The sequence below is a fragment of the Alligator mississippiensis genome, chromosome 1 (assembly GCF_030867095.1).
Source record: "Alligator mississippiensis isolate rAllMis1 chromosome 1, rAllMis1, whole genome shotgun sequence".
NCBI classification, from domain to species: domain Eukaryota; kingdom Metazoa; phylum Chordata; order Crocodylia; family Alligatoridae; genus Alligator; species Alligator mississippiensis.
This window is the reverse complement of record NC_081824.1, coordinates 486,182,301-486,252,528: the sequence shown is the minus strand read 5'-3', so window position 1 is coordinate 486,252,528 and position 70,228 is coordinate 486,182,301. Positions and strand designations below refer to the sequence as shown.

The following is a 70,228-nucleotide window of genomic DNA, read 5'->3' as shown; positions in this document are numbered from 1 at the left end:
TTGTGGGTCTCCACTCCATCTGCCTTGGAACATTTATTCTGGTGGGAACCTGACAGGCTTCAGTGTCCAAAAGGAGGTGGGGGGAGAAGAAAACACTGGGTTTAGAGAAACCCACTTGTGGAAGAGAAGGGCAGGGGTATTTGGACATGCACAGAAAGGGGCTGTGGAAAAGGAGGTGCTGCAATCTCACATCCAAGGCCGAGAAGAGTCACCCACAGCTCCCACCTCTCACAAAAATCTCAGCAGCTCTAAAAGAATAAGATAAAGAACAAATAAAAAGGCAAGCTACAGGCAGCCAAGACAGGAACTGCGTTGCTTAGCTCTGCTTGCGCCTGTGCCAAAGAAAACTCATCTCAATGGTACTAGTCAGTCCTGCTCCTACAAGCAGCTCCCAAGAAACCCCCCAAATGCTTGAGATTTAAAACTGAGCTGCTCCTACCCGTCCCCCCCCCCAACAAAATCCACCGCTGGGCAGAACGGATTGTGCCCATGGGCAGGACCTGACCTGCTATTTCAATTGACACCAACACAGTAAAACAGGAGGCAGAAAGAAAAGCAAAGCCCTGAACACACCAGACCAGAGAGAGAAGCCAAGCACGTCTCAGTGGGATGCCACAACCCGAGGGCTGCAGCGGGACCAGAGCTGCTGCCTGCTCCAACCCTGGCCCAGCCCAAGGGATGCGCAGGACAGCTGTTGCCAAAACGGCTAGTTTCGTTCCCCTGGAGGCTTGTTCAATTACCCTCAAGGAGAGAGTCACACACACAGGCTGGGTCCATTTAGGTTTATTGTTTGCAAACAGTTCGACCGGGGAGCAGAGCGCTCAAATCAGGGTCGACAATGAGTCTGGCCTGGAATTACATTTTTATAGCTTACATTCAACAGAGTCTTGACGTATTAGAAGTTTATTGGCTGCAGTACCAGTTCCTAATTGTGACGTCTTATCTTGTAGGCTGTACTTAACTAGTTATTGGTTAATGTGACTTATCAGGGTTAGTACGTGCGCACTCAAAGGTAGAATTGCAGCATGCTCAGAAGAAAAGAGCAATTTCAACAAAGTTAGTTAAACTTTAGTAACTTCCTATCTTAACATAACCCTGAGGCACTGGACAGAGATGATTTCAAAATGCAAGGTAAGCAGTAAGAACCGCAGACCACAGCTTGGACGTTAGACCTCCTGATCTTTACACAAAAGGGTCATAAGATGGTCATAAGACACTTCTATCATATGGTTGTTGCTCAAGCATTACTGCAAAATTATGGGGGCTAACGTCTTTTTACTACACAGCTGGGACCTTCCTGGTGCTGGCGGCACAGCTCCGCCACGGCCACCTGCCTGTGCCCACCTCGCTCTGCCTGGCCTGGCCTGGCCTGGGAGCACCTGGGCGGGGACCTGGGTGGGACGTGGGCAGAGGGGGAGAGACGTAGATCTAGATCTCGGTACCTTGTATACAGAAGCACCTCTGTCTACTCCAATATAACAACACTGTGTCTGTGCCTGTCTGACCCTACGTCATGGAGCCACGGGGCAGGAGGGCGTTTGCAGCAGGCCAGGAGCCGGGGTTTGCAGCTGGGGTTGGGGGGAAGTTTGCAGGCTGCTCCAGGGCAGGGCAGGATTGCGGGGGCCGCCTGCACTGGACAATGACCCAGGCATGCTTGCGTGTGTGTTTGTGTGTGCATGCACCAGTGTGTGCATGCATGTTTCTGTAAATTCATGCGTCTGCATGTGTGTCTGTGCATGTGTCTGTGTGAACATGTGTACATGTCTGCGAGTGTGCAAGTGCGTGAATGCATGTGTTTGTGTCTACTTGGTGTGCATGCATGTTTCTGCATGCACGCACAAGTGTATGCATGTGTCCCCATTATATGTGTGCATTGTGCGGGTCTGCATGCATGCATGTGTCTGCGTGCATTTTTTGCATTTGCATGCACATGTGTGCATGTATGCATTCATGCTCGACTGTGTGCATGGGTCTCAATTCTTGAGTGCATGTGCGTGTCTGTAAGCATGCATGTGAATGAATGCATGCGTGTTTGTGTTCATGAATGACTGTGTGCATGCATGAGTGTGTGCATGCATGTGTCTGCTTGCATGCATATGTGTGTGCATGAATGTATCGTGTGCGTACATGTCCGCATGCATGTGCTTGTGCATACATGTGTGCTTCCATGTGTCTGTGTGCATGCATGTGTGTGCATGCATGTACATGCACATGTGAAAGTCTGTATGCAGCTGCATGCATTTGTGTGTGCATGCACATGTCTGTGTTCATGCATGAGCATGTGCTAGCATGTGTCTGTGTGCATGCATGAATGTGAATGTGTCTGTGTATGCATGTGTGTGAATGCATATTTCTTCATGTGTGCATGCATGTGTGTGCATATGTTTATCTGGGCATGCGCGAGTCTGCGTGCACGAGTTTGTGCTTGCATGTGCCTGCATGAATGTGTGTGAACATGCATGTATCTGCATGTGTGCATGCCTGTGTGTGCATGTGCCTGTGCATGTCTGTGTACGTGTTTATGCACGGACACGTGTACTTGCATGTGTCTGTGTGCAAGCATCTGCATGCATGTGTGCACGTGCATATTCCTGCATGCATGTCTGCATGCATGTGTACATGTGTGCGCACACATGCATGTGTCTGTATGTGCATGTATGCATGTCTGTGTGCATTCATACATGCATGTATCTGTGTGCATGAGTCTGCATGTGTGCATGTGTCTGTGTGCATGTGTGTATACATGTGCTCGTGTGTTTGTGCATGTACTTCTAGCTGCATGTGCGCGTGCCAGTCTGCATGTGTGTCTGTGTTCATGGCAGGAAAAGTGTATTTGCGTCTGTGTGTCCATGTGCACAGAGTGAGTGTGTAGAGTGCGCACGCATCTGCATGAGTGCGTGCATGCGTGCATCTGTGTTCATGGCATGGAGAGCATGTTAATATCTACACGTGCAGAGTGAGTGAGTAGTGCGCACACCTGTCTCTGCGTGCGTGTGTGTGCGTGTATGTGTGTGTGTTCATGGCAGGGACAATATGTTTGTATCTGCTTGCCCATGTGCAGAGAGATGGTGAATTATGAAGGACATGTGCCCACGGCGGTGACGGGAGCTCGGCAGTGGTGGCAGGAGAGAGGCGGTGCTAAGTGGGAGCTCCTGCAGATGGCACTGGTGCTGTTGGCTGTCGGGGTGTAGGGGGAGGTGGCGACCGCTGACCAGGGGGCAGCGACCACCCAGAGACCTTGCTGGCAATGTCGGTGGCACCTTTTTATAGGTGGTGCACCGCCATGCTCAGGGAGTGCCTGTGCACCTGCGTGCATCCCCTGTACATCGCCCCTGTGGTAAGTAGGGTCACACAAGGAACAACGGTCACAAACTAACAGAGCAGATTTGGGCTGGATATCAGGAAAAACTCCTTCACAACAAGGGTGGCCAAAGTTGGACTGGGCTCCCAAGGGAGGTGGTGCTCTCTCCCACCTCGGGGGTCTTTAAGACAAGGCTGGATAGGCACCTGGCCGGGGGCATCTGGCCCAGTGCTCTTTGCTGCCCAGGCAGGGGGTCAGACTCGATGATCTGCTGAGCTCGCTTCCACCCAAGCATCTATGAATCTGTGAATTAGTGCTTAAAGTATACCACTTTATCAGCCTTCAGGCCTAGGAGACTGCACATTTTCTCGTGAGAGCACACACTACTGATGTAATCTTTTTATGTAATCTTTTTTATGGTATATCTAGCTTTTGCAAACTATATCTAACTGAATACTTAAGGCAACTTACTGGTGCTGGGAGGGGTGTGGTATGTGTGTGTTAAGAGATGCTTGCAGAGCACAGCGTGTGAGATGCGGAGGATTCATGGAATGCCTCCCTAACACCAGCAGGATAATGTCTCCCTGACACTTGTAAGATAGCAAGAAGTTCAGAAAAAGGTCTCATTATAATGCTAAAAATCACACCCCTGGGCAGAGCAAAAGTATGTTAACGAAACATATATGTATGAAAATGAAATACATGGCTAAAACATAGGTATAGAGACATGCTCAGTAGAGAATGTCTTATGTCAGTGGCTTGTAACCAATCACTGAGCGATACACTTGCAAACATATGTATAAAAGGTACCCAAAGGTAGAAACCGGTGGTGCTTGCTTTGCAAACGATTGCCAAGCACCGCTGTCTGCGCAGACTTGAAACAATAAAGATTAAGTTGGATCCTCCACCCCTGTGTGTTCATTGGCAATAGCGCACCGGGCACGAACTCACACCGTCCGTTGGGGACAACACTACCAATACCCAAGATGTTTAGCACGTGGACATTGCTTTATAGTTATTTTTTAAAAGGTTTGAGATGAACCGATCTCCCCAAGCTCACAAAATGACTTTTTATTCTTCAACTTCACCCAGCTTTTCCAAACAAGGCCATGAAGCCTGTATAAAAAATGTATCCTGTGTTTCACTCTTATGTGACAAATGGGATTTTATCTAATCTTCTTCTGCCACTGCTTCTGCCCCTTTAGTAGCACACCAAGAGTTCATTGAACTGTAAAACACGGGACTGGAAGAGACATAAGGGCCATCCAGTCACCACCTGCTCAAGGCAGGATCACCCCCTATAAACCCTTCCAGCCAAGGATCAAACCTGCTCGTGCGCATTGTTAAGCATGGAGATTGCACAACTCTCTGGGGAGACTGTTTCCGTGCCCCCTACCAAAAAAATCACCCTCCTATAGTACAAAATGTCTAATATCGAACCTAAATATCCCCTGCTGCAATTATTGAATGGTTCTGAGTCTGTTTCTGTGACTGAAGAAAACAGGACACGTCTCCATCCTCTCCATGGCCACCTCTCAGGAATTTGAAGACATCGAGCTCTCGAGGACTAATCTTACAACACAGTCGTTCAAACAAGATACATCCATCTTCCAGTCCGTTCATCTAAAATGAAAGAGATACCGCTGTTATCATTGAGGAACCAAGCAGGAAAGGTAAAATCAGGACAGTAGAGAAGGAGCATTCCCTGAAGGTGCAGTAAGCACACGATGTCCATAAAAGAGCCTCGTTAGCCTCCGTTCTGATGAAAGGGCTGTTTGACCAAAGGCAGAAGAGGGAGGTCAAGGACATGGCTCTGTTGAAACTGTTCACCCTCCAGAAAGGGAAAGGGCTTTAAGGTGAACTGAGGGAAGTTGCCCATGAAAGCAGTGAAATGCTGAAAGACTGGGAAGATCCACACCATCAAATGGCCAACAGTAGGTGGCAAGTAATACCATGTATTTCTGCCAGTTTCCCACCTGCTGTCCATGAGTCAGGGCATTTAAAGATCCAGTTATTGTAGCATAGTCTTTAATGAATTGCTGATAGAAACCCATACAAAACCAGCTGTTCTTTGTGTTCCTGCAGGATCTTTCCAAAAACAATAATATCATCTAAAAAAAACAGTACTTGGGTCATATGCATATCCCCAACCACCTTCTCCATTAGTCGCTGGAAGGTGGGACTTAGTTCTGGGAGCCCCAGATATCCATTGGGGCATTCGCTCAAACTGATAGAATCCCAAGGGGCAAATAAAAGCAGTCTTCTCTTTGTCCTCTTCTTGCAGAGGTGTCTGCTAGTAGCCGCTGAAGAGGTCTGCTACTGAAAACCATTTGCTCCATACTAAACAGTCCAAAGCCTCCTGCACGCACAGGACAGTTTACTGATCAGTGATGGTCCGGGCGTTCAAAGTCTGGTAATCAATACACATACGGAGTTGGCCATTCTTCTTCCGCACAATCACAATGGGAGAGGCATAGATTCATAGATTCATAGATGTTAGGGTCAGAAGGGACCTCAATAGATCATCGAGTCTGACCCCCTGCATAAGCAGGAAAGAGTGCTGGGTCTAGATGACCCCATGTAGACGCTTATCTAACCTCCTCTTGAAGACCCCCAGGGTAGGGGAGAGCACCACCTCCCTTGGGAGGTTCCAGACCTTGGTCACTCTAACTGTGAAGAAGTTCTTCCTAATGTCCAATCTAAATCTGCTCTCTGCTAGCTTGTGGCCATTATTTCTTGTAACCCCTGGGGGTGCCTTGGTGAATAAATCCTCACCAATTCTCTTCTGTGCCCCCGTGATGAACTTATAGGCAGCCACAAGGTCGCCTCTCAACCTTCTCTTGCGGAGGCTGAAAAGGTCCAGGTTGTCTAGTCTCTCCTCATAGGGCTTGGCCTGCAAGCCCTTAACCATACGAGTTGCCCTTCTCTGGACCCTCTCCAGGTTATCCGCATCCCTCTTGAAGTGCGGCGCCCAGAATTGCATGCAGTACTCCAACTCTGGTCTGACCAGAGCCCGATAGAGGGGAAGTATCACCTCCTTGGACCTATTCGTCATGCATCTGCTGATGCATGATAAAGTGCCATTGGCTTTTCTGATGGCTTCGTCACACTGCCAACTCATGTTCATCCTGGAGTCCACTAGGACTCCAAGATCCCTTTCCAATTCCATGCCACCCAGCAGGTCATTTCCTAGGCTGTAGGTGTGCTGGACATTTTTCCTCCCTAGGTGCAGCACTTTGTATTTCTCCTTGTTGAACTGCATTCTGTTGTTTTCTTCCCACTTGTCCAACCTGTCCAGGTCTGCCTGCAGCTGTTCCCTGCCCTCCGGCATGTCCAGTTCTCCCCATAGCTTTGTGTCATCTGCAAACTTGGACAGAGTACACTTCACTCCCTCGTCCAAGTCACTGATGAAGACATTAAAGAGTATCGGTCCAAGGACCGAGCCCTGCGGCCCCACTGCCCACACCCTTCCAGGTCGAAACTGACCCATCCACCATGACTCTCTGGGTGCGACCATCTAGCCAATTCACCAACCACCGGACCGTGTAGTCATCCAAGTCACAACCTCTTAACTTGTTCACCAGTATGGGGTGGGATACCATATCGAAGGCCTTCTTGAAGTTTAAGTATACGACATCCACCCCTCCTCCTGTGTCCAGGCATTTCGTAACCTGGTCATAAAAAGAGACTAGATTAGTCAGACATGATCTACCTGCTACGAACCCGAGCTGGTTTCCCATCAGCATAATTTGTCCTGCCGGGCTCTTGCAAATGTGAGCCTTGATCATTTTTTCAAAAACTTTGCCAAGGATGGAGGTGAGACTGACTGGCCTGTAGTTGCCCGGGTCCTCCTTCCTCCCCTTCTTGAAAATGGGGACTCCATTGGCCCTTTTCCAGTCCTCCGGGACTTGGCCCGTGCGCCACGAGCATTCAAATATTCCTGCCAGTGGCTCTGCAATGATGTCGGCCAGTGCCTTCAGTACCTTCAGATGGAGCTCATCCGGGCCTCCCAACTTAAAGGCATCCAGTTCTTAAAAGTGACTCTGCACCATCTCAGGGTCTACGCATGGAAGTCTGGTGCCTTGCTGCTGCCTCTCTACAACCCCAGTGAGAGCCTCGTCCTGCCCCTCGCTTAGTAACACTGAGGCAAAGAACTCATTGAGGAGTTTGGCCTTGTCCCCCCTGTCCATCACCAATTGTTTCTGCCCATTTAGCAGGGGTCCTATTCCTCCCTGGGCCTTCCTTTTACTCCTTATATATCTAAAAAACAATTTCTTGTTGTCCTTTACTTGGGATGCCATCCTCAGCTCCATGGTAGCTTTGGCCTGTCAAACTGCCTCCCTACAAGCACGAGCAGAGGAGGTATATTCGTCTTTGGTGATCTCTCCCCATTTCCACTTTTTATGTGCTCCCCTTTTGGCCCTTAGGCTGCCCTGGATTTCTGTGGTCAGCCAGGGAAGCCTCCTGGCCCCTTTCCCTCTTTTGCCTCGCATCAGGATCATCTCCCTCTGTGCCCGAAGGATCATTTCCTTAAGGCACAGCCACCCTTCCTGGGCTCCCATCACTTCAAAACTCCTACTCTGCAGTGTGTCCTTGAGTAATCGCCTGAGTTCATTTAAATCAGCTTTCCTAAAGTCTAGTACTTTCACCCTACTAGTTACCTTACCCACTCCACGTCTTATGAAGAATTATATTATTAGGTGATCACTGTCCCCCAGGTGACCACCGATCTGTATGTCCCCTACCATGTCATCCCCCATTGCCAATACCAGATTCAGTATGGCATTCCCCCTACTGGGACCCTGTACCTCCTGTGTCAGCATACGGGCTCTTAGATTCTGTGCTGACGCGGTGGTCCGTGAGCTCCTGCAGATGACATCTTACTTCCCCCATCTCAGCGAGAGGAATGCGCCCAGACCTTTTGCAAAAGAGTCGTGGGTTGCTCAGATGAATGTGATACTCCACCCCCTTAGCCTCCCCCACACCCCAGACATGCAGGGACAAAACACGGGCTCACGCCCCAAGTTTGTCCCTGAGCTGAGCTTTACACGCTTTGGGCACCAGGGAGTTCCCAAACAAAAACCCTGAAGGTCTAATTGAGTGGGGTTTCCCTCCTGCTCAGGGCTCACCACTTCAGCTTCCTTTATCAAGGCCACCTTCTGTCCCGAGTGGACCACAATATCTTTCAAGGTTGGGTTAACCACTAGCACTGTAACTGGGTCCTGGTTGAGCCCTTTTGCCTCAATCATGCCATCAGGGACCCTTAGTGCACCGGGTCTCTCTCTCCCAGTGGGGGTCTCCACTACCAGCAGCTTATTCTTTTCATCCCTCTCAATCCAAGTACACACAGTAGGCAAAGCCCATTGGCCCTGTGCAGGGACTCACTGGGGCTTTGCTCCAGAGACGTGCAGGGTCCCCACAACCTCAGGGTAACCCCACATCTCTCTACACTCCCATTGGTCATACACCTCTGAGCACAAGGCATGCATCATTAACTGTTGTTGGTAACCTGGGCAAGCTTGTCTTTTACAGTAGCGAGCGAGAACCTGGAAAAAACTGGAGTTGGTCCCTACAATGAGAGTGGCCCCTTTCATCCACCCCAGATCAGGGTATACTAGAGCAATGGTGGACACTTCTTCCTCCACCCCAGCTATTTCAGCAGGGAATTTTAGCTTCACATTCACATAACCCCTGTAAGGATACTGTTCCTGGCTTAAGCCACAAAGTCCCAGCCCCATAAGGAGAAGCAAAGGCAAGTGTCTCAGATGTTCCTCATAGAAGGATTCAAATAGGATGGTAACCTGGGACCCACTGTCTAGAATGGCCCTACCCAGGTGACCATTCACAGTCATGGGGACATCTGCACGGGGTCCCACTAGGCCCTTTGGCAGTGAATTTACTGAGGGTAATGTACGGGAGTCTGTCTGAGTCTGGAGTGGAGTCGACTCCATCGCTCAGCCCCTTCCCTGTTTCCCACTGCCCACTGACCTTTTAACCTTTCAAATACCAATTCAGGGTTCTCAGGCTGGGTGCACTCCTGAGCCATGTGCCCTGGCTCCCCACATCTATAGCAGAACCCTGGAGCCCTAGAGCGGGTATGGGGCCGAGGTCTTTCCGAGGCATGAGGATAGGGCAAGGACTGACCCCTGCGGGGGTTCTGGCCACAGCAGCTGCTAGTGCTGGAGCCACAGGCTCCTTCTCCACTCCCAACAAGGTGTCTTCTTGGGGAGCCACTGTTGGCACCTGACCCAGCAGTCCTCTCTGGGGGGAAACATCCTCTGGGATCCACATAGTCTCTCTGAGTCTGGATATCTCTTCCTCTTCACAAATCTCTCAGAGGAGGTGACTGAAGTCAGGTGGGCTGCTCCTGCTCCCCGCTAAGTGGAGGTTCCGGAGTAAGTCCGAGCTATACTGTGCCCCAAAATGAATTGCCGGATCCGTATCTGATTGGCACTGGTAACACTAACAGTTCCTTTGGTCACCAAGCATTGTAACACTAGCTCTAAGTGCAGGACATATGCTGAAAGAGTCTCACTTTTGTGTTGGAAAGTTCCTAGCAATTTATAGTACACACTCCAACTCCCTGCAGGTTGGCCAAGAGCATCCTGAAGGACCCACACGCATTGCTGGGTGGTGATAGTAGGTTTCTGGAGTTTGGCAGTCCTCACAACCCCAAAGGCAGGCTCCCTCAGGACTTCCAGCAGATGGCATCGCTTATTCTCATCACGTATTTGCCAAGTCAGTAACGTTTCTTGAACATGTGAGAGCCAAGAATTGAATCCTTCCACCCCTGCAGGGATTGGAAGGGTTCTTGAGAAACTCCGGAGACTCTTATAGGCCGCCTGGTCACTGGAGGAATGCATCACCTCCTGCATAATCTGCTGGAAAACCCTCACCCATTCCGGAGTAGCCTCAGTACCAGCAGGTTGCCCCACTTCCCCCTGCACCCTCCCACCGCTCCTGGAGGGTACGGCAGACAGGTCAGCATTGGACATGTCTCTGGGTGGCTCTCTCTCTCTCTACAGAGGTACACAGTGCTTGAATAATATTCTAGCTCCCGCTATGTGGGGATTCTGGATGAGCCCCCAAAATGTAACCTGGGTGGTACTCCAAGAGGTACCCCCTCTCCAATTGAAGGGATCAAAGCAGGTGCACTAGCACTGTGGGAGGTGTAGGGACTCTCCTCCCCCTATAGAGCAGAGCCAGACCACCACTGGGGACTTAACCATATACCTTTTAATGAGAGAACAATACTGGGGACATAAGCAGTATAAACCCAGGGGTATAGGGGACACTACAATGCAGCAAGGGGCAGGATTCAACAAAGGTTAGACACGTACAATCATACACATATTCATCCAGTTGACAAAAGACAGGGTTAACAAAGTACAAAACACAAACAGCAGAACAAACCATACTGGTTGGTTTAATATAAAAGGCACAAAATACAAAATGTCAAATAAGAAGGAGTATAGGGCCTAGGTACCTGGAAGGGAAGAAAGCACAATGACCCCTTTCCACTGCAACAAGAATTTCTCCTTGTTACTTCACTCACACCAAATGACCCAAACTAGGACTTGAACTCAGATCTCCCATAGGTAGGCAGAAGCTTCAGCAGGCAGCCACCAGAGCTAGCACTGTTCCAAGCTGCAAGGGGTTTTGGCCTTCCTGGAGTCCTGGCCTCATGTTTAGTTTCCTGGCCTCTTGCTGGAGGAGATGGAAGCAGAGCTGGGAACGTTTCAGGTCACTGCTCAGATCCTTGCTGGAGTCAGGGAACCTCTCCTGCTAGCCACAGCCTCTCATAGGGGATTCTGGAGCCCAGTGGGGAGCCTCTCCTGCTGGCCCCTTGCTGCACTGCTGAGGATCAAACTGCCGCCTGCAGGTCCCAATCCTTCAGGTGCTTCTGGGGCAACTGCTCCCACCCCACTGGCCCAGCTCTTGCCAGCTATTTGAGACTTTTTCCTTGTGGTCCCTTGAGTCACCCATGCTAGCCATTTTATCCCATCCAGGTGAACCAAAGGGCCAATCAGGGGACGTGGAGGGTGAGTCTCTGGGGTCTGATTGGTGAGGAAAGGCAATCCCAAGTCTTCAATCATCTTTTACCCCTTCAAAACCTCTGGGCCAAATCATTAACGGGTTGGTGAGGAAAGGGAATCCCAAGTCCTCCAATCATCTTTTATCCTTTCAAACCCCCTGGGCTAAGTCACTACCACCTAGCCCGTCACACCACCTTTGCCTTGATGCATGCAGCCCACGGGCCCTGCAGTTCAGAATCACCATTCGGGAAACTCCAGGTTTTGCAGTGTTCACCAGAAACACTTGAAGGCTCCCTGATTTCCCTCTAGTGTCAAACCTCCACTTTTGGAAGATTTCAGCCCCTGTCTGCTGCTAGGGCTGGACCTGTCTAAGTTCTTAATGGCAAGGTGCAGACTCCCTTGACTCCCTGCCCTATGTTCATGGAGGAGGTATGTAAGTGAAGGAGGAGAATGGAGATAGCCAAACAGTTGTCCACTCTCACAATAGCCCACCCAGTGGGTGCCTCAGAAAGGTGGTGGGGAGAGGGTCCAAGACCTGGATTTCGGTTTTTTGTAGTGCTTTTAGGCAAGAGATCCTGGGATCCAGACCTATTTTGGTCACACCAAGGTAGTAGATTTGCTCCCTTTTTGATGGTACAGTTTGCAAACACCAAAGGCATTAGGCTGCCATTAGGCTGCCTTTTTTGCGATGATCTCCTCACTTACACTCAAGATAGCTGAAAGCAGGGACCTAATGAGGTCTAAATTCCTAGGTATCCTCTTGCTAAGATCTGCAGAATTCAGCATGGCTTGGGAATCAAATGTTGTGGTGTAGCAGAAAGCCCCCTTTTCCTCTTGCCTGCATTTCATAGATTCAAAGATTCATAGATGTTAGGGTCGGAAGGGACCTCAGTAGATCGAGTCCAACCCACTGCATAAGCAGGAAAGAGTGCTGGGTCTAGATGACCCCCAGCTAGATACTCATCTAACCTCCTCTTGAAGACCCCCAGGGTAGGGGAGAGCACCACCTCCCTTGGGAGGTTCCAGACCTTGGCCACTCGAACTGTGAAGAAGTTCTTCCTAATGTCCAATCTAAATCTGCTCTCTGCTAGCTTGTGGCCATTGTTTCTTGTAACCCCCGGGGGCGCCTTGGTGAATAAATACTCACCAATTCCCTTCTGTGCCCCCGTGATGAACTTAAAGGCAGCCACAAGGTCGCCTCTCAACCTTCTCTTGCGGAGGCTGAAAAGGTCCAGTTTCTCTAGTCTCTCCTCGTAGGGCTTGGTCTCCAGGCCCTTGACCATACAAGTTGCCCTTCTCTGGACCCTCTCCAGGTTATCCGCATCCTTCTTGAAGTGTGGTGCCCAGAATTGCATGCAGTACTCCAACTGCGGTCTGACCAGCGCCCTATAGAGGGGAAGTATCACCTCCCTGGACCTATTCGTCATGCATCTGCTGATGCACGATAAAGTGCCATTGGCTTTTCTGATGGCTTCGTCACACTGCCAGCTCATGTTCATCTTGGAGTCCACTAGGACTCCAAGATCCCTTTCCACCTCTGTGCCACCCAGCAGGTCATTCCCTAGGCTGTAGGTGTGCTGGACATTTTTCCTCCCTAGGTGCAGCACTTTGCATTTCTCCTTGTTGAACTGCATCCTGTTGTTTTCTGCCCACTTGTCCAACCTATCCAGGTCTGCCTGCAGCTGTTCCCTGCCCTCTGGCGTGTCCACTTCTCCCCATAGCTTTGTGTCATCTGCAAACTTGGACAGAGTACATTTCACTCCCAGATCCACCACTCCCAGAGCCCTATTCAAAATTCATCAACGGACTCCCAAACCTGCACGTACATGCGGACGACCCCTGGGGCTGACAGATGCCATCCAGTAGCCACCGAGGGGAGGGGAAGGCCCACGAGGGTCAACAACCCCTGGATTGGGCAAACCCGAAAACTGGGGAGTCACCAAATTCTGCCAAGGACAGATAAAAGGCACTGAAAAGTGACCCTCAGTGGTGCCCTCTTGATCTCCAACTCGACCAGACCTGTCCAGCCAGAAGGACCAGCTGGCGACCTCCTTCTGGAGGATATCACCAAGTTGAAAGAAGCCTCAATGACAGACTACAGCACTTGTAGGATAGGTATACCTGACTCTTGTAGCTTGCTACTGTGTGTGTGTATGTGTGTGCATGTGTGTGTGGGGGGGGGGGGGGGGCGGGGACCAGCCCCAAGGTTTATGATTTAACTCATTACAGTGTTTCAATCCACCTAATAAACCAGAATTTTAAGGATCCCGAGTTGGACATTTGTAGCCAAGAATGGGAGCTTTGCTCTCTGTTCCCAAGCAAGATGAGAAGAAGGTTTCCTGGCTGGGGCAGTATTAAAATTGTAATGGCACAAAACAAAACCCTGCACCTTTCTTCAGATACATGCACAGCATGGTCCAACAGTAGGGACCCTTGCTGATGTATGAAGCACAGAGCTGTGACCTGGTGGCTGTGTGGTGAGAGATGGATTGTGAAAGCATGAGAAGGAAAAGTTCAGAGAGATGAAGGCTTTTTCTAGGACCCTACAACTTGAGAGTGCTGAAGCTGAATGAGAAGTCTCATCATGTCCACCCCCCCACTTTAAAAGGTGTATATAATAATAAAGAGTAAATAATATATTAACTCTATTGACCATGGGGTCATGATCTGAGTGGAATGGGCCAGGTACACATTTGAATGTGAATTGTATACATGGGACTGACACCACAATGGGCTCCACGTGAACTGTTACCACACAGGAAAGAGACCTGGGAGTGATTGCAGAGAGTTCAATGAGAGCACCAGCTCCATGGCCAGCCACTGTGAAGAAATCAATGGAAAATGTGAGGGCTAATGAGGTAAGGAATGGCCTTACGAGGTCCCTTCCAGGCTTAATGTCTATTCAATTACATCTATGAAAGGTTCTGCTTTTGGTCACGGTATGCCAGTCTGCAGTCTAAAAAGGTTGGCAGCCACAGCTCTAGGGGACGTTCTCATCATGGAAATCCTGGAAGAGAATGGTTGAGGGGGCCTGCAGTCCAGCCACTGCCTGACTCAGCATCAACCCTGTCCAAACCAGCCCAGACACACCCATCATCGCACTTTTTAGCCAAACTGCCACAAGCCTGACACAGGAGCAGACATCGCACCTGGTCCTGCCCCAGGAAAAGCAGCAGGGCCACGGTGTTCATCCTCCTGCTGCTGTGACAGGTTATTAATCCACACCCCAGGAATCCCAGGCACAGGCGGGGATCACACTATAAAGGCAGGCAAAGCTCCCCAGCCTGTACTGGTCTGACCAGGGGGTCAGATCCATCCTGGTGCTCAGGAGGAATCCCTGGGATGGAGCCGAGCTCCCCTGGAGATCCCTATGGGGTTGCAGGGAGTGGGGTCACCAGTCGGGCTTGGGCATTTTTGGGCACTGGTTTGGGGAGTGCAAGTAGAAGGACAGAGAGGAAGAGATGGGGGTCCACCCATCCCCCCACCTCATGACAGCCCACCCCACACCTGCTCAGGTAAGCAGTCACCACCAGAGCACCCCATCTTGCACAATGGCGGTATAGTACCCTATGCCCTGATACAGCCCCTATCACACTTGCCCCAGGTAAGTGTGGAACCCCCTGTAGGTGTACCTCATACATACCCAGGTGGAGTTGTGCCCAACAATGATGATGCCACCTGCACAGTAATGAAGTATAGATTCATAGATGTTAGGGTCGGAAGGGACCTCAATAGATCGAGTTTGACCACCTGCGTAGGCAGGAAAGAGTGCTGGGTCTAGATGACCCCAGCTAGATGCCTATCTAACCTCCTCTTGAAGACCCCCAGGGTAGGGGAGAGCACCACCTCCCTTGGGAGCCTGTTCCAGACCTTGGCCACTCGAACTGTGAAGAAGTTCTTCCTAATGTCCAGTCTAAATCTGCTCTCTGCTAGCTTGTGGCCATTATTTCTTGTAACCCCCGGGGGCGCCTTGGTGAATAAAACCTCACCAATTTCCTTCTGTGCCCCCGTGATGAACTTATAGGCAGCCACAAGGTCGCCTCTCAACCTTCTCTTGTGGAGGATGAAGAGGTCCAGGTTCCCTAGCCTCTCCTCGTAGGGCTTGGTCTGCAAGCCCTTAACCATACGAGTGGCCCTTCTCTGGACTCTCTCCAGGTTATCCGCATCCCTCTTGAAGTGCGGTGCCCAGAATTGCATGCAGTACTCCAACTGTGGTCTGACCAGCGCCCGATAGAGGGGGAGCATCATCTCCTTGGATCTATTCGTCATGCATCTGCTGATACACGAAAAAGTGCCGTTGGCTTTTCTGATCGCTTCGTCGCACTGCCAACTCATGTTCATCTTGGAGTCCACTAGGACTCCAAGGTCCCTTTCCACTTCCGTGCCACCCAGCAGGTCATTCCCTAGGCTGTAGGTGTGCCGGACATTTTTCCTCCCTAGGTGCAGCACTTTGCATTTCTCCTTGTTGAACTGCATTCTGTTGTTTTCTGCTCACTTGTCCAACCTGTCCAGGTCTGCTTGTAGCTGTTTCCTGCCCTCCAGCATGTCCACTTCTCCCCACAGCTTTGTGTCATCTGCAAACTTGGACAGAGTACACTTCACTCCCTCGTCCAAGTCGCTGATGAAGACATTGAAGAGTATCAGTCCAAGGACCGAGCCCTGCGGGACCCCACTGCCCACACCCTTCCAGGTTGAAACCGACCCATCCACCATGACTCTCTGGGTGCGACCCTCTATCCAATTCACCACCCAATGGACTGTGTAGTCATCCAAGTCACAGCCTCTTAACTTGTTCACCAGTGTCACACCTACCTACCCTGCCTCCCTTCACACCTGCCCCAAGTGAACACAGATCCCATATGGGACACACACCAGCATTCAGTACCCCCCGCCCTGCAGGGCATGGACAGTAATGGCACCTCCAGCTCTGCCCCTGACTCTGCAGGGGCTGCTCCTGCAACCCACCAACCCCTAGAGGGGAGAAACTCAGCCTGATTCCCCCATGCTTGGTTGGACAGCCTGTGCCCAATGCCCCACCCCAGGCCCAGCACACACCACCTGTCCTGACCCTAATACCCCAGCACTGCATGTTGCAGGGATGTTGGCAGAGGTGCTGGCAGTAGTGTGTAGAACCTGCTCTCCCAAGAGGGTAGACACCCCCCTGGAGCTGGCACCATGCCAGCTGGACTGCCCCCTACTTCCCCCATCATGTCCATGGTGCAGAAGGGTGGCTGTGGTGGGTGAGGGCAGGAACAGGGCTGACGGGGCTATCTTCATAGATAATTCATAGATGATGTTAGGGTCAGAAGGGACCTCAATAGATCATTGAGTCTGACCCCCAGGTGTCTTGGGGCACCAGTTCAGCCAGGTGCCAGTTGCTCACCCAGGGGTGCTCACTCTGTGATGCTGTCTTACCCAGCTCTGGGTCCTGCTGTGGGAAGAGGGCAAAAGTGTGTGAGAGAAACCATTTAGGCAGCAGTGGGGTGGGTAGATCAGACCACCTCCTGCTCCCAAGTGTTAGCAACAACCTCTGCATTGTGGTGAATAATTAAGAAAAGGAAGGGGCTGGAAAGCAGAGAGATTTGCCATGGAAAGGGTTGTGGGCCTGGGTCAATTCCCATTGAACAGCTTGGAAGAGGGAACAGAGATCAACCACAGGGGTGGTGTGTCCAGTTGTGATCCTTTAGTAGCAGGGAATGCATGAGAGAGAATACAACAAAGGGGAGGAGGGCAGGGGAGCAGTATGCCCCCCATGGTGCACCGTTCTGCAGAGGCTGAAAAGCAGAACAGGCCAATAAGGCACCAGAGGTGGTAGAAGCAGCTCCTTACAGACCCCACTGGGCACAGGCAGGTCTGGAAGAGGGGTGATGTGGTGGTGAGGAAAGGCGATGTCAGGGAAGAGGGTAGGGAATGCTTCCCCAGCCATAAATGCACTCCTCCCTGCAAATCAGGGGCTCATATACCAAAACCCCTTGACCAGGAAGGAGAAAACTGGGAGGCAGCCAAGGATGTCCCCTAGTATCATCTGAAGTCAGCCATCTGGGAGAGGGCACCCTAGCGTGAAGACACTTCTTCCCCTGGGAATACTATTAGAGAATGATGGGGAATGCACAGGCTCCAAGGCTGATGCAAAGATCATCTCCTCCTCATCTCCTCCCCCCACACTGGAGCTGACTTCTGCCTCAGGTGTTTCCTCTTAGCCCTCTGCCCCCCAAAAACATACATGGGGGTCAGCATCTGGGATCTGGACTTCTACTGCACCCTACAAGGGACAGAGCCTGGGGGAACTCTTTCTGCAGGCCACCTGCATGAAGGTGCTTGTCTCAATGCACCACTGGTGGGTACTGAGCAGGCAGACATCTCCAAGGCCTTCATGCACTGCTGGCAGAATTAGGGATGCTTCTGGCTGTGGATATGCTGATTCCAATACAGGTGGGAGAGATGGGTGAAGCTTTTCCAATACTCAGAGCACCGATGTAGCTTCTCCCCTGTGTAGATGCACTGGTGTTCAGCACAGGCTGCAGGAGTAGGTGAAGCTCTGCCTACACTAAGAGCACTGATGTGCTTCTCCCCCGTTTGCACGCGCTGGTGCTGGGCCAGGCTGGAGAGGATGCTGAAACTCTTCCCACACTATGAGGATTGATATGGCTTCTCTCCTGTGTGGACATGCTGGTGCTGGGCCAGGTGGGAGGACTGGTTAAACTGCTTCCCACACAGAAAGCACTGATATGCCTTTTCCCCTGTGTGAATGCGCTGGTGCCGGACTAGGCTGGAGAGGACGCTGAAACTCTTCCCACACGCAGAGCACTGATATGGCTTCTCCCCCGTGTGGACGCGCTGGTGCCGGGCCAGCTTGGAGGAATAACTGAAGCTCTTCCCACACTCAGTGCACTGATATGGCTTATTTCCCATGTGCATGTGCTTGTGCTTGGCCAGGGAAGAGGAATAAGGGAAGCTCTTCCCACACTCAAAGCAATGATATATTTTCTCTCCTGTGTGAATCAGCTTGTGCTTGGCCAGGTAAGGGGAATAACGGAAGCTCTTCCCACACTCAGAGCACTGATATGGCTTCTCTCCCGTGTGAATGCGCTGGTGGTTGGCCAGGGAGGAGCAATAACTGAAGCTCTTCCCACACTCAGAGCACTGATATGGCTTCTCTCCTGTGTGAATGCGCTGGTGGTTGGCCAGGGAGGAGCAATAACTGAAGCTCTTCCCACACTTAGAGCACTGATATGGCTTCTCTCCTGTGTGGACGCGCTGGTGGCTGGCCAGGTGGGAGGAATAACGGAAGCTCTTCCCACACTCAGAGCACTGATATGGCTTCTCCCCTGTGTGGACGCGCTGGTGGCTGGCCAGGTGGGAGGAATAACGGAAGCTCTTCCCACACTCAGAGCACTGATATGGCTTCTCACCTGTGTGGACGCGCTGGTGCTGGGCCAGGTGAGAGGAAGAACTGAAGCTCTTCCCACACTTGGAGCACTGATATGGCTTCTCCCCTGTGTGGACATGCTGGTGCAGGGCCAGGCTGGTGTATTGTTTGAAGCTTTTCCCACACTCAGAGCACTGATATGGCTTCTCCCCCGTGTGGACAAGCTGATGCCGGGTCAGGTCGGAGGAATAACTGAAGCTCTTCCCACACTCAGAGCACTGATATGGCTTATCTGCCAAGTGAATGCGCTTGTGCTTGGCCAAGGAGGAAGAATAAGTGAAGCTCTTCCCACACTCAGAGCACTGATATGTTTTCTCTGCCATGTGAATATGCTTGTGCTTGGCCAGGGAGGAGGAATAAGTGAAGCTCTTCCCACACTCAGAGCACTGATATATTTTCTCTGCCATGTGAATGTGCCTGTGCTTGGCCAGGGAGGAGGAATCACTGAAGTTCTTCCCACACTCAGAGCACTGATATGGCTTCTCCCCTCTGTGGATGCGCTGGTGGCTGGCCAGGTGGGAGGAAGAACTGAAGCTCTTCCCACACTCATTGCACTGATATGGCTTCTCCCCTGTGTGGATACGCTGGTGCCGGGCCAGCTCGGGGGAATAACTGAAGCTCTTCCCACACTCAGAGCACTGATATGGCTTCTCCCCCATATGAATGAGCTTGTGCTTGGCCAAGGAGGAGGAATAAGTGAAGCTCTTCCCACACTCAGAGCAATGATATGGCTTCTCCCCTGTGTGGATGCGCTGGTGCTGGGCCAAGTGGGAGGATTGGGTGAAGCTCTTCCCACACACAGAGCACTGATATGGCTTCTCCCCTGTGTGGATGCGCTGGTGACGGGCCAAGGTGGAGGAGCAGGTGAAGCTCTTCCCACATGCAGAGCACTGATGTTGCTTCTTCCCTGTGTGGATAACCTGATGTTGGGCCAGCTTGGAAGAGGAGATGAAGCTCTTCCCACACACAGAGCAACGATGACGCTTCTCCCGTGTCTGCATGCACCTGTGCCTGGCCAGGCTGGAGGGCTGCCTGAAGCTCTTCCCATGCTTCGTGCAGCAGTGTGGCTGCTGCCTCCTCTGCACACACCGGTGCTGGGACAGGCCTTGCCAGCTGATGAAGTTCTTCCTACACTCATTGCAGTGGTGCAACTTCCTCCCCAAGTGCATACGCCGGTGCTGAACCAGGGAGAAGAAATGGGTGAAGGTCTTACCACATGTGACGCAGCAGTACTGACGCTTCTTCCTGTGCACATCCTGGGTTTTGAGCAGCTCCAAGCTGCGCACAAAGCTCTTCCCCCTTTTGGTGAAGAGGTGGGGGAGCTGTCCAGAATGGATCTGGCGGTGAGCAGCCAGGGTTGAGAGGCAGGTGAAGCTCTTCCCACATGTGGCATGCACATGGGCCTTCTCCCCAGCGTGCCTTATCTTGTGCAGAGCCAGGAGTGAGGGGCAGCTAAAACTTTTCCTGCACTGAGGGCAGGAGTGGCCTCTCCCCCTGGCCTTGGAAGTGAGCTCCTGCTTCCCTCTGAGGGCTCCCACACTGCCTTTGTTTGCATGCAGTGTCTCTCTCCAGTTGATCTTTGCTTTCTGCCTCTTCAGCTGTCTCAGGATGACATATTCATCCCTGCACCTTGGACTTTTACTGGCTTCTTTCCCTTCTTCAATCCAATGCCCAACTAGAGATGGGAGCGTGTTCACTGCTACATTCTCCTGCTTTTGGGGCATCCCCTGACCCTTGTGCCATTGGTCTGTCGCTGGGCTCTTGGAATCCACCTCACCCATACTCCCCAGGGAAGCCCATGGTGGCTCCAGCTTTCCAGGCCCTTCCTCAGGAGCCTGCTCCTCACTTCTGCTTGGCAACCAGGCATGTCCTGCATGGGAGGAAGAAACACCAGATTAGTCCCTGCCCTGCTGCCAATGGGCAAGCAGTGCTATTCCTTCTGCTAGGATGGGCCTCGGAACAGGACAGGACTTGGCACTTGTGTTTCCTCAAGAAAACTAGGTCTTTTGGCCAAAGGTCCAAGTGCTGGGGGTGAGGCAGTGCCAGGTCCCTGTGCCAGTCTCATCTTCCCTACTAGGTTTAGTTAAGAGGCACACTCTCAATGTTTCTGGCCCAGCTCTCAGCCCTATCACCTCAGGCCCTGCTCCAACAAACACATAGGATATGTGCACTTGGACTGCACCTGAATAGGTTCATGTTTTTAGAGGCTGAGGATGAGACCAGGAGGATCTGCTCAAAGGAAAAATGAGGCTCTCAAAGGGCTGCTGTACCCCATAGCACTGGTGGGTCCAGGGGCAGATGGTGCTGAGCCTCCAGCTGACTGGGCTGACACGCTCCAGAAGCCCCAGTGCTTTGGTGTGACCCATCTGAAATGCTTGCCCTTGATCTCTGGCAGTCCTGAAAGCAGCATCTGGTACAAGGGTGAACAGCCTTGGGGTGCATTTGAGGAGAGATTGTGGTACAAACAGTGGGGGATTCACTTGCCCCCACAACATTAAATTTTCTGAAAACCACCCACTCCACCGACACACTTCATGCAGCCTGAGCACAGGATTACACATGTCCGGCGCTCCAGGTCAACCAAACCAGAAGACACCAGGGACAACCCCAGCCACTCTCTTGTACAACAAGAATGGCTGGGGCTCAAAAAACCCAGAAGTCAGAGACTGCCTGAGTGGGGTGAAGATTGGTGGGATTCATCCCACGACTGGGCAGTATATATTGAGGGCTATAGATTGTACGGAAAGGACAAGGTGGGGAAGAAAGGGGGAGGGGTCAGCGCTCTATGTCAGTGAGCAATATACATCAACCCTCATCAAGACAGAATCCAAGGATGAGGAAGTAGAAGGATTGTGGGTTAGGCTACATGGGGGGCAAGGAGAAAGGGATTTGGTGGTAGGGGTCTGCTACAGACCCCCACATCAAGGGGAAGAAAGAGATTCGGGGCTCCTGAGGCAACTCTCAGAGACCATAAAAGCTAAAGAGGTGGTAGTCATGGGGGACCTAAACTACCCGGACATCTGCTGGGAGTCACAGACAGCAAAGTCCCACCGCTCATGAAGGTTTCTAACCTGTGTACAGGACCTCCACCTGACACAGGAGGTGCATGGTCCCACTAGGGGGAATGCCATACTGGATCTGGTATTGGCAACAGGGGATGACATGGTAGGGGACCTCCAGATCGGTAGCCATCTGGTGGACAGTGATCACCTAATAATAGAATTCACCATAAGACGTCGAGTGGGTAAGGTAACTAGTAGATTGAAAGTGCTAGACTTTAGGAAAGCTGATCTCAATGAACTCAGGCGATTAGTCAAGGACGCACTGCAAAGTAGGCGTTTTGAAGGGATGGGAGCCCAAGAAGGGTGGCTGTGCCTTAAGGAAATGATCCTTCGGGCACAAAGCAAGACGATCCCCAAGCGAGGCAAAAGAGGGAAAGGGGCCAGGAGGCTTCCCTGGCTGACCACAGAAATCCAGGGCAGCCTAAGGGCCAAAAGGGGAGCACATAAAAAATGGAAACAGGGAGAGATCACCAAAACCGAATATACCTCCTCTGCTCGTGCTTGTAGGGAGGCAGTTAGATGGGCCAAAGCTACCTTGGAGCTGAGGATGGCAACCCAAGTAAAAGACAACAAGAAATTGTTTTTTAGATATATAGGGAGTAAAAGGAAGACCAAGGGAGGAATAGGACCCCTGCTAAATGGGCAGAAACAATTGGTGACGGACAGGGGGGGACAAGACTGAACTCCTCAACGAGTTCTTTGCCTCAGTGTTCCTAAGCGAGGGACACGACAAGTCTCTCAATGGGGTTGTAGAGAGGCAGCAGCAAGGCACCAGACTGCCATGCGTAGACCCTGAGATGGTGCAGAGTCACTTGGAAGAACTGGATGCTTTTAAGTCGGCAGGCCCGGATGAGCTCCATCTGAGGGTGCTGAAGGCACTGGCCAACATCATTGCAGAGCCACTGGCAGGAATATTCGAACGCTCGTGGCGCACGGGCCAAGTCCCGGAGGACTGGAAAAGGGCTAACGTGGTCCCCATTTTCAAAAAGGGGAGGAAGGAGGACCTGGGCAACTATAGGCCAGTCAGTCTCACCTCCATCCTTGGTAAAGTCTTTGAAAAAATTATCAAGGCTCACTTTTGTGAGAGCCCAGCAGGACAAATTATGCTGAGGGGAAACCAGCACGGGTTTGTGGCGGGCAGATCGTGCCTGACCAATCTAGTCTCCTTCTACGGCCAGGTTACGAAATGCCTGGACACAGGAGGAGGGGTGGATGTCGTATACTTGGACTTCAGGAAGGCCTTCGATACGGTATCCCGCCCCATACTGGTGAACAAGTTAAGAGGCTGTGATGAGGATGACTACACAGTCCGGTGGGTGGTGAATTGGCTAGAGGGTCGCACCCAGAGAGTCATTGTGGATGGGTCGGTCTCGACCTGGAAGGGTGTGGGCAGTGGGGTCCCGCAGGGCTATGTCCTTGGACTGATACTCTTTAATGTCTTCATCAGTGACTTGGACGAGGGAGTGAAATGTACTCTGTTCAAGTTTGCAGATGACACAAAGCTATGGGGAGAAGTGGACACGCCGGAGGGCAGGGAACAGCTGCAGGCAGACCTGGATAGGTTGGACAAGTGGGCAGAAAACAAGAGGATGCAGTTCAACAAGGAGACATGCAAAGTACTGCACCTAGGGAGGAAAAATGTCTGGCACACCTACAGCCTAGGGAATGACCTGCTGGGTGGCACGGAAGTGGAAAGGGACCTTGGAGTCCTAGTGGACTCCAAGATGAACATGAGTTGGCAGTGCGACGAAGCGATCAGAAAAGCCAATGGCACTTTTTCGTGTATCAGCAGATGCATGACGAATAGATCCAAGGAGATGATACTCCCCCTCTATCGGGCGCTGGTCAGACCACAGTTGGAGTACCGCGTGCAATTCTGGGCACCGCACTTCAAGAGGGATGCGGATAACCTGGAGAGGGTCCAGAGAAGGGCAACTTGTATGGTTAAGGGCTTGCAGACCAAGCCCTACGAGGAGAGACTAGAGAACCTGGACCTCTTCATCCTCCACAAGAGAAGGTTGAGAGGCGACCTTGTGGCTGCTTATAAGTTCAACACGGGGGCACAGAAGGGAATTGGTGAGGTTTTATTCACCAAGGCGCCCCCGGGGGTTACAAGAAACAATGGCCACAAGCCAGCAGAGAGCAGATTTAGACTGGACATTAGGAAGACCTTCTTCACAGTTAGAGTGGCCAAGGTCTGGAACGGGCTGCCAAGGGAGGTGGTGCTCTCCCCTAGCCTGGGGGTTTTCAAGAGGAGTTTAGATGAGTATCTAGCTGGGGTCATCTAGACCCAGCACTCTTTCGTGCTTATGCAGGGGGTTGGACTCGATGAACTATTGAGGTCCCTTCCGACCCTAACATCTATGAATCTATAACCAGGGCAGAAGAGCCTAAAAATTAGTCCTGGGTAAGGCCTGATAACTATACCTTCCTGGGACTGGTTAGTGTGGTGGAGGTACTTCTGGCAGGGCAGTCTCTACAAAATGCCACGTTGCCACATGTGAGAAAGGCGAGTACTGGGCGCCTGAAAACCTTGGCTCCCAGTGCCTTGTGGGTTACTCTTGGCTTGGAAAAGGATAGGGGGAGACTGCCCCAACAGAAAACCCCTGGTGAAAGGCAAGGAGGGATAGTGTGTGGCAGGGTACACCTTGCAGCAGCCGTCACTTGAAGTAGAAAAGATTGCTAAAAAAGCAGCCTATAAAGCTGCAAAGAGGGGTATCTGTGAAGGAGCTCCAGTAGGGCCAGGACCAGGGTTCAAGCCAGGCGCGGTGTCAAAAGTGAAGACACGAACTAACTTAAAGGGGTTTAGCCCTTCCCGTTTTTGTCTTTGTGTTTTCTAGGATGTGGACCAGGAGTTAATCATGAAGAAGTTCACTTGGTACAAAGAAGATTCAAGCTTCACTGCATTCTGCATAGTCATGGTCTTGCTTGTGCGGCTGTGTTTCTGTACCGCTATTGCTGTAAGTGGCTGTGGTGTTAATTATGCTAGACAAGGAAATGTAAGCACAAGTTCTGGATCGGTTCTGGAATATCTGCAAAGTGGCTACAGAAAATGGTACATCCCTGGACTATGGCCTCCTGGGCCTCAAAAATATCAGTCACACCTTAAGATCGAGAAGGGAGGATTGACCATTTGTTTGTATTCTCATCCTTTGTTCCTTTGCTTTTGACCCTTAGCATCTCTCCAGCATCTTGCAGGGCAGAGGGGCACTGGTAGTGCTCCAGTGGCACCAAGCAATCCATTTGAAACAACAAGGAAAGCGTTGCCCATTATATAGAAGGGGCACGATTCCCGAGAACATGTCTGGTGCCCAAAAACCCTGATCATGGGATGTTTGTCTGATCCAGAAAACCATCTTAAATATTAAAGAATACCATCATTTGAATACTGGAAGAGATTAAAATACTTAGCTATAATGATTGCTGGTGAAAAACTGTTCGGCTGGTAAGGAACTTGAGGATTAGGCAATTTGACATGAGAAAGTTATTAAAGTAATGGACAAACAAAGGAAGAGAGTGTTGTGTGCATGCTCTTACTATGGGGAGTTGGGGGGCAGTCGTGCAATTTCTACTTGAACAGCAGGAAAGCCAGAAACAAACATCTCCCACACCCAGTCGGCACCACCAAAGGTTGCTGCTGTAATGTCTAATGAAATGACTTGTCGGGTGGTATTACAAGGACAAAACTTGTAACAATTACGTTTAAGGTTTACTTGATATTATATCAGCAAAGGCCCATGTCACTGGGGGTCTTGGGTGAAAACAATCCTGTTGGTAACAGTTTCCACAGTTTGACTTTCAGGGGGTGGAACAACACCTGTCTGCACACATGACAGCATAAACTATTTGAGGTCAGCACCCTGAAATGGCAGCACAGGGCAGGTCTGCAGTTTCCAGGCTCCCTTTCACCCTGGGCATGGAGCATTTGTGAGAGGGGAGTTGGGTGGAGGGGACAGCCACAACTCACCTGGCAGCAGGTTCTCCGACCTTGAGTTTGCCCCATGGTCCTCATCATCATGGACCCAGAGCTCCACCTGTCCTCGCTGGATGCGGCAGATCAAGTCAGGGGCAGTGCCTTGATATCCTGTTTGGGCAGTGGTTAAAGAGAGTTTATCCACTGGTACTGGATGCAGAATAAGCAACTGAAATGTGGGAAATGGAGCCAATGAACTCAAGGATTAGACTAAGAACTTGAAGGACAAGGGAGGATGGACATTTACGCTAAAAGGAAAGGCATAGCAGGGGGAAGACAGAAGCAGCTGGGATTAAGGAATTTGAAAAGGAGGAGTTCTTGTACACATGGTGGGGTTAGGCCTCACGGGTTTCATTCTACGGCACCTAAATTGAAATGGTGCATTTTAATTGAAATGGTGTGGCTTTTACAAGTGCTCGTGGTGCTCTGGCATGGTGCAAGATGACTGGAAAAGGGCCGGTGTGGTTCCCATTTTCAAAAAAGGGAGAAAGGAGGACCCAGGCAACTATAGGGCCATCAGTCTTACCTCGATCTGGGGTAAGCTTTTTGAGAGAATTATCCTGACACTTGTCCATGAGGGGCCGGCAGGGGAGGTTATGCTTAGGGGCAATCAACACGGGTTAATTAGAGGCAGGTCCTGTCAGACTATGGTGAGCAAAGAAATTTCTGCCCTGAAACAAGCTAGGCTGCATATTTAGAAAATGTACCAGGCATGAGACCTCTGTTCAGACACCGGGGGTCGTGCACTCAGGAAATGTATGTTATTTCAAGACAGTAGTTGCGACTCAGGAAATGCCTGGTACTGTGCCTCTTGCTACCGCAAAATGTTAACTACTGCTTAGCTTCTGCAAAGGGGTTTTGAAATCAGCTAGACCAAAAGGTCAGCAAAAGGGTTTTGGGAACCATAATCAGACACCCTGAAAATAGCTTATTGCTGGGGAATTTTGCTAACACAGCATTATAATTCTGTTGCTTTTGGAAAAGTACCAAGTAAAGCACGCATGCGTCAAGTTTTTCCCGCCTTTTCACCCTTATATAAAAGTACTATGTATCACTGTCACTTTATCTTTTTGGAAAAATATAAAAGGGTCTTGTGCTCTTTGTTCAGGGCCATTTTGCCTCTTTGTTGGCTATGGTCATTTGCTAGAAAATAAACTGCAGTAAACAGCCTTTACCCATGTTGTCTGGATTCTATGCGGCTAGGCAACAAACACCGGGGAGTTTTCTCCCACGTCACGACCAACCTGGTGGCCTTCTATGACCTGGTCACAACATCCTTAGATGCAGGGGTAGCAGTAGACGTAGTCTTTCTGGACTTCAGGAAGGCCTTCGACACTGTCTCTCACCCCATTTTCATTAAAAAACTACGTGACTGTTGCATCGACACCTACACGGTCAGATGGGTCGCTAACTGGCTGGAGGGCCGCACCCAGAGAGTGGTGGTGGATGGGTCATTTTAGACCTGGAGGGATGTGGGCAGTGGGGTCCCCCAGGGCTCGGTCCTCGAACCCGCACTGTTCAACATCTTCATCATAGAGTTGGACAAGTGGGTGAAAAGCACCCTGTTCAAATTCGCGGATGACACTAAGATGTGGCGAGAAGTGGGCATGCTAGAAGGGAGGAATAGGCTGCAATTGGACCTAGACAGGTTACAGGGGTGGGTGGATAAGAACAGGAAGATTCAACACTGACAAGTGCAAGGTGCTGCACCTGGGGAGGAAGAACCATCAGCAGACCTACAGGCTGGGGAACTCCCTTCTTGTCAGTGCACAGGCAGAAAAGGATCTGGGAGTCATTATTGATGCCAAAATGAACATAGGGAGACAGTGTGGGGATGCGGTCAGGAAGGCCAACTGCACCTTGTCATGTATCCACAGATGCATCATGAGCAGGTCCAGGGAAGTGATCGTCCCCCTCTATGCGACACTGGTCAGGCCGCAGTTGGAGTACTGCGTCCAGTTCTGGGCACCGCACTTCAGGAGGGATGTGGACAGCATGGAGAGGGTCCAGAGGAGGGCCACCCACATGACCAGGGCACAGGAGGGCAGGCCCTACGAGGAGAGGCTACAGGACCTGAACCTGTTCAGGCTCCACAAGAGAAGGCTGAGGGGGGATCTAGTGGCCATTTACAAACTAATCAGAGGGACCAGCAGGCACTGGGAGAGTCCCTGTTCCCCCAAGCACTACCAGGAGTGCCTAGTAATAATGGTCACAAGCTGGGAGAGGGTAGATTCAGACTAGACATCAGGAAGCGATACTTCACAGTCAGGGCGGATAGGATCTGGAACCAACTTCCAAGAGAAGTGCTGATAGCTCCTCCCCTGAGGGTCTTTAAGAGGAGGCTGGATGAACACCTTGCTGGGGTCGTTTGACCCCAGTGCTCTTTCCTGTCATGGCAGGGGATCGGACGTGATGATCTGTCAAGGCTCATTCTGACCCGATCGACTATGAAACTATGGAGCAAAGGGATTTAAGCCGCCGGTCAAAGGCTCATGAGGATGAGACTGTTAAAACCAGGGAGAAGACAACACTGCTTCAGAGCTCCCATGGCTCCAGGGCAAAGCAAGAACCAGAGTTTTACCCAGGGAAACTAGGGCTTGGTAGTTCCTCAGCATCTGGTCCTGGTAAAGCCCCTTGTCTTCCTCTTCCAGCAGCTCCCACTCCTCCCGCGTGAAATACACTGCCACGTCCTCAAACACCTCCTGGAGCTGCAGGGACAAGCGTTACAGCATCAGTGTCTCCTGCCCCAGCTGTCCCCAGCCCCCACGGCCCTGTCTGCACTCACTCTGCACTACAGCGCTTTGCACGCTTAGCCAGGACAGGCAGGGGTATGCTACTCAGCTGACACATGATACGCAGGGATCCTGGTTTTCTCTGTTTAAAAACTGCAAATTCTCTCATAAAAAAAAGGCTCCCAACTTGTAGCCCCCCTACCCCTGCTGGTGCCCCACACTCCCCCCATAGTCCCCTGTCCCTGCTGGTGACATCTGGTTCAGGAAGAGACAAAGGCCTGTGGCAGTACACTTTCACCTCCCTGGACTTCCCAGTGCTGACCTCGGAGCAGCTGTCCGTAGACCAAACACTTCAACACAAACCTGAACATGGAGTTGTGTAACCAGAAATCACCTGCAGACTGGGTTGTGTTACGTACGGTCCACACAGGGACTGTGCAGGTTTCTCCGATTAACTGGATTAGCTGCTGTGTCCCCTTTGTGTGGGGGGGGTCTTTACTTACATCCCCTCTCCCAGCACTGTCCCCCTTCACACCATGCTGCCCCCCTGCACTTGGTATTCAGAAGACTCTCTCTATTTAATAGTCTGGTCTGTGCATATCCTTCAATTCAAACTAATCAAATGAGTGTGGAATTGAAAAAACCTGTGCTGCGCCTCTGATTCAGTTAATCTGTAAGCTGCAAATCCATCCTGGCTTCTGCCTCCCCTCACACTAACACAGATAATCAGGAGCCAGGAGTGCTGCTCACTCCTGCCAAACTGATGGGCTGGGGGGACCCTGCTGGCATCAGCTGCAGAGACCGTCTGAGCTCCCCAGTCCTAGCCAGGTGGGAGAGGACTTGTGGGGCTCAGCTGTAGAGACCACTGTCCCCGGGCTCCTTGGTGCTGGCTGGCTGGACTCCGACCAGGCCTTCCCGTGCCAGCACCCCTGCTCACTCTTCAGGTCTCTCTGCTCCCCAAACTCTTGACAGCACCCCTGGCTCCTCCTGGGCTCTGCCTCAGCTGCACTCCCACTCCCACCCCCACCTGGTGCCCTGCTCACCTCCATGCGCTGCCCCTGCTTCACCGGCCTGCCCTGCCCCTTCTGCAGCTGGCCCGGCCCAGGTGTCAGGGAGCTGCTCTGTCCCCGTCTCCCTGGGGAGGGTCTCTGCAGCTCCAGGTTTACAGGCCCTTCCTCGGGAGGCTGCTGATCCGCTCTGCTCAGGGTCCCGGCACCTGCCGGTGGGAAGAGAGTGCACAGGTGAGCCCTGTGGGGGTGGCATGGGGAAAGCGCTGCTCATCACCTGGACTGGCCTGGGATGAAGGGAGCTGCAGGCTGCAGTGTGTGGAAGAGGTGGGAGAAGGGAGACTCATCGTCCCACTGGCAAGAGGCTGGAGACGATCCCCTAGAACTGCCCCAGCCCCGGTGGTGATCACAGCACCGTGACATTGCTCCCTGGGAAAGGATCTGGAGGGATGCTGGTGCTGGGACATGTTCACATGTTGGGGAGGGGGTGTAAATGCAAGTTCTGTCTACTCCAGGATGTGTGAAATACTCACAGGGGCACCTGGAGAACAGGAGCTACCGACCTGCTGGAGCATGGACCCATCAAACTGTTCTGGCAGAGAGATTTCTGCACTTGGGGACGGGGCCTCCTGCCACTGGAAAGGGGAGACCCACCGCTCCTCACCTCGCCTGGGGAAGGGCCTGGTCTGGGGCAGCTGCCTGGGGACCCTCCACGTGCTGACAGCTCCCAGGTCTCCCCTGTCCCGGGGAGCTGCAGCAGGATGGAGGCCTGGGTGAACTGCACGTGGCCCAGCCAGAAGCCACTGGGGACTCATTTCCACATCACCTGCACCAGCCACCTCTTGACTGATATTATTACAACACTGATCATTAGAACAGCAATTAGATCACTGATTGTGACCATTGCAGCATGGCAAGAGCCAGTCACCTAAAGCATCTTTCTGAGAGAAGCGGCGCACGCAGTGAGAAAGATCCTGGGCCCTGGACCACCCACAGGGACCAGAGCCCTGTCCCACCCCAGCCACACAGGTACAAGCCTTGCGGCCCTGTCCTGGGCAGGGGCAGGCATTGGAGCTGCTCACCCCAACCGCAGGACAGACGCTCAGGCTCCTAAATGCATGCCAGGACTTCATCCTGCACCTCACCTGCCCTTGGCTCCTGGGACTCATTCAAGAGCCACCGGCTACTGCCCGCTCTGCTCTGCTCGCTGTCCCCCTGTGCAGCATTTTTGGAGCCTGCGACCCCACTCCCACCCTGTTTTCTACTTAGTTGTTCCCCAAACTCAACTGGCCTAAACCCAGCACCCAACACTAATAATGGCTGGGGGTGTGGGGAGGTAACTGCTACTCTGGGTGTGGAGCCCGTGTTAAGCTTGTACATCAAAAAGGTTAGTAAGGACCTGGGTTTGGGGGGCGCTCTTGTTTGGCAACATGGGGCATCTCGTCCTTGGGCCCTGAGGTTTCCTGGTCTCCTGCCTCCTCCAGAGGCCTGTCCTCACCACAGGCCTTCACACGCACAGTAACCTGGGGATGAGACACATGTGTCACTGGGGAGCTGGGGTCTGGGGGGGAACATCCCCTGACACGTGGAGGTGCAGATGGCAGCAAACAAATGCTCTCACCTGGAGCTTCTCGTCCTCCACCTCTCCCAGCTGAAACCCCTCGGCCAGGGCCACGGCCTGGGCGCAGGTCTCCACGCGGCACCTGCACACCCAGCTCCGCATCTCCGGGGGCAGGATGGCCAGGAACTGCTCCAGCACCACCAGCTCCAGCATCTGCTCCTTGCTGCGGTGCTGGGGCTCCAGCCAGCGCCAGCACAGCTCCCGCAGGCGGCTGCAAATCTTCCCCGGGCCCTCGGCTTCCCGGTAGCACAGGCCACGGAAGAGCTGGCGCCAGGGCTCTGGGGTGGGGAGCTCATCCCGCGGTGCCAGCTGTGGGGTCGCGGAGGGCAGCTTGGCCTCACAAGGGGGCTGCATGGCCTGCATCACGTCCTGCCCCCACAGCTCTTGGTGCTGGACCGGCTCTGGTCTGGACGACACGAGGGACTTCTGCACCCTCAGCCCCTGCTGGGTCCTGCTCCTCCAGCTCCTGCCGGGAAGGGAAGGCCCACGGCTGCCACGGGCTCCAGCGCAGCAGCCACGTCTCCCCAGGAGGGATCTCACCAGCCGGGGGCCTGGGCTCTCGCTCTCTGTACACTTGTGCACGGTGCCTGTCGGCAGTGTCCAGTCTCCAGGAGCACCTGTGGGAAAGCAGACAGCAGAAATCTGACCATGGATCCGAGACCCAGACCAAGGCCTGCCCAGCCCTGATGCTCCCAACTATAAGGGTTACAATATTCAGATTTTGGAGAGCACCAGATTTGCAGCTGAATAAAGGCTTTTTTCTGCATCTCAGCAGAGCTGCTGAGCACAAGGCAGAATGATGTATTAAAATAACCTTGCAAATGATTAGGCAAGCAGTTTTCTAACAAGGTCGTAGTGTTGTAAAGTACAGAGCCCGTTGCGTAAGAAGAACAAGATGCAGCCCACCAGCTATTGTCAGGAGATAAATTAGAAGCAAAACCTTGGAGAGGCTGCTAAAGTCAGCAAGAAACCAGAAACCATGGCAAGTGACTGAGAAAAGCTGAATTCGTCGCCTTACGCATGCGCTCTTAGCAGAGAGGCATGTAAATGAATGACAGGCATAGGCAATGCCATGGTAATGAGGGCAGAGCTTGTGATGGGAGGAGAAATGGGTGGAACAATGGGGGGAGGGGCGAAGGGGGAGTGAATTTTAATGAGTGTGAACCAAGCTGTAGAAATGTGGAAAGAAGTATTGTTCAGTGCAGGGCCCCGGTTTGTTGGTTGTTTGCGAGCTCGCCGGAAGCTGACTCCAGGCTGAATAAGGCTGTTGTGCGCGCTGTGTGCTGGTGTTTGCTCCCTGCTTGCTCTGGCTAAGGAGTAACCGGATCCATGGGCAATTGGATCATCGCCTCCCTGGTTGGGTGCCTCATGGAGTCACTCGGAGCAGTGTCGGAGCCGTCCTTCCTGCCCCAGCGCAGGATGCGGGCACCGGGCCGGCTGGAGAAATGGGGCAGCCGCAGCTCTCCACCCTTCCCAGCCCATCGGCTGCTCCCTCCTGTCCCCGCCCTGCAGTTAGAGTCAGCCCTGCTCCCTGATTGGGTGGGACAGTGCCCAAATAGGAACCGCAAATCCCCGTCCAGGGCTGCATGACCCGGGACAGCGTTTGTCCCAAATTCAGTGTCTAGAGGGATGGGAACCCGTGCTTTCCCTGCGCAGGCGGGAAGCGTGCAGGTGTGCAAGGGACTGGTGGGAGCGGGACGCAGGGGCACCAGGGCACCCGCACAAAAGCACCCGGCCGTGAAGCGGGAAAGGCTGGAGAGCAGCTCCCTGCGGGGTGCGGAGAGGTGTTGGGGGGCGGAGGGCGGTGGATGGAGGCCCCAAGGGGAGGGGAGTAGTGGGGGAGGGGGCCAGGGGCGACGGAGCGTCGGGCAGGTCCTACAGGGGGGAAGGGCCATGTCCCAGCCCAGACAGGGGGGAGGGGTGGAGGGGAGCAGGGGTCCGCGCATACGTGCGATGTGTTCCACCCCCAGCCCTGCCGGGTCCCCGCTCCCCCACCCCCCGTTACCCCTTAGCCTGCCCGGGCCGGGCCGGGCCGGGCCGGGCGCAGCGGGATCCCGCACCGAGGCTCGGCGGGGCAGGAGGAGGGGAGAGGCGGGGCGGGACAAACCAACCTCTCCGCAGCACGTTTTGCTCCTGACCCCGCCCCCTGCCGTGACGTGCCCGGGACAGGACAGGACGAGCTGGGCTGGAACAGCCCCGCGCTGGGGCACTGCGGGGGAAGCCCGCGGTGTGAGGGGGCCTTTGCCACCTGCCCGCAGCAAACTCCGCTTCCCGGGTGGGGGTTTCTGGCCCTTCCCAGCCTGCTTTGCAAGCCCTACCCGGCGCGATTGGAGGAGGCAGCAGCCCCGGTAGAGAGGAGCTTCGGCCTCGCCTCCACCTGCATATGCAAATCGCATGTAAATGAGACCCGCTGTCGGCGTTACCCCCTGCCCAGCGCAGCTTCCCCCCCCCGCACGAGCTGTCGGGGCGCGGGGCGCAGACACACGTGACAGCCCGGTGTGGACGCGGCCAGAGCCCGGACCGAGCACACGTGCGGGCTGCAAACGGCTCCCAGCCCCCCCCCCCGCGGAGCCCATCGCCGGCTGACCGCTCCGGGAGGGAGGGAGGGATGGAGGAGTCCCCGCGCCCACACCAAGCCCCTTGCAGGGCCCACGGCACATAGGAACAGGCTCCTCTTGCTTGGGGGCGCTGCCCAGGAGCCCGGGGTGACCTGCCTGCTCCTCAGTGCCTCTGGGTTCAAGCCCTGTGCTGCCCTGAGACCAAGCACATTCATCACTGTGATGGGGACAAAAACCCCCCAAAACCCCAGGTAATTATTTTACACCAGTGGAGGGGTCCAGCTTTCCACCACTCATGGGGCCAGGTCATGTGCACTGGAGCAGAGCAACCCCACCTGGGATGGGACAGAATGGCCTGAGTCAGAGCCCAACAACCCTCCAAACCTTTTCCATGGAGGGGTAACAGGAGTGAGAGTGCAGGCTGTCAGGCCCTGGCCCTGGCCCTGGCCCTGGGAGAGTGGCGGTCCTGCCAAGTTGTTGTAGCAAAGTCAGGTATATCCGATCAACTGCCCAAGGGGTCACTGGGAAGATCCCTTGGTCAGGATCTGGTACTCACTCACACTCGGGGTCCAGGCTTGGTACAGCAATGGTCCTTCTGTCACCTCCTTCTAATTGGTCACTTGACATGCGTGTTCCTTTATGCCTTATTTTATGCTAATCTGTTGGCTTTCGAGCCTCTCACAATCTTGCCCTATAGCTGTTATGCTATGGGATCAAAAGGTGTTAGAAATTATCATGTAAGGTTACTGCCCAAACTCAGGTTCACCCAATCAGCAAATTACACCACATTACTTTGAGGTTTGAAATTAGCATGACTCTGTCCTTAGTTTCTTATTCCTGGATTCCTTGGACTGTGCTAATTATATTAGGTGGTCAGACCTTGTTATGGCTTGACCTTTAAAAAACCTGTTAGATCAGCTACTCTTGTAGCTCTGCTTATTTTCGGGTCTCACTGGTCCCATGATCGGTGCAAACAGTTAGATTCCACACTGGTTACATTGTGACAGGCAAATTCCATTTGCGGGTTGGTTGCAAAGTTGCAAGCTTTGCATTAGCTAATCTTAACTGCTGAGACTATTGCCTGAATGGCTCCAAGAGCATATCTTTATTACTCATGATAGTAACCCCTCTGGTTCTGGCCACCACAATCACCCCTACCCCCGCATACAGGGCTGTGTTTCGTGCCCCTCCAACCCTTACCTGAGGGGAAGGACAACAGCCAGCTGTGGTCCCCCCCCCCCAGCTCTGAGACAATTTTCCCTTGGGCCCTAGGGGACATTTGGAAAATCATCCATGTGTGCAGGTGCCTTGAATCTTCCAGGCTGGAAAGGAGCCCGTCATCTGCTGCCCTGGCTGGGGATGAGGGTTTGGTGGATCTGTTTGTCCTGTCACCACTGGGGCAGACCCCAGAGGCCAGGGTGGAGGTGGGAGTGAGGGGGAAAAGCCTCCTGCCCCTTGGGCGCCAGAGACCTGCCCTCAGAGCCCACTACAGCCCCCACCCTGCCACAGCCCTCTGCTCCTCTGGGAGGGGGCCATAAAGGGCCCAGTTTTCTCCCCTCAGGGTGTATCTACATACAATGTTTACTGCAGAGCTGCTTGACTACTTCTGCAGGAAACGTCTTTGCATCTACACGTGTGCCCCTATTAGGGCACACAAAACGAATCAACTCTGGAGCAGGCAAGTGCCAGTCTGCTCCAGAGTTTTTTCATGTGCAACAACACACTGCTGCAGCCAGCTGCCAGCTAGCCTGTGCCCCAGCCACCCCTCTGCAATGCACTGCAACCCCGTCAGAGCAGCTGGATTTCCTGTGCATGTAGAAAATCTGGAGCAATAATCTTCAGAGTTTTTTGCTCCAGGGTGCACATTGATGCCCAGGGGCAAAAGACTCTGGAACTATGTGATGGCCAGAACCAAAGGGGTTAATGAGCAAATTATAGCAAATAATATCTGCTTCTTGGAGACATCTGACAGCAGTCTGACAGTTGACAGTTGATATTAGCTAAGGCAAAGCTTGTAAGATTGTAACCCGCAAATTGTATCTCTTCTGTCCCAAGTATAACCGCAATGTTAAAATTAACTGTCTGTATGGATCATAAGACTAACTGGGCCCCAAGAAGCAGAACTAGAAAACAGAACTGCAAACTTTAGCTGACCTAACGGTTCTTGCTTAAAGGTCAGTCGAAATAAAAAATAAGAAAAGTGATGGCGGCGGGGTGGGGGTGGGGTGGGGAGGGGGGAAGGCGGTGTCCGGGGGCGCTGGGGTGTGCCCGGACCCGGGGCAGTGGTGGGGGGTGCTTGGTCCCGCCCCCCGTCCTGCAGTTGCTGCCACCTGCCCCGTCGGCGCTGCGGGCGCTCCTCGGTGCGAGAGCGGAGCCGGACACCTGCAGCAGCGGGGACGGCGGGGCGGGGCCGTCACTGCCCCCGGCCCGGCTCTGCCCGCCCCCTCCGCCCCCCATTGCTGCCGCCCTGCACCCGCCCGGGCTCCGGGGTCAGGGCAGCCCAGACGGACCCGCGGGACCCCGCACGGACCTGGGGTTTTCCTAAGGAGAGAATTTGTCTGAAAATGTAGGAAGTGGAAAGTGCCTGCTGCTTCGCAGCCCCTCCTTCCAGCCCTGCAGGTGCCCTCTCTCCTACCCCACAGCAGTATGCCCTTGGTGCCAAGAAAGCAAACGGCATCCTGGGCTGCATTGGGAGGAGCGGTGCCAGCAGATCGAGGCTATGACTCTTCCCCTCTCTTCAGCACTGGGAAGGTCACAACTGGAGTCCTGTGTCCAGTTGTGGGCCCCCCACTACAGACAGGATGTGGTCACATTGGAGAAAGTCCAGCGGGAGGCAAGGAAAAGGTTTGCGGGGCTGGCACACAGGATGAATGAGTACAGGCTGAGGGAACTGGGCTGATTTAGCCTGGAGAAGACAAGGTGGAGGGGGATTGAATAGCAGCCTTCACTTCCCTGCAGGAGGGTTCAAAAGAGGATGGAGCTGGACTGGTCTCAGTAGTGGCAGATGACAGAAGGAGCAATGGGCTCCAATTTCAGAAAAGGAAGTTGTGGTTGGGTATTTGGAAACACTTTCTCACAAGGACAGTGCTGAAGCACTGGAACAGGCTCCCCAGAGCGGTGCTGGAGTCTCCATCTTGGAGGTGTTTAAGACCTGGGTAGACAAAGCCTTGGCCGGGATGATGTAGTTGGGGCTGGTCCTGCTCCGAGCAGCGGGTTGGATGAGATGTAACCTCCTGAGCTCCATCCAACCCTCATGTTCTGGGCTCTGTGTGTGCATAGACTCGTAGGTGTCCAAGATGCACACTCAGTGTCCAGGCCGTGCCCCCTGGCTCTGTTGGGGCTGGTCACGGAGAAGCAGATGTCTGCTCAGCATCCAGTCTCCCCGCACCCCCCACTTACCCCAGCCGGTGCTCCCCGCCAGCTTCAAGTCCCAGTAGCTGTGCTGGCCTCTCTCTGCCCGTCCCCAGCACCAGCCCAGAGCTGCACTGAGCAGGGTAATAGCAGAGGCAGGGCCCATGGGGGCTCATGCCTCCCCCAGACCGGCACACTGGGGTCTGTGGTGGGGTGGGGGCCAAAAGCATAGGGAGGTAAACCTGAGTCCCCCTCCCCACCTCCCAGCCCAGCAGGACACTCCCCCAGCTTGTGTCGTATCGGGGGGGCGGGGGGGGGGTTTGGCCCCATGTGTCCTTGTAACACTGCTCGTGCAGGAAGAAGTTGAGAGGATGCATGGTGGGGGCACCCACCCAGAGACAGCCACACCAGGGTCCTGTTACACCTGGCCCTGGTGCCCACCCCAGAAGCTACAGGGTCTCAGTCCCTGGTTATACCTGGCCCTGACAGTCCACCCCAGAGCTAGTCGCACCACCCGCTGGCTTCTCTCTTGCATATGTATTTGCGCTGCCTTAATGGTGACCAGCTGCCTCCTTTCTTCTCTACAGCACTTGACACAGGCTCAATAGTTGAGGTTGGTGCTGGGGAGGTCCAAGATGGTCCCTTCATGACTGGTTGCTGGTAAAGGAACTGGAGAAGTAGCTGAAACCTTGGAGGTGCTGGAAGCTGCAGGAGACTGAGGGGACATTCATGCAGACATGGACCCCCTCAACACCCCCCAGACAGCACATGGGGCAAGACCCACCCCAGCCAGAAAGGGAGCACTGGGGTTTTGTAAAGCAGGAGCCTGAGCTGCAACTAGCTCTGAGGTGGGCACTGGGGGCTGGGTATAACCAGGCTTCCCAATGCAGCTGGTGCTGGGATGGTGCTGGGCTGGGCATAATGGGATCTCCAGCTCCCCCTGCTCCAAGCCACCAGTCCCTGTTCCTGTTCCTGTCCCTGAGCTGGGCGAGTACACAGGGGTCTGGGCTGTCAGCTCCCCCCTTCCCCATTGCTTACATGAACTGAAAGAAGGCACCAGGATGTGGATCTTCTGTACAGCTGTCCCATGTGTTCCTGATGTGTTGGATAGCCCCAGTGTCACCAGTATCTCCAGCACTGGGGGAGAAGCAGGTGTCACGGCAACCAGTGAGTGCAGCACAAGCCACTCCCTTCCCCGTCTCACACACCTGGGTTCTTCATCCCAAATCCCAGAGCCAGGGACACGTCCGGCTCAACCCCCGCCTGAGGCAGCAGGATCAGCCCCGTGCAGCCCAGACATCCCCAGCCTCCAGGCCCTTCCTACAACTGCCAGCACCCCCAGGCCTTGCCTGCCCCTGCCCCCTCCCCCCCCACTGATCTGGGCAGGAGGGCCACGGGTGCCAAAATGTTTTGGGGCCTGCGACACAGGACTGGTGAGGAGTGGCCAAGGGACCTGGTCTGGTTCAGTCTGCAGAAGAGAAGATGGAGGGGGAATGAATAATAGGATTCACCTACCTCCAGGCTGGCTCCAAAGATGAAGGAGCTGGACTGTTCTCAGTGGGGCAGGTGAGAGGACAAGGGGCAATTGGAAGGGTCTGGGGGTGAGAGCAGGGGGGTGATGACAACATGTCCCTGGTGCCCCCCGCAGAGCTGGCTGCATGTCAAGCCTGTTAGCCTGAGCCCAGCACCACCCCAGAGCTGGCTGCAGCCCAGTGCTGGGTGAGGGGCCCTTCTATGCTCTACATGAGATGGAGGAAGAGATGAAAAGGGAATGCAGCGGGGTGGGGGCAGAGGGGTGGGCAGGAGTGGCAGAAGCTGGGACCCCTGGGCTCTGCCTGCTCTGGGGTGTGGTTGCAGCATCCCTGATCTCCCTTGCACTGGCAGGAGGGACCTAGGCAGCGCAGGATGGAGCTGCCTAGGCAGCACGAGGCCATAGAGATGATGCTGTGGGGCCCCCAGCACCCGAAGGACACCAACTCCCCTGGGCAGCCGGGGGCACTAGGGAAGAAGTGGGGTGTGGGTCTGGTGGCTTGGATGTCTCGGTTCTCTCTTGGCTCAGGGCGGGGAGGGGAGGGCAAGAGGGTAAGAGCAGGCAGGGGCTGGGAGCATAGATGCCTGGGTTTCTCTGGCCAGGTGTGCTTGGGCATCAGGCATCCTGCGTCTTTGCCCCACAGAGGGAACAGTCGACCCTGAGAATGGGGCTCCTGACACTTCATCGCAGGAGGGACGCAGGTCATGGGTCAAACAACATTCAAAGAAAACTGGTAGGGCTCTGCTTGGTGTCCCCCCCACCTTTGATGCTCCATGGGTCGGGGGGGTTTAAGCCCCCCCCAGAGGCACTGGGTGCTGCTGCAGGCCTTGCTGGGGCTGGGGACGGGGCTGAGCAAGTGCTGCTGGGACCAGCCCCGCAGGGTCCTGGCAAGAGGGTCTTACCTGCTGCTCAGGCTCAGCGCATTTTGGGCAGGCATGTTGGCTACAAATGTCCAACTTGGGATCCTTAAAATTCTTGTTTATTAGGTGGATTGAAACACTGTAATGAGGTCAAATCATAAACCCTGGGGCTGGTCCCGCCTCCCAGATGCACACACACAGAGTAGCGAGCTACAAGAGTCGGGTATACCTATCCCACAGGTGCTGGAGTCTGCCCTGATGGCCAGTCAAGGCTTCTTTCAGTGTGGTGTTATCCTCCAGAAGGGGGTCGCCGGCTTGTCCTTCTGGCTGGACAGGTCGGGTGCTGGTCAAGTTGGAGATCAAGAAGGCGTCCCTGAAGGTCACTTTTCACTGCTTTTTATCTGTCCTTGGCAGACTTTGGTGACTCCCCAGTTTTCAGGTTTTCCCAATCCAGGGGTCTTTGACCCTCGTGGGACTTCCCCCTCGGTGGCTACTGGATCCCCAGGGGTTGTCCGCATGTACGTGCAGGTTTGGGAGTCCGTTGATGACTTTTGATTAATTTACTGCTGTCATGAATAGGGCTCTGGGAGCAGTCGATCTGGAGATATTCAGCCCCAAAAGGTGATCCCTGGAGGTAATTAAGCCAGACCGGGGCGTCTAGCCCTTGAACAGGGAGGTTGAGAGAACTCCCGGTTGCTACATTGTCTCCTATTGATTCCTTCCGTTGGCTGATCTGCGGTTTGCATAGGTGTTAATTGACCCTTGTTACTGAAGCCTGCTACTGTGTTACACATTCAATCACTGACCCGCTCGCTCTTTCAGGGCCTGCCTGATACAAGGTAGCAGCAGTTTGAGTCCTGCCCTTGTTAACATTGTTACAGTGTATAACTTACTTCTGCAACTACACACATTTAGTTAAAAGGTGAAGCATATAAAATATAAGCTACAAGAGTAATGCCACGGCACACAAATAGATAAAAATACCAAAATACAAGGGGAGATACAAAATAGACACGTGCAAACTTTAAAACACAATTCCTCATCTTATAGTGAAAGAAAGAGGAAGGAAGAAAAGGTAGAAGAACAGAAACATATCTAAAGAGGGGAGAGCAAATGCAGGCAAGAGGAAAAGGGGGCTTTCTGCTACAGGCAGGAATTTGCCCCCTGCTCAGCCTGGCCCGGTCTGGGGGGTTCCCTGCCTCTGCAGTAGGGTCACGGCCTGGGCCTGGTTCTCTGCAGTGTCTCCAGCCCTGACCCCTCGGCAGCAGCAGGACATGGCGGTCACGGCCCCCATCCCCCCCCCCGTCTCCGGAGCAGGGGCAGGGGGGAGACCTGGGGGTGACACAGTGGCGAACTGAGGGTCCTTGGTGCCCAGGGGGCCAATACCTGCACTTGCAACCACCGCCCCCCCCCCACCCGGGGCAATCCAAACACAGAGCAGGGCCCAAGGCAAATCAGCCTGTGCGGGGCCCACCTCCCACCCCAGGACACTTCCATGGGGGAATTACCACTGCGACATGCCAGCCATGATTGCTGGCCGGAACGGCCGAAGAACAGCACAACCAGGCAGTCAGAATGTGGCAGGCGCCCCAACCTCTCCGGCCTGCGTGCCCCACTCGCTACCCCACTGGGGTGACAGCAACTGTAGGAAGAGGCTGGAGGGTGGGGGTGAATGGGGTCCCTGAGGTGGGAGTTTGGGTGCACGTGCCCCTGGGGTCCCTTATAGCTCCCGGCTGTGGGATTTGGGGCGAGGAACCCAGGTGGCAGGGAGTTGCTTCTGCTGCACTCGCTGCCTCTTCTGATACCTGCTTCTCCTCCCAGTCTGGTTTGCATGGGAGATGCTGGGGATGCTGGCCACACTGGCACTGTACCATGGCATGAATGGGAACCAGCGTGACCCAAACACCATGCAGTGGACTTCCAGGGCAGGGAAACTGGGAGCCCGGACACCTGGGTTGACTGTAGTGACCTCATTACACCCAGCCCCAGCACCACCCCAGAGCCAGCTGCAGCTCAGCCCAGGACCCCAACTGCTCTGCATGTCATCTTCTGTCAAAGGTGGGATCGGCAGCTGATGTCCTGTGACAGGGCAAGGCAGGTATCCTGGAGAGAACCAGCACTGAGATGCAGCTGGCTCTGGGGTGGGCATCCAGCACCATAGACCATCTTATTTCTCCCTGCAGGAGCAGCTGAAGTCTTACCACAGCACGTGGGCCAACTCGACTGTGAACGCTGAGCCTGGGTGAGTGTTGTGCTGGGGCTGGGAGGGGGGCTTGGGTCTGGCCCCATTTGCTCTTGACTTCAGAATGAACTGTGCTGCCCCCACTGCAGAGCCTGGTGCCCCCGGTCTGATCTGGTCTGGTCTGGTCTGGTCTAGTTTGGTCTGGTCTGGGGGGAGGCATGAGCCCCCCATGCGCCCTGCTGCTGCCCTGTTCTCTGCCCCCTTGGGCTCTCGGTGTGACTCTGGGCAAGCACCCTGAGGACAGGGCCAGGGACATGGGTGCACCTGCTGCTATGCAGTGATGTCTAGGAGCGCCGGCTGGGAAAAGCAGGCCAGTGGGGGGGACTGGTTGTGGGGCAGGCTGGTCTGTGTCCCCCAGACACCTGGGTTTTGTGTGAGTGTCCTGGGAGTTTCCACCCATCTCCTCACATCTAGGCAATACATCTGCATGGAGGAGGATGGGAGACACAGCTGGAGCAGCAGCAGTGTCCCCAGAGCCTGCCCTCACACGTGCACCCCAGGCAGCCGGACGGCAGCAGGTCTGCTCTGCTCCAGAGCCTGATATGTTCCCTTTCTATGAAGGACTGGAGCATGGTAGGGAGTTAACTCAGTCCTGGATTTTAAAGCTGATTTTGGCATGACAAAGCCGTCACACACATGTTTCTATAAGCACTAAGGAGGTGGGGATTTGGCGCAGGTGGTGCTGATCCTACAGAGTCTGAGAACCGTTGCAGCAGCAGGACGTTGGCAGTCTCAGCCTCATTTTCCTGGGGCAGGTGCAATGTCTGGTGCTGTGTCGTGCTGCTCGGAGGCCAGACACGGGGTTTGTCTGGGCTGGTCTGGATGGGCTGATCCTGCCCCAGGCATGGGTCAGATGGGATGTGACCCCTGGGGTCCTGTGCAGCCCCCAGCTCTGCAGTGTCTCTGGACGCTGCATGCCCTGTTCCCATCTCACTCCAGCCCCGAGGCTGTTCATTCTCCTCCTCCCAGTTTCCTTTTTAAACCAGTCTTTGTGAGCCCGAGTGGGCTCTTCTGGCCCCTCTCGAGGGCTCACCTGCCCTCGCCATGGTGCTGACACCTCTGCAGGGGCCAAACCGAGCAGGCCAAAGCTGGTGCCACTTCCTGGGACTTGAAACAATGGAGAAAAACTTGGTGCCACGACTTCCGACTGCAAGGTGTGTGCTTTCTAGCAATGTTAGTGGGTGTTCTTATGGTTTGTAGCAAAAATGTGACTGACGTTTTCTTTCTGTGTGAGGAAAGCATAGCCCTGTGTGTTTCTAACACTGCATTTATGTCCCATTTTTAACAGCTGTAGCAAAACTGTAGCACTGCGTTATTCCCGGATCAGGACCGGCTGGTGCTGGGGGGCCACACTGAAGTGTGGTGGTGCCGGGAAGGAGCCATCACTGCATCAGACCCCGAATGCAGCTGGGGAGGGGGAGGGGTGCGCTCAGCTCCTCGTTACTGTTCCAATTAACATTCAATCCCCACATGAAGGGGGCTGTGTGTTTCACTGCGGGGGCAGGGGCAAGCCCGGCCTGGCAGGGGAGGCTGGGACCGTGGGAGCCAGGCACTGGGAAATTCCTGTTCTCCCTCCGAGCCTCACCCGGGAGGGTGTTGGGGAGCCAGCGAGTCCTGCAGAGGGAGGGGCTGGGGCTTCGTCCCCCCTTGTGCCCCCTGTGGAAGAAATCAAACTTCGCGTTGTGGTTGTATCAGAATTGGCAGAGCCATCTAGGTTTATTTAAAGCTATGCAAATGATCACAAGGAGAGCTCTCAAAAGAACTCTGACCTCTACAAGTTTACAAGTGTATTGATACTTTAGACAGCGACAAAAGATGCAGGGTTCAGACAAAGCAACCTTGAGAGAAACAGAAAGATGTCGATCATTCGTTTGTCACACGTAAGCAGTTACTTATTTAGAAAAAAACACCGTGTTTTTGGGAACAGTTATCAGCTTCCTGTTTGGAGGAGAGGAGGAGGTTAATATCTGCACACGGAGCTTAATATATCAAGACAAAACAGGGCATGAAATTTTTTTCTTATCTTAGAATATTTTGAAACACATAGCATCAGCATCTTTTTTTCTTCTCTTTTTCTCTCTTTGTCTCTCCTCTTAGCCAAGTAAGAGACCTGGTTAAACTTATTTCCACAAGGGAAAGGCTGTGTTGTATGTGAAAAAGTATGATGATTGTCTAGATTTAAGTGAAGTATTTATACAGTCTCATGGGATATAACTGGCCAAACTGGAGGGGACAGCAGCACATTCTGTTCAGATGGGAATGATCTGGCTGGAGCAGGAGGCACCAGGAGGGCCCTGGGGTGTGCAGGTCAGGGGCTAATTCTGTTCAACTTTCCTGTCTGCGACCTTGTTAGTGGACTTGAACTGGGCTCATAAAGCTATCCCATAAACTGGGCTTGACACAAAGTGGGGAGGTATTGCCAATGGGACCAGATCCACACTAAATGGGGCCAAGAGGCTTCCCTGGATGACCAGAGACATCCAGAACAGCCTAAAGGCAGAAAGGGGGGCATATAAGCAGTGGAAACAGGGAGAGATTAGTAAAGAGGAGTATACCTCCTCAGCTCTCAGTTGTAGGGAGGCAGTTAGATGGGTCAAAGCTACCATGGAGATGAGGATGGCAGCCCAAGTTAAGGATAACAAAAAATTGTTTTTCAGATCTATAGGGAGTAAAAGGAAGGCCCAGGGCAGAATAGGACCGCTACTAAATGGGCAAAAGCAATTGGTGACAGACAGGCAAGACAAGGCTGAACTCCTCAATGGGTTCTTTGCCTCAGTGTTCCTAAATGAGGGGCACGACAAGTCTCACAATGGGATCATAGAGAGACAACAGCAAGGTGCCAGACTACCAAGTGTTGACTCTGACATACTGCAGAGTCACTTGGAAGGACTGGATGCGTTTAAGTCGGCAGGCCCGGATGAGCTCCATCCGAGGGTACTGAAGGCGCTGGCCAACATCATTGCAGAGGCACTGACAAGAATATTTGAACACTTGTGGCACATGAGCCAAGTCCCAGAGGACTGGAAAAGGGCCAATGTGGTCCCCATTTTCAAGAAGGGGAGCAAGGAGGATCCAGGCAACTATAGGCCAGTCAGTCTCACCTCCATCCTTGGTAAAGTCTTTGAAAAAAATTATTAAGGCTCATATATGTGAGAACCCAGCAGGAAACATTATGCTGAGGGGAAAGCAGCACGGGTTCATAGCAGGTAGATCATGCCTGACTAATCTAGTCTTTTTTTACGACCAGGTTACAAAACACCTGGACACAGGAGGAGGGGTTGACATTGTCTACTTAGACTTCAGGAAGGCCCTCGATATGGTATCCCACCCCATATTGGTGAACAAGTTAAGAGGCTGTGACTTGGATCATTACACAGTGCAGAAGGTGGCAAATTGGCTGGAGAGTCGCACCCAAAGAATGGTGGTGGATGGGTCGGTATCGACCTGGAAGGGTGTGGGCAGTGGGGTCCCACAGGGCTCGGTCCTTGGACCGATACTCTTCAATGTCTTCATCAGTGACTTGGACGAGGGAATGAAGTGTACACTGTCCAAGTTTGTGGATGATACAAAACTGTGGGGAGAAGTGGACAAGCTGGAGGGCAGGGAACAGCTACAAGCAGACTTGGACAGTTGGACAAATGGGCAGAAAACAACAGAATGCAATTCAACAAGGAGAAATGCAAAGTGCTGCACCTAGGGAGGAAAAATGTCCAGCACACCTACAGCCTAGGGAATGACCTGCTTGGTGGCATGGAAGCAGAAAGGGATGTTGGAGTCCTAGTGGACTCCAAGATGAACATGAGTCGGCAGTGTGACGAAGCCATCAGAAAAGCTAACGGCACTTTATCGTGCATCAGCAGATGCATGACAAATGGATCCAAGGAGGTGATACTTCCCCTCTATCGGGCACTGGTCAGACCGCAGTTGGAGTACTGTGTGCAATTTTGGGCACCGCGCTTCAAGAGGGATGTGGATAACCTGGAGAGGGTCCAGAGAAGGGCCACTCTTGTGGTTAAGGGCCTGCAGGCCAAGCTCTACAAGGAGAGACTAGAGAACCTGGACCTTTTCAGCCTCCGCAAGAGAAGGTTGAGAAGCGACCTTGTGGCTGCCTATAAGTTCATCACGGTGGCACAGAAGGGAATTGGTGAGGTTTTATTCACCAAGGCGTCCCCGGGGTTTACAAGAAATAATGGCCACAAGCTAGAAGAGAGCAGATTTAGACTGGACATTAGGAAGAACTTCTTCACAGTTCGAGTGGGCAAAATCTGGAACGGTCTCCCAAGGGAGGTGGTGCTCTCCCTACCCTGGGGGTCTTCAAGAGGAAGTTAGATGGGTATCTGGCTGGGGTCATCTAGACCCAGCACTCTTTCCTGCCTGTGCAGGGGGTCGGACTCGATGATCTGCAGTTTGGTGCAGCCTGCAGTACCCCAAGGGAGCTGAGCACCACCACACACATTCCCCTGGTGCCATCCTGCCCGTTCCCAGGGCTGTGCACAGGCCCCGAGTTTAGGCTGATGAGGCAGCAAGAGGCTGTTCCCTGCTTTCCATTTCCAGCTCCTTTCCATAGCATGATCCCCTGGCATTCCTCTTCCAGCCCCATGGCCAGCCCAACTCTCCCTGCCTGCTGCTTGCTCCTCCCTGCAACTTGGGGCTTTCTGCCCTGCACACACTCCCTCCCCTGGATGCAGCTCAGTCCCTGCCCTGCCAGTTCCTTTGAATTCAGATCCCAGGGAAACTTCTCTCCTGCCTCGAGCATCTCTTACTCAGGCCTTTGGGTCATGGGCGACTGGTGCCACCTTACTCAGGGGGGGCACATGCCTGCCCAGGGACCAGTAAGTGACTGGGGGGACAGTCCCCCATGGCTGATCTCACCGATTGGGGGAGAGGAGGTCCCGGCTTCTGGAAGTGGACACAGCACTCTGACTGCCCGGCCAGCACACGCAGGGCAGGGAGAACTGGCACTCCCACCAGCCCATCCTGCCCATTGCCTAAGTGGGATCATGGCTTGTCACAGGTGCACCACCACTCTCAGGGGCTGCATGTGCACCCCCTCTGCATCGCCACTGCTTCAGACTTTAGGTCCCGATGTCTTCCATGTCAGCTCTGGCTCCAAAGCGGGGCAGAACGGTCCCTTGCCTGAGGCAGCAGGAAGAGCAGGTGGCCCAGATGTCAGCCTCAGCCAGGCCTGGGCTCACCCTGAGAGTGCCGACAGGCACCTGCAGCCACCAGCCCCCTCCAGGCAGCAACGGACACGGACCCAACTGGCAGGTCCCAGACTGGTCTCTGCAGCTGTTTTCTGCTCATGATGGTGCAAAGCTGCGCCAGTCCAGTCCTGCCCACACAGAGCTGCAGCCCACCACCTGGTTTCACCCGGGACTGGGTTTGGGAGAGTCAATGCATCCATTCCTAAAGGGCCTTTGATGACCAAGCTCACTCGGTGGTGTGGACAAGCCCTGAGACTTTCATGAATGGGGCAGGCTTGGCAGGGAAATCTGGAGTCCCGCTTCTCTTGCCCATGCAGACGCTCGGTTGCCCAGAGCTGTCACCTCCCCCACGTGGGTCAGACGAGCCTGGAGTCAGGCTGAGTGTGGGCAGGGCCTGGCCTGGGCCAGTCTGCATCCCAATTGGGGTGTGATCTCCCACCCCACGGGCATCCCCCAGCCTGGCCTGGATCTGCCCTAGTGTCTGTGTCCTCACACCTCCTACCTGCAGGAAAGGGGATGGTGGAGGCCTCCCTGCAGCTCTGGGCCAAGCTCTGGGTGCACAGCGTGCACTGGGGACACCCGGGTGTGGATGGAGCAGGTGTGCACAGATCACAGACCCTGGGGCATACCGGGGAGGGGAGGTCAGGCTGGTGCTGTCCAGACCCGAGAGCAGGCGCTGCTTAGAGGTGAACTGGGACTTGCCCCTGGGGAGGGGGCAGTCAGTGGAGAAATGCCCCCTCACTCCTAAGTGGCCCCAGACTCAACATCAGCAATGGGCCCTGCTCTCCTGTGCCTGTCCTCCTCCCCGTCAGTGCTTCCCACTGCCCTGGCTGCAGTCCTGTGCCCACAGGGCTAGGGACCGGGTGGTCCCTGCTGGGGCAGACCAGTCCAGCCTGGGTGGGGCGAGGGGCAGGCATTAACCAAGTGACCCCGGCCCAGAGCACAGAGACCCCCGGGCCCTGCCCTCTGCTCCCCCTGCCACCCCCTCCCCCAGGCAGGCTGCTCTGGGGCCCTCTGCTCCCTGCTGTCTGCCAGCCCATCCCCCCTCCCTGCAGCCTCCCTGCCTGCCCCTCCTCACCCCCTTCCCAACAGCGCCTGTGACACCAGCTCAGGGGTTTGGAGCCCATCCCTCTTGCAACCCCCAGCACAGCAGCCCAGCTAGATGTGGGGGAGGGGGAGGGCATGGACCTGCCGGGATGACATCATCGCATGCCCCTTCCCCTCCCAGGGCCTGCCCTGCCCCCACCCCATGTCCCCCTCCCAGCTGGAACTGACCTGCAAGTCCTGGGATGCAGCAAATTCCCCGTGATCTCGGGGACCCGCCTGCCCTGGCCCTGACCCGTGACTCTCTCCCCAGTGGATGTGACTCTGGACCCAGGGACGGCTCAATCCGAACTCATCCTGTCTGAGGATCGGAAATGTGTGAGACACGGAGACACCCGACAGGATCTGCCCAACACCCCGGAGAGATTTGATACTTGTGTCTCTGTCCTGGGCTCGGAGGGGATCACGGGCGGGAGGCGCTACTGGGAGGTGGAGGTGGGAGACAAGACGGGCTGGACTCTGGGGGTGTGCAGGGAGTCTGTGCGCAGGAAGGGGTGGGTCACATGGTCACCTGGCAATGGATACTGGGTCGTGTGTCTGCGGGATGGGGGATACGAGGCCTGGACCTCCCCTGTGACTCCCCTCCCCGTGCGCGTGCAGCCCAGGCGGGTGGGGGTTTTCCTGGACTACAAGGCGGGTGAGGTCTCATTTTACAACATGACTGACAGGTCCCATCTCTTCACTTTCACTGACACCTTCTCCGGGAAACTGTGCCCTTTCTTCAGTCCTGGTTTCAATCCTGGGGGCACCAACGCTGCTCCCCTGACCCTGTGCCCGGTCCCAGCCCAGTCCTGAGGGAATCCCTGTCCCTGCCATGCCCTGCAGCACAGACTGTCCTTTCCTCGCACCCCGACTGCCAGGCCCCTGGTGCCCCCGGGGTGGGTGCAGGGCTGGGGTCTCCATCACCGGAGTTGCTCCAGCCTCCACTCTGCCCAATCCCCCCACGCACAGCACCCACTGGGAGGGACCGGCTCCAAACTCTCATCCTTCACCTACAGGTCCCTGCAGTCCCCCAGGGGTTTTACTTGGTTACATGGTTCGCCTCTCTCAGCACTGCCCCCTTTCCCCTCCCCTCCCTCCATTCCCTTTTATATATTTAAAATAAATACCTCTGTGTTGCACACGTGCTCTCTGCACATCATTTCCTACAGTCTGATGAGGTGAGCACTTGCTCCAGAAAGCTGATGCATCTGGGATTCAGTGTGTCTGGTGGTGCTCAAGCTTTCTGCTGTGCTAGTCCAGGGCCATGCACCACAGACCTCATGTGGGGTCGGGCTGCACAAGGGGCCCAGGCCCGGCACATGTCACATTGTGCCTGAGTGCCCAGGGTACAGGGTGCCTGGGAGGTGGGGAGAAGCAGGGAGGGGAGAACAGCATCCCGAGTGGTGCTCCTGGCAGTGCAGCGGCTTCTGTTTTTTCACTTCCTGCCCCTGGGGTCAGTGCCCAGAGCACGTGCTCCAGGCTCCTACTTTACTCTGCTATAGCCTGGGACTCCCAACAAGTCCAAAATGTCACCCATCACCAAGTCCAAAATGTCACCTATCACTGGGCCTCTGGGGATGGGTGACTTGGCTCTGCAAGCATGATCTGGCCCATGGGCCAGGGGTTGAGGGCTCATGAGTCTATAAGGCACATCTCTATTCTGCCTTCTGTCAGACTTCAGACATCTGATGTCTCATTTCAGTAGTTCTCAGTCTTTTTTAGAGTCAAGATATGCTGTCATTAGACTCAAGGCAACCTCAGCAAATGCCTGTTCCTTTTTACTTGCTTTGCTAGTGAAAAATAACGGAGCAATTCTTCTGGTGCAAAGAACTCAGAAAGGCCACATTGGATCAAAAATGGTTTTGACACTGCATTCCTATTTCAAAGTTTTGGGTTGGTTTAGTGAATCATGTATAGGTGTTTGCACACCTACCAGTGCTAAGGAGTTCACCGCACCTGGATGGGAAGCACTGGTCAAGATCAAGCTGGTATCAAAGCCCCGTTACACCCCAACATCCCCAGTGTCCTGGGCTGGAGACTGCCTGTGTGCCCCATCACCATCTGTGCTGGTGCCCATCACTGCCAGGCCAGTGGGAACTGCTGATGGGCAGAGTCAGAAGGGGCCTGATCCATAGCCAGCTGCTGCCCCGGGGATTGAGGGGGAGAAAGAAGCAGGTGCACATGCTCCTCCTCGTGATGCGCCATGGCCAGAGGGACCCAGACTCATGCCTGTCTCAACAGGGCCCTACACAGTGTCACCCACTCCTCATTACAAGGGGGTCAAGGCATGTGTCTGCTCTTGCTCCTTTTATCAGCTGAGAATCACTTGTTGGTGGGTCAAAATTTCTTGTCTTCATTTGTTGTTCAGGACAACTTATCACCTCCTTGCTGCCTGCCCATGGAGCGGTGCTGGTTTGTTCCCACTGCACACACAGGCCATGTGGGGTTTTCCCCAGGTTTTCCCTGTCTTCAGGTGCCTGTTATGAGCAAGACATGGGGCCAGACACCTGAGAGCACAGGGCTGAAGTTCCATTTCAGGGACCATTTCTCCAGGACTGGGCCAAGTAACCTGGTGGCAGAAACAGCCCAGCCTCAGGCCCCTTGGCCACAGTATCTCTGGGGTGAATGCACACTAGGGAGGGACACAGCTGGATTTGACATGTCTTACACCCAGCTGGTGCCTGTTTGCAGAGGTGGCTTTGTGGTGGGACCCTCCTGGCAGGTGCTGGGGCAGTGGAAGGGGCTGGGTGGGATCACTAAGGCGTTTCATTCAAAAGAAGAAATGACACCATCTTGATCCCCGACCCAGGCCCCTGGTCCCCTGGTGTAGTTCTGCCCAGCCCAGTGCAGTGCCCTGCAGAGAACCCAGTGAGATTCAAATGCCCTTACTCTTGGCCTTGAACTGCCTGGCCACATGAGTGTGAAGCCTGCCCGGGGTCATTGCACCCACCGAGGAGCTGAATTGATGGTCCCAGCTGAGCACTGGGCTAAAGTGGCTTTGTCATCCCCAGAGATGAACCAGCTCATGTAGGTCTTGCTTAGGGGACTCTGTCTGGCATGACAGCGCACCGTGGGGACATGCCTCTGGGGACCTCCTTGGGTGCTCCTGATGGACAAGGCTCCCCAAGTTATCAGCGAGAAGTCCAGGGGCCAAAATAGAAAACACCTGGGAAAGCTGCCATCAGTGAGATGGCAAAATGTGGTGCCTGAATGGAGTCAGCCCCTGCCTGCACCTTCCGGCCACCCCCACCCAGGACTGTCCTCCAGAAGCCATAGAGCACCAAGCAGTTAGGAAAACCAGGCACACCCACTCCCTGACTGTGGATTTAAACAATTAAAACAAAAATGTAGGCCTATTTTTTCCGGTTCTCTTTCACTCACTTAAGTTGTAAGCAGTTATATCATAGTTGCATCATTCTCCAGTTTCTTGAAGAGGGGAATGGATGTCTCATTACAGTCTATTTTATGATTTAAGTTGTATGTGGAGTTCGCATACAGATGAGTGCTTTGCTCACATGGGTCACGCCAGCAAGGATTACAAATGAGTCGTGGCAGTCCAAAATAATATTCTCCTTTTACATGCACTTCTCATGATGAGTTTTGAGCATTCAAAGAGAGCCAGGTGAGAGAGATGCCTCAACCAGAGTCTAGAAAGGGAAGAGCTGTTACCTCTCAGCTGTGTGTTCTTGGGGATCCCTGGCACAGGACACAGCCTGTCTGAGTCACACAGAATTCCCCCTCCCTCCCTCCTCTACCTGAACAAAACTGATTAAGATGCAGTGGGAGACGCACCTAAAACCCTCCAGATAAGGGTGACAAGAGTGAAACAACTGCCCTAGGTCTCATTTGCATCCAAGGAAATGGAATCAGATGACCATTCATTTCTATGGGAGATGGAGAACAGAAAGTCTGAAGCAGAGCCTGCAGTGAATTCTGTGATCAGAGAAGCAGGGGAGCACTGCATGATGGGGAATCTGTGCTCCAAATGCTAATCGACCCACATTTACACACACCCAGCTCAGCATTTATCAAACCAATTCTAATCTGGATTTACAAAGGACTTTCCCCCCACCCCCCAGACACATACACACCTCTAAGCAGAAGTTAAGTTTAATAGGCACCTTGGGCCATACATTACCCGGTCTGACTGCAGTGGATTGTTGCTCTGATGAACTGATTCTTGGCATATGAGGGTGTCAGCCTGTCCATGCTGACCAACCCGGCCGGGTCAGGCGTGTCATGTTAATCTGTGTGTGTTTGTGTGTGTGACTGATCTGGTGCCTGGAGGAACCCAGCCCCATTGAAACTGAGTCCTACAAGATAGCTCCAGTGAGGGTGAGGACTCGCAGAAGAGAGATATACAGATCCGTATAGAAACACAAGTAACACAAGCAGCACATTGATAGAATTACCAGGATCCTAGAAACATATCCCTAATAAATGAGCACACCCCAAAGTCATGAGCAAATCTAGTAACAGAGTGGAGCAACTTCGGGGTCATGGGGACGGTTCAGGCTGGAGAAGGACTGAGCTAACGTTGGGGTGCTCAGGGCTGTGCAGGCTGGTTGGTGACAGAGGGACTGCTCAGCTCTCTGGAGGGGCAGCATCTTCTTGGTGGGTGGCCTTAGCCCCCCAGTAAAGGACTTTGCTACTGAGCTTTCTGCCTTGCTGCCTGGAAATTCAGGGTGCATGTCTCCCTTTGGAGTAATGAAATCCCCATCCCTGAAGTTGAACTAGAAGGCAGTTTCCAGAGGCAGGGCCGGGGCAGCCAGGGAGGGTCAGGGATCAAACGGCTGGGATTGTAGGGCTGGAGGGAGGCAAAGCTCCCCCCCATTGCAGAAGCAACACCTGGGCTAACTTCAGGGTGCACTCAGATGAGGCCGGGGGCCCAAGCAAGCTCTTCCCCAAGGGGAATTCATGACAGCAAGTACCCCAATGTGACTTTAATAAACACCCTCCATCCACCAAGGACAGGAGTCAACTGAATGCTGTCTGCCAGGGGTGTTAAGAAAAGACCACAACCAACCACTTTTTAACTATCTTACCTTGTGGACTGACTGCTGTCAAACTGGCTCTCTCCTCATAACCGCATGCTCAAAGAGTGCCCTGCCTCCAGAGGAAACTCCAACCACCTCTGGACGATGCGAGTGAGTAAGCTACTTGAGATCCCACTAGATATTTAGCTTACAGTAACTCAGATGCGTGACCAAAAGACTTCCTCAGCCATGCTGGTTTGCTCTATGGGATCCCTCTGATATTCCTATGATATTGCTCTACCTTTTACCCTGTTCCCAACCTACCCCCTGTCATCAATAAATTTCTCCTTGTGACCGGTGTGGGAGACTTATTGAGGGGTGGCTCTAAATTATGCCGAGGAGGCCCCTTATGTCTGTGGACTAAGGGAGACTTTCCTAAATAGCTCCTGACTTGGGAAGTGCCCCAAGTGCCTGTATTGGGTCTAGGACCCATTGGACGATCAGGCCTGCGTTCTCCAAGGTGCTCAGAGCCAGAAGTGAGTCCAGAGCCTTGGATGGTGGCAGCGGGAACCTCAGGCTAGTGGGTGTGCTCCAGGGAAGGGGTCGGCTGGATGGGAGGCACCCCAGGGAGGCACTCGGAGTCTGGACGGTAGGCGGGAGCAGGGAGGTGGGCGGCTCAACGCAGGATCGCCCCCTACCGGCCTGCCACAGGAAGCAACCTCAACGGATCATCGAGTCTGACCCCCTACATAGGCAGGAAAGAGCCTTGGGGTCAGGTGCCCCCAGCCAGATGCCTTACCCAGAAAAACCACTACCTGTCAAGGATGACCTCAGACTGCTAACATACAAAGTATTCCCAAGTAGCATCTGTATTAGCTGGGAACTGAACCTAGCTCTCCTATATAGCAAGCAGGAATTTGAACATTGAACCACCGATGCTTCAGTTACTTCCTAGGTGAAAACAAGCCTGACTTCTTCTAATCTTCCTTGCCTTCCCCACTTTTTAAATGGAAAAAGGCAAGTTTTCCTCACCAAAACAAGATGTTTCTGTTTTGACATTTCTTTAAAAAAACTGATGGGAAGTATTTTGAAAGACGTGGTTTTGTCTACTAATACCCTCTCACTAAACCGGTAGTTTGGTGAACAGTAGTCACGGTTCAGATTATTTTTCACAGTTTAGTGTTTGCATGCTGTCTAGGTTATGTTACTGTTCCTCAGAGTTGAGAAATTCCTTCAGAAGAGAGCGCAGGCTGCAAACTGCTGCACTTCTGGAGTGTGTAGAGCTTGTGAGGCATGGCAGCTCTGGAAATAAACCTAGGACAAGCCGGGGCTTCAGAGAGAAACCTGGGCAAGGTGGTGTGCCTTATACATATGGCTTCATGCAACTAAAAAATGCAACCCATTGCAAAACATCAGTACTGATCACTCACAAGGAACACAAAACGTTACCTGTATTGTTATTGAAAAGCATGGTACTCCAAAGACATCCCCAAAAGTTCACATGCACTGCTTCGTTTCATCATACAATTGTTTAGACATATTGGCCATGATAGAATATTACCTAGAATACAATGAAATGTATTGACATTAAGCATCTTTAGCTTTGGAGCAGAGCACTAATCAAAAGCCCCTCTCTCAAGCCCACTGTGCAGTCTTCTCCCTTCAATGAGTGGCTCCCTTCAATGTTATTACTGACAGCAATTTTCATCTATTGTTCTCGCACTTCTGCACAGTTCCCCATTCTCCAGTTTACAGGTTAAGTGACTTGTTCAAAGTTACAAAAGAAATCAGGAGCAAAGCCAGGAACAGAGCTGTTTCCCAATTTCCACACCTATGCCCAATCCACTGAGTGAACAACACTCTCCCACTGATTCACTTGTCAAGAAAGGAGAATGAACTTGTAAGAGGGCAAGTTACTGCTCTGCTTGACTACTTCTGCAGGAAACGTCTTTGCATCTACATATGTGCCCCTATTAGGGCGCACAAAACGAATCAACTCTGGAGCAGTCAAGTGCCAGTCTGCTCCAGAGTTTTTTCATGTGTAACAACACACTGCTGTGGCCAGCTTCCAGCTAGCCTGTGCCCGAGCCACCCCTCTGCAATGCACTGCAACCCCGTCAGAGCAGCTGCATGTGCTGTGCATGTAGAAAGTCCAGCGCAATAATCCTCAGAGTTTTTTGCTCCAGGGTGCACGTTCATGCCCAGGTGCAAAAGACTCTGGAGCTATGTGATGGCCAGAACCAAATGGGTTAATGAGCTAATTATAGCAAATAATATCTGCTTCTTGGAGACATTTGACAGCAGTCTCACAGTTGATATTAGCTAATTTCATAGATTTCATAGACATTAGGGCTGGAAGGGACCTTGGAAGATCATCGAATCCAGCCCCCTGCCCAAAGGGCAGGAAGTCAGCTGTGGTCATAGGATCCCAGCAAGATAAGCATCCAGTTTCATCTTGAAGGTGTTCAATGAAGCCTCTTGAATCACCTCCGGTGGCAGGCTGTTCCAGACCTTGGGGGCTCGGAGAGTAAAGAAATTCTTCCTTATGTCCAGCCTGAAACGGTCTTGTAGTAGTTTATGACCATTCGACCTCGTCATCCTTTGGGGCGCTCTGGTGAACAAACGTTCCCCCAGATCCTGGTGGTCACCCCTGATAAACTTGTAGGTGGCCATCAGATCACCCCTGAGCCTGCGCTTTTCCAGGCTAAAGAGCCCCAGGGCTCTCAGCCTGTCATCGTAGGGTCTGCTTCCCTGACCTCTGATCATGCACGTGGCTCTTCTCTGGACTCTCTCAAGCTTCTCCACATCCTTTTTGAATTGTGGAGCCCAAAACTGGACGCAGTTCTCCAGCTGTGGCCTCACTAAGGCCGAGTACAGGGGGAGAATGATGTCCTGGGATTTGCTTGAGAAGCATCTATGGATGCAAGCCAGCGTTTTGGTTGCTTTACTAGCCGCAGCATCGCATTGCAGGCTCATGTTCATCTTGTGGTCAATGATGACCCCCAAGTCTCTTTCTTCCATAGTGCTAACCAACAAAGCACTGCCGAGCCTATAAGGATGCTGTGGGTTTTTTTTCCCAAGGTGGAGAACCTTGCATTTATCGGCGTTGAACACCATCAGATTCTCATCCGCCCACTTGCTGAGCCTGTCCAGGTCAGCCTGGATCATCCGCCTGTCTTCTGGTGTGGATGCTTTGTCCCAAAGTTTGGTGTCATCGGCGAACTTGGCCAGTCTGCTTCTGACTCCAGTGTCCACATCATTAATGAAGATGTTGAACAGTATGGGTCCAAGGACAGAGCCCTGGGGGACCCCACTGGTCACAGGACACCACGATGAGTGACTTCCATCAATTACTACCCTCTGGGTCCGACCCCGGAGCCAATTTTCCAGCCAGTGGATCTTGGGGGACCACGATCCACTGGCAAAGCTTGTAAGATTGTAACCCACAAATTGTATCTCGTCTGTCCCAAGTATAACCGCAATGTTAAAATGTACTGTCTTTATGGATCATAAGACTAACTGGGCCCCAAAAAGCAGAACTAGAAAACAGAACTGCAAACGTTAGCTGACCTAATGGTTCTTGTTTAAAGGTCAGTCGAAATAACAAACCTGACCACAAGATATGATTGACACATTCCAAAAATTCCAAAAAGGAAGTAGCCAGGTGGGTTGAACTTGGGCGGAGTAAATGCTAATCTCAGACGCCAAAGTGATGTGGTATGATTCGCTTATTGGGTGAGTCCAAGTTTATGCAGTAGTCTGTTATGATAATTTCTGACACCTTCTAATCCCATAGGGTAAGAGCTGTCAGGAAGATTGTAAGTGGCTCTAAAAGATTAGCATAAAAAGAGGTATAAAGGAGCACATATGTCAAGTGACCAGCATGACGGACAGGACAGAAGGACCATCGCTGGACCAAGCCTGGACCCTGGACTCCCAGTGTGAGCGAGGATTGGATCCTGACCTAGGGATCTTCCCGGTGACCCCTCAGACAGCGTTGATTGGGGACGCCTGACTTCGCTGGAACACCTTGACACACACCTGGCATAGAGGGACTGCTGATAAGCTGCCAAGCCCATGTGTGCACTTTTTGTCATTCAGTCTATCTGTTGTTATCATTCATACTTGCTCTTTATTACTGGATTATCTGTTTGTCACATTAGCCTTTCTGTTAACTGTTGCATGCATGAGCTATCAGTAAATTTGCCTTTGCTTCACTCCCGACTCGCCTCCTTGATCCTGAACCCAGCAGCCTAATGGCTGATACACTCACAGTGCCTAGCCGGCCTGTGACAGATCAATAAGCCTGAGTTTATTTGTGAGCATTAATTACACGCATAGACACATGCATGCAGATGTTAGCTGATCTCACCAGCGCTGTCGACATACCTTTGGAGAAGGGGAATGTTCCTCTTGGGCTGGGGAAAAAAGCTCAGCACCACTCTCAACCTGACCCAAAGGTGAGGAGAGGTTGGGGAAGAGCTCTTTTATTACTAATTTTTTAAATGTCCTGGTTTGCAAGCTCCTGGTTTCCCCATCCCAGAAGTGTGGTCCGACGGTGCCCTGCACCCAGTTCCCACGCGGCCCCTGTCTCTGCGTCTCACTGTCGTAGCAGAGAATTTGTTGGTCATCCACGTAGCCCATGGCAGTGAAGTGGGGCACATCTGGGTGGGAGTCCGACACCCCCGTGTAGAAATGCCAGTAGTGGTGGGAGCCTGTAGCAGTGACACTCAGCACCAGCGGGAAGACACCAGGGCCCTCAGGGTGTCAGGGCAGCAGGTCTTTGCCAGCTGGTCCTGTAGTCCCTCCCTCCCACTGCAGGGCAGTGCGGTCCTGCACAGTGTCATAGTCGGGTTGTGAGCTCTGCCCCTTCCGCGTCAGGTCCTGCAGGAGTTTCCATTGGTCTGAGACACCCTGCACTTGGCACCCCAGAGAGAAAAGTCAAGGCTGGATGGGTGAAGGCGGTGTCCAAACACAACCCTGTGATGCTCTTTCCTGCCCTCACCCTTGCTCTATGGAGGCCCACCACCTTCCCCAGAGCCAGCTTGGTCTCTGCACGGGGCAATGGTGCCCTGTACAACCAGTCCCCAGGGCTGCACATAGGGGCAGTGGCATCTCTCCCCAGTACACCTGGCTGACATGTTCCACCCCAGAAGCAGTTGCCCACTTGGATATTGAACTCTGCCGCTGACCCACTCATCACCTTTGACCCTCGCTTTATGCAGGACTTGGGACAGGCTGAATGTGTCAAGTTGGTGGCATGCAAAGACAGGCTGGAGACTCTGGCTGCTGTGCGAGAAATGAGAGTAGTCATTCCCCTGCTCACCCCCAAGTCTCCATACCTCCCACGCAGCCAGGCTTCCAGGCTCCCAGATGCTCCCCACCCCCACTGCTGCGGGAGACATGGGGAAGGCGTGAATAGCATTGCATGCTGCGCTGCTGACACACACGGCCCAAGTACCCCTCTTTTCAGCAGCTCAAACAAGCAGCCTGGAGCAGGGCAAAGTGGATGTCGGGAGCATTGGCCCAGCCCAGGCCCTTCCCAGCCTCAGCTGCAGCAGCACCCAGCACCTCTGGGGGAGTGGAGAGCCACCCTCGGCCCACCACCTTATGGAGCAGCAAGAAGGGGCAGCCAGAGCCTAGGAGAGCCCTAGGCACAGCCTGGCACCACTGCGCCCACGTCATCCCCTCCATGGGTCAGTGAAGAGATGGACGGCCATCCCTGCAGCTATCTGCAAGAGCGTTTGCAGTGGAGGGCTGCCAGGCTTCAGCATGCAGGACCCCACATTTCCCCAGCTGCGGGGCAGGGCAGGACAGGGGAGGAAAGCAGGTTTCTCCTCCAGGGGCCCTGATCTGGGCCTGATCACAGGGATCCTCTGGGCATCTCACTGTGTCCAGCGGGATCCCAGCAACAAGCAAAGGGAGATCACGGTGCACGAGGATCACCCCAGCCCGGCACAGCCCCCTCCTGCAACGGGACCAGTCACCGCCTCTTGTTTATCATAGAATCAGAATCATAGAAGTCGGGTCGGAAGGGACCTTGTAGATCTTCAAGTCCGACCCCCTGCCTGGGCAGGAGAGAAACTGGGCTCAAGTGATCCCAGCCATGTAGGCATCGAGCCGTTTCTTAAAGACCCCCAGGGTAGCAGCCAGCACCACTTCCCTTGGAAGTTTGTTCCAGATCCTAGCCGCCCTGACTGTGAAGTAGTTCCTATGGATATCTAATCTGAACCTACTCTCCACCATAGATTTCACAGATTTCATAGACATTAGGGCTGGAAGGGACCTCGGAAGATCATTGAGTCCAGCCCTCAGCCCAAAGGGCAGGAAGTCAGCTGGGGTCATAGGATCCCAGGAAGATGAGCATCCAGTTTCATCTTGAAGGTGTTCAATGAAGGCTCTTGAACCACCTCCGGTGGCAGGCTGTTCCAGACCTTGGGGGCTCGGAGAGTAAAGAAATTCTTCCTTATGTCCAGCCTGAAACGGTCTTGTAGTAGTTTATGACCATTCGACCTCGTCATCCTTTGGGGCGCTCTGGTGAACAAACGTTCCCCCAGATCCTGGTGGTCACCCCTGATAAACTTGTAGGTGGCCATCAGATCACCCCTGAGCCTGCGCTTTTCGAGGCTAAAGAACCCCAGGGCTCTCAGCCTGTCGTCGTAGGGTCTGCTTCCCTGACCTCTGATCATGCGTGTGTGTCTTCTCTGGACTCTCTCAAGCTTCTCCACATCCTTTTTGAATTGTGGAGCCCAAAACTGGATTCAGTACTCCAGCTGCAGCCTCACTAAGGCCGAGTACAGGGGGAGAATGACATCCCAGGATTCGCTTGAGAAGCATCTATGGATGCAAGCCAGCGTTTTGGTCGCTTTACTAGCTGCAGCATTGCACTGCAGGCTCATGTTCATCTTGTGGTCAATGATGACCCCCAAGTCTCTTTCTTCCATAGTGCTAGCCAACATAGCACTGCCGAGCCTATAAGGATGCTGCAGGTTTTTCTTCCCAAGGTGGAGAACCTTGCATTTATCGGCGTTGAACACCATCAGATTCTCATCCACCCACTTGCTGAGCCTGTCCAGGTCAGCCTGGATCACCCATCAGTTTCTGGTGTGGATGTTTTGCCCCAAATTTTGGCTTTAACAACTTGTGGCTGTTATTTCTTGTTATCCTGGGGGGCGCTGGGGGAAACAAGGTCTCCCTCAAGCCCTTCTGGTTCCCCCTAGTGAGTTTAAAGATGGTCACCAGGTCCCCCCTCAACCTTCTCTTGTGAAGGCTGAACAGGTTCAGATCCCATAGCCTCTCATTGTAGGGTCTGCCCTGCTGTCCCCGGATCATGCAGGTGGCCCTCCTCTGGACCCTCTTAATGTTGTCTACATCCCTCTTCAAGTGGGGTGCCCAGAACTGGACACAGTACTCCAGCTTTGGCCTGACCAGTGTTGCATAGAGGGGGAGGATCACCTCCTTGGCCCTACTTGAGATGCACCTGTGGATACACGATAGGGTCTGGTTAGCCCTGCCGACTGTGACCTCGCATTGTCGGCCCATGTTCATCTTGGAGTCAATGATGACTCCAAGATCCCTTTCTGCCTCCAAAACTCTCGAGAAGGGAGTTTCCCATCTTATAAGTGTGATGCCGGTTACTACTGCCCAAGTGCAGCACCCTGCACTTGTCAGTATTGAAACGCATCCTGTTTTTGTCAGCCTGTAGCAGAAAGCGCCCATTTCCTCTTGCCTGCATTTGCTCTCCCCTCTTTAAATATGTTTTTCCTCTTCTTTCTTTTATTTCTTCCTCTTTCTTGCACTTTAAGATAAGGAATTGTGTTTTAAAATTTGCATGTGTGCATTTTGTATCTCCCCTTGTATTTTGGTATTTTTATCTATTGGTGTGCCAAGGCATTACTTTTGTAGCTTATATTTTAGACTCCTCACCTTTCAACTTTCAACTACATGTGTTTAGTTTCAGAAGTAAGTTAGTTATACATTGTAACAATGTTAACAAGGGCAGGAATCAAGCTGCCCTTCCTTGTATCAGGCTGCCCCTGAAAGAGCGAGTGAATCAGCGATTGAATGTGTAACGTGATTGAATGTGTAATATAGTAGCAGACAGAAATTATCACCTGGAAGCTGCAGATCAACCAACGGAAGAATTGAATAGAAGACAATATAACAACCGGGAAATCTCTAAACGTCACTAATCAAGGGCTAGAAGCCCTGGCCTGAGCTATTCAACACCAGGGACCAACTTTAGGGCTGAATATCTCCAGATCCACCACTCCCAGAGCCCTATTCTAAATTAATCAACAGACTCCCAAACCTGCATGTACATGCGGACGACCCCTGGGGCTGACAGATGCCGTCCAGTAGCCACCGAGGCGGTGAAGTCCCACGAGGGCCAATGACCCCTGGATTGGGCAAACCTGAAAACTGGGGAGTCACCAAAGTCTGCCAGGGACAGATAAAAGGCAGGGAAAAGTGACCCTCAGTGGTGCCCTCTCCAACTCGACCAGACCTTTCCAGCCAGAAGGACCAGCCGGCAACCCCCTTCTGGAGGATAACACCACGCTGAGAGAAGCCTGGACTGGCCATCGATGGCAGACTCCAGCACTTGTAGGATAGGTATACCTGACTCTGTAGCCTGCTACTGTGTGTGTGTGTGCATGTGTGTGTGTGTGTGGGGACCAGCCCCAAGCTTTATGATTTAACTCATTACAGTGTTTCAATCCTTCTAATAAACTAGAATTTTAAGGATCCGAGTTGGACATTTGTAGCCAACATTGGGACATACTGGGGAATACTGGGAAGCACTGGGGGTGGGGGGCTCTGACATAATGTGCAATCCTGGAAGCCTACTGGGTGGCTTTGGAAGATACTGGGAGGCAGTGGGCATAATGGGGAATCCTGTGAGTGTCCTGGGAGGCACTGGTGAGGGAGCACTGGCAGTAATGCAGGATCCTGGCAGGGTACAGGGAAGCACTGACAGATACTGGGAAGCACTGGCAGGAGGCACTGGGGGTGATGGGAGATCTTGGGATGGTACTGGGAGATACTGGGGAAGACTAGAATCTTTTGGGGTATACTGGAAGGCACCAGGGAGGGGCACTGGGGTATTTGGGAGATACTGGAAGGCACTGGGGGATACTGGGATGTACTGGGAGTGGGGGTAATGGGAGATCCCAGGAGGCTACTGGGAGATACTAGGCAATATCTGTGGGTACTGGAGGATACTGGAAGGCACTGATGGGGGCATACTGTTGGAATGGGGTGATCCTGGAAACATACTGGGAGGCTGTGGCAGATACTTTGAGCCACTGGGGTGGCACAGTAGGTAATGAGGGACCAGGGAGGGTACTGAAATGTACTGGGGGGTCCTGGGAGGTACTGGGAGGCATACTGGGGGTAATGGGGGCCCTGGGATGTTACCAGGAGGCATTGGGGAAGGACACTAAGGGTAATGGGGGATCCTGGGAGGTACTGGTGGATACTGGGGGGAACTGGGGTAATATACCACTCCCAGGAGGGTACTGGGGTAATAATACCACTCCCAGGAGGGTACTGGGCCATAATGGGGAATACTGGGAGCTACTGCGGAATACTAGGAGGCATTGGGGTAATGGGGGGTCCTGGGGGTACTGGTATATACTGGGGGATACTGGAAGTATTGGGGGAGGCACTTGGGTAATACAGGATGCTATGAGGGTACTGGGATGTACTGAGGGCTAGTGGGAGGCACTGTGGGGTGTGGAGCACTGTAAGTAATGGGAGATGCTGAGAAGGTATTGGGAGATTTGGGGGAATACTGGGATGTACTGGGGGATACTTGGACCTACTGGGAGGTGGGGCACTGGGGGTAATGGGGTAGCCTGGGAGGATACTTGGAGGCACTCGGTGGAGCAGGGGATGACATTGTGGGTAATAGGAGATCCTGGGAGGCTACTGGCAGATACTGGGGAATACTTGGAGTTACTGGAGGATACTGGGTAGCTCAGTGTGGCAATGGGGAATCCTGGGAGCATACTGGAACGCAGTGAGGGATATTGGGAGACACTGGGGGCATACTGCAGTTAATAGGGGATCCTGGGACGTTCGTGGGAGGCAGTGGGGGATACTGGGAGGCGGTGGGGGTAATGGGAAATCCTAGATGTGTACAGGGAGATCCTGGGGAATGTTGGAAAGTACTGAGGGGAATTCTGAGGGTAGTGGGAGGCACTGTGGGCAGCACTGGAGGTAATAGGGGATCCTGTGAGGGTACTGGGGTGTATTGGGAGACACTGGGGGGGGGGACACTGGGGATAATGGGGAATCCTGGGAGAGTACTAAGAGATCCTGGGGAATTCTGGGTGATATTGGGGGACACTGGAAGGCACTGGGGTGAACACTGGGATAATTGGGGATTCTGGAAGGGTACTGGAAGGCACTGGGGGACACTGGCAGGCACTGGGTGAGGTAATGAGGGTTATGGGAGATACTGGGAATACTGGAAAGCACTGGAGGATACTGGGGGGCACTGGGGGTAATGGGAGATCCTGGGAGGGTACTGGGAGGCAGTGGGGGATACTGGGAAACACTGCTCCACGCAGCCCCACTCCACTCAGCGCTGATGCCCCCAGACCCGCTGCACCTGCTGGAGCCAGCAGTGCACTCTTGCCCTGGGGGAGAAGGGAGGAAACAGGGGGCCTGGCCGCCAAGCACCCCCAATTCCCAGACCCACCGCCAAGCTGAAGCATGGGAACCTGAGGTTGAATATTAGGGAGAACTTTCTCACGAGGAGGGTGGTGAAGCACTGGAACAGGCTCCCCAGAGAGGTGGTGCAATCACATAACACCCCCACCCCCTCGCCCCAAACACCCTGGTATCCACACACACACACACACACACACACACACACACACACACACACACAGTGTCCAAACCATGCCTCCTGGCTCTGTAGGGGCTGGGCAGCGGGGGACAGAAGTCTGCCCACCAGCAAATCTCCTTGCCCCTCTCCCTGGCCCCATATGGAGCTCCCAGGCAGCCCCACGTAGCATCAGCGGGGTCTGCCGTCCCCTTCATGTCCTGCCGCCAGCCCAGAGCTGCACTAAGGGCCCGGGGGGGGGGGGGGGCACACAGAGTAGGGCAGAGGAAGGGCTCATGGGGGCTCACACCTCCCCCCAGACTGGGTGCCCTGGTGTCTGTGGTGGGGTGGGGGGCTGAGAGCAGAGGGGGGCAGACCGGAGACCCATCCCCACCCCTGAGCCAAGCAGGACCCCTTAGCCAGGGGTGGGAGCCAGGATTGTCATAACGCTGCTCCTGCAGGAAGAAGTTGAGATGGTGCCAGGAGGGGCACCCACCCAGAGAAAGCCGCACCGGGGTCCTGTTATACCCAGCCTGGTGCCCACCCCAGAGGCTGCAGGATCTCAGCCCCTTGTTATACCTCGCCGTGATTGCCCACCCCAGAGCTAGTCACACCACCCACCCATTTCTCTCCTGCGTGCATACCTGTGCTGCCTCAATGGTGACCATCTGCCCCCCCCCACTCCCCCCCGTCTTCTTGAAACAGGGTGAATAGTTGAGGGATGGATGGCTGGAGAGGTAGGAAATGGTCCCTGCATGGTCGGACAAGGTGGAAGAAACTGGAGAAGAACAGCAACCTCAGAGGACCAGGGAACTTCAGGAGATGGAAGGCGGGGGAGAGTTCAGGCAGACATGCCCCCCTCCCCCCCGCAGCACCCCCCAGGCAGCACGTGGGGTGAGACCCATCCCAGCAGGTAAGGGAGCACTGGGACTGTGTACAGCAGGGGGCTAAGATGTGGCTGGCTCTGGGGTGGGCACTGGGGGCTGGGTATAACCAGGCTTCCCAATGCAGCTGGCTCTGGGCTGGTGCTGGGACTGGGTATAATGGGGTCACCCCTTTGAACCAAGGGGCCCAACTCCCCCTGCTCCAACCAGCTAGTCTTCCTTCCTGTCCCAGAGCTGGGGGAGAACCCAGGCGTCTGGGCTGTCAGCTCCTCGCCTCCCCAGTCTTTACAGGGACTGGAAGAAGGCACCAGGGTGTGGACCTTCTGTACAGGTGTCCCATTTGTTCCTGATGTCTTAGACAGCCCCAGCATCACCAGTATCCCCAGCACTGGGAGGGGAGCAAGTGTTAAAAAAGGCAGAGAGCAGCAGAAGCAGCTCCCTGCCTGCTCCCAGATACCTGGGTTCCTCACCCCAAATCCCTGAGCCAGGGGCGGGAAGGGACCCGCAGGGGCACCTTCAGCCCAAGACCTGCCTGAGGCAGCAGGATCAGCCCTGTGTAGCCCAGACACCCCCAGCCCTGTCCTGGGGCAGTGATATCTGGGGGGCGTGCAGCCAGCACAGCTCAGCATTGCTCCATCCAGGCGATCACCCTGCCCCAGACGCCCCCAGAGAACTGGAGGAGCTGGACTTGGTGGCTGGGGCCTGCAGCCCTAGGGGTGGGGCTTGTGCATGGGGAGGGCATAGTGGGGGTCCCTTAGGGATGGGAGAGGCATGGGCAGAGCTGGGGGGGGCAGGGGCTGTGGGTCAGGAGTGGGGGGCACTGGCAGGGCTGGGGGGGCAGGGGTGCAGGTCAGGAGTGACGGGCACTGGTGGGGCTGGGAGGGGCACGGATGGCGGGTCGGGAGTGGGGGGCACCGGCAGGGCTGGGGGGGCAGGGGTGCAGGTCAGGAGTGGCGGGCACTGGCAGGGTTGGGAGCGGCACGGATGGTGGGTTGGGAGTGGGAGGCACTGGCAGGGCTGGGGGGGCAGGGGTGGTGGGTCGGGTGTGGAGGGCACCGGCAGGGCTGGGGGGTGCATGGATGGTGGATTGGGAGTGGGGGACACCCGCATGGCTGCGGGGGCAGGGTCGGGGGGTCAGGAGTGGGGGGCACCGGCAGGGCTGGGGGGCAGGGGCGGCGGGTTGGGAGTGGGGGGAGGGGGGCGGGTCGCCTGGGATCTCTGTGGGAGGGGCTGGGGGTGAGACCTGGGGGCTCGGCTGCCTGGGTCCTCGGGGGCTGGGGGGTGACAACAGTGCGTGGTTGCTTCTGGGTCTGGAGTCTAGGGTAGGGATCAATCAGTGTTTAGACCAGAAAAAGCTCGCTAAAAAGCATTTTTCCAATTCCTTGAGTTGGTCTAATAAGATACTAGATTTACCAAAAGAAGTTTGTGTGGGGGGCGGGGTGGGGGCGTCCTTTTCTCTTTTCTCCTTCCCTTTTTCTCTCCCACGTCTTTTCTTTCTCCTCCCCCGCTGGATGCGGGCGTCTTCCCTCAGGCAGGACAAACAACACACACACACACACACACACACACACACACACACACACACACACACACACACACACACACGCGCGCGCGCGTCAGATAACACAGCAATGGTCTCGCTGCCCCGCGTCCAAACCGGGCTGACACGACAGCACGGGGAGCGCGGGGGAAGCTGCGCTGGGCAGGGCGGGGGGCAATGCCGTCGCGGGTCTCATTTACATGCGATTTGCATATGCAGATATGGGCGGGGCTGAAGTTCGACTCTAGGGGCGGGCGGGGTCCAAGAGGCTGCTGCCTCCTCCAATCGCGCCGCGCATGGCTTGCAAAGCAGGCTGGGAAGGGCCAACAGCCCCCCCCACACTCCGCCCCGAGCAGGACGTGCCCGGCGGGGAGGTGAGTTTCTGCCGCCCCGTCCCTCCTCCTCCCCGCCGAGCCCGGCCCGGCCCGGCCCTCGGGGGCAGCGCTGCGGGGTAACGGGGGGTGGAGGGTGGAGCCCCTGCCCTCTTCCCCCCCCCCCCCCCCACTGCTTCCTCCCCTTGGGGTTTCCATCCACCCCACTCCACCCCCAACACTCTCTCCCCCCCCCCCGTCCCAACGTGTACCTGCAGGCAGCTGCTCTCCAGCCTTTCCCTCTGAATTCGCGGCCAGGTGTTTGTCTGCGAACGTGCCAGTGCCCTGGTGCCCCTGTGTCCCGCTCCCACCAGCCCCTTGCACACCTGCACGCTGCCCGCCTGCACGGGTTCCCATCCCTCTAGACACTGTGAATTTGGGACAAACACTGTCCCGGGTCATGCCGCCCAGGACTGGGATTCGCAGTTCCTAATTGGGCTCAGTCCCACCCAATCAGGGAGCAGGGGTGACCCTAACTGCAGGGCGGGTGCAGGAGGGAGCAGCCGATGGGCCGGGAAGGGGTGGAGAGCTGTGGCTGCCCCATTTCTCCAGCCAGACTGGTGCCCGCATCCTGCGCTGGGGCCGGAGCAGTAGGAAGGATGGCTCCGAGACTGCTCCAGGTGGGGTGGTCGGGAGCATCAGGGCCAGGCAGACCTCGGGCTGGGGCAGGGTTACGGTCCCCGGTGTTGCATCCATGGCCAGATTTCTGCTGTCTTCTTTCCCACAGGTGTTCCTGGAGACTGGACACTGCCGACAGGCACCGTACACGAGTCTACAGAGAGCGAGAGCCCAGGCTCCCATACAGGGAGATCCCTGCTGCGGAGACGTGGCTGCTGCGCTGGAGAGCGTGGCAGCCGTGGGCCTCCCCTTCCCAGCGGGAGCTGGAGGAGCAGGACGCAGGAGGTGTGCAGGCAGGAGGGGCTGAGGGTGCAGAAGTCCCTCGTGTCGTCCAGACCGGAGCCAGTCCAGCACCAAGAGCTCTGGGGACAGGACGCGATGCAGGCCATGCAGCCCCCTTGCGAGGCCGAGCTGCCCTCCGCGACCCCACAGCTGGCACTGCGGGATGAGTTCCCCACCCTAGAGCCCTGGCGCCAGCTCTTCCGTGGCCTGCGCTACCGGGAAGCCGAGGGCCCAGGGAGGATTTGCAGCCACCTGTGGGAGCTGTGCCGGCGCTGGCTGGAGCCCCAGCGCCGCAGCAAGGAGCAGATGCTGGAGCTGGTGGTGCTGGAGCAGTTCCTGGCCATCCTGCCCCCGGAGATGCGGAGCTGGGTGTGCAGGTGCCGCGTGGAGACCTGTTCCCAGGCCGTGGCCCTGGCCGAGGGGTTTCAGCTGGGGCAGGTGGAGGACGAGAAGCTGCACGTGAGAGCATTTGTTTGGTGCCATCTGCACCTCCACCTGTCGGGGGATGTTCCCCCCCCAGATCCCGGCTCCCCAGTGACACGTGTATCTCGTCCCCAGGTCACCGTGTGTGTGAAGGTCGAGGAGGGGTCCTCAGACCAGATGCAGCCCCCGGGGACCCTGCCGGAGTTTGCTGATTCCCAGGTGCAGCAGCTGAAGGCTCATCATAAGGACAGGCCTCTGGAGGAGGCAGGAGAACAGGAAACCCCAGAGCCCGAGGTCGAGCTGCCTCATGTCCCCAAAGAGGAGCCCCCACCAAACCCGGAGCCAGGTCCTTACCAGCCTTTTTGATGTACAAGCTTAGCATGGGCTCGACACCCAAAGAGTAGCAGTTACCTCCCCACACCCCCCGCCATTATTAGTGTTGGCGACGGGGTTTAGGTCAGTTGAGTCTGGGGGACAACTAAGTAGAAAACAGGGCTGGGAGTGGGGTCGCAGGCTCCAAACAAGTGCTGCACGGGGGGACAGCGAGCGGAGCAGAGCGGGCAGTATCCGGTGGCTCTTGAATGAGTCCAAGGAGCCAGGGGCAGGTGAGGTGCGGGATGAAGTCCTGGCGTGCAGTTAGGAGCCTGAGCTGCTGTCCTGCGGTTGGAGTGAGTGGCTCCAATGCCTGCCCCTGCCCGGGACAGGGCCGCAAGGTTTGTACCTGTGTGGCTGGGGTGGGACAGGGCTCTGGTCCCTGTGGGTGGTCCGAGGCCCAGGATCTTTCTCACTCCCTGCACGCTGCTCTCAGAAAGATGCTTTAGGTGACTGGCTCTTGCCTTGCTGCCATGGTCACAATCAGTGATCTAATTGCTGTTCTAATGATCAGTGTTGTAAAAATATCAGTCTGTAAAAGGCTGGTGCAGGTGATGCGGAAATGAGTCCCCAGTGGCCTCTGGCTGGGCCAGGTGCAGTTCACCCAGGCCTCCATCCTGCTGCAGATCCCCGGGACAGGGGAGACCTGGGAGATGTCAGCACTTGGAGGGTCCCCAGGTGGGTGCCCCGGACCAGGCCCTTTCCCAGGTGAGGTGAGGAGCGGTCCTTTCCAGTGGGCAGGGGGCTGGACTCGATGATCTTCCGAGGTCTCTCCCACCCGCAGGCACTGGGACCCTGAGCAGAGCGGATCAGCAGCCTCCCGAGGAAGGGCTTGTAAAGCTGGAGCTGCAGAGACCCTCCCCAGCGAGACGGGGACAGAGCGGCTCCCTCACTCCTGGGCTGGGCCAGCTGCAGGAGGGCCAGGGCAGGCTGGCAAGGCAGAGGGACAGCATGGAGGTGAGCAGGGCACCAGGTGGGGGTGGGAGTGCAGCTGGGGCAGAGCCCAGGAGGAGACAGAGGTGATGTCAAGAGTTTGGGGAGCAGAGAGACCAGAAGAGTGAGCAGGGGTGCTGGCACAGGAAGGCCTGGTCACAGTCCAGCCAGCCAGCACCAGGGAGCCTGGGGCAGTGGTCTCTACAGCTGAGCCCAACAAGTCCTTTCCAGCCTGGCTAGGACTGGGGAGCACAGAGGGTCTCTGCAGTCGATGCCAGCAGGGTCCCCCCAGCCCATCAGTTTGGCAGGAGTGAGCAGCACACCTGTCTGCCGATTATCTATGTTAGCGTGAGGGGAGGCAGAAGCCGGGATGGATTTGCAGGTTACAGATTAACTGACTCAGAGGCGCAGCACAGGTTTTTTCGATTCCACACTCATTTGATAATTTTGCATTGAAGGGTGTGCACAGACCAGACTATTAAATAGAGAGAGTCTTTTGAATACCAAGTGCAGAGGGGCAGTGTGGTGGGAAGGGGGACAGTGCTGGGAGAGGGAATGTTAATGGGACAAGACTCCACAGTCCCTGTGTTGACCGTACGTAACACAACCCAGCCTGCAGATGATTTGTGGTTGCACAACTCCACGTTCAGGTTTGTGTTGAAATGTTTGGTCTAAGGACAGCTGCTCTGAGGTCAGCACTGGGAAGTCCAGGGAGGTGAAAGTGTCCTGCCACAAGCCTTTCTCTCTTCCTGGACCAGATGCCACGGGGCAGTGGGAGGGATTGTAGGGCACAAGCAGGGGTAGGGAGGCTATGCGTTGGGACCAATTTTTTCTTTTATGAGAGATTTTGCAGTTTTTAAACAGAGAAAACCAGGATCCCTGCATGTCACATGTCAGCTTAGTAGTGTACCCCTGTCTGTCCTGGCTAAGCTTGCAAAGCGCTGTAGTGCAGAGTGAGTGCAGACAGGGCTGGGGGGGCAGTGGGGACAGGAGACACTGATGCTG

At 54.3% G+C, this 70,228-nt stretch overlaps 3 protein-coding genes across 3 annotated transcripts in view; 2 read left to right on the top strand and 1 right to left on the bottom strand.

The window, feature by feature from the left end:
* Positions 1-10,699: 10,699 nt before the first annotated feature.
* Positions 10,700-33,258, bottom strand: LOC106738589 (zinc finger protein 271-like). Its single transcript, XM_059725424.1, has 7 exons — positions 33,167-33,258; positions 31,162-31,778; positions 30,940-31,063; positions 29,577-29,749; positions 28,383-28,509; positions 25,796-25,912; positions 10,700-20,636 (listed from the first exon to the last, which is right to left on the bottom strand). Exons 2-7 carry the CDS (start codon positions 31,522-31,524, stop codon positions 17,968-17,970), a joined length of 3,573 nt encoding a protein of 1,190 aa, XP_059581407.1. The 5' UTR covers positions 31,525-31,778; positions 33,167-33,258; the 3' UTR covers positions 10,700-17,967.
* Positions 33,259-48,245: 14,987 nt separating this feature from the next.
* Positions 48,246-49,132, top strand: LOC132249642 (E3 ubiquitin-protein ligase TRIM39-like; the record flags this gene model as incomplete). Its single annotated transcript, XM_059725231.1, has 1 exon — positions 48,246-49,132. A coding segment is annotated over one exon (561 nt), but the record flags the coding sequence as incomplete, so codon positions are not given.
* Positions 49,133-66,506: 17,374 nt separating this feature from the next.
* Positions 66,507-70,228, top strand: part of LOC102575659 (zinc finger protein 585A-like) — a 10,521-nt gene continuing 6,799 nt past the window's right edge. Inside the window, 4 exon segments of the mRNA XM_059725414.1 lie at positions 66,507-66,598; positions 67,323-67,954; positions 68,054-68,264; positions 69,075-69,247. Coding sequence (XP_059581397.1) covers positions 67,592-67,954; positions 68,054-68,264; positions 69,075-69,247 — 747 coding nt within the window. The 5' untranslated portion in view covers positions 66,507-66,598; positions 67,323-67,591.

Excerpts from the sequence above, each read along its gene's own strand:
- LOC106738589 (XM_059725424.1), bottom strand. The coding sequence starts at position 31,524 with ATGCAGGCCATGCAGCCCCCTTGTGAGGCCAAGCTGCCCTCCGCGACC. Across the intron at positions 31,064-31,161 it reads TGGAGGACGAGAAGCTCCAG|GTTACTGTGCGTGTGAAGGC; the intron begins GTGAGAGCATTT and ends TCTCATCCCCAG. Across the intron at positions 28,510-29,576 it reads AGCAGGGGCAGCGCATGGAG|CTCCAGGAGGTGTTTGAGGA; the intron begins GTGAGCAGGGCA and ends TTGTCCCTGCAG.